The sequence below is a fragment of the Dipodomys merriami genome, unplaced genomic scaffold (genome assembly GCF_024711535.1).
Source record: "Dipodomys merriami isolate MVZ:Mamm:240054 unplaced genomic scaffold, mDipMer1.0.p SCAF_3, whole genome shotgun sequence".
Taxonomy (NCBI): domain Eukaryota; kingdom Metazoa; phylum Chordata; class Mammalia; order Rodentia; family Heteromyidae; genus Dipodomys; species Dipodomys merriami.
In genome coordinates, this window is record NW_027204492.1 from 33,545,162 (window position 1) to 33,617,250 (window position 72,089).

Sequence of the window (72,089 nt, forward strand, 5' to 3'; positions counted from 1 at the left end):
TGAATACAACTTTTCCTGGAGATTCAAAGATGAACTTGTTGCTTTGAAATTCTGAAAACATAATGTAAAGCAGCTTACATTGGCTTCAGGGCCAGAAAGGGAATGCTTATTACACTTTCTTAGTAAATGCTTCTTTGACTAGAAGAAGTAAAGAAAAGAGAATTAATTGATGAAACTTGATCAACAAGATGTGATAATTACTTCTTGTTCAGGGCTTATTTCAGAACTTTTCTTTCATTTTGTATCATGTTGAGACAATTGTGATAGAAAATAGTCCCTTACCTTGCTATTCTGAAAATTTATTTTTTACCATCTGTCTCATTAAACCCTTGGAAAAGATTTTCTTGGAAGTAATAAAAATCATTACCTTCAGCTTTCATAGAAGGTTCTTATGAAAATAGAGAAATGTAAATCCAGGTCGCCCCTTAGTGTTCCTGAAGGTGCCAGAGGTCTGTGTGAATCCTGGCAATCATGCTACACCTATTATATAAAAAGAAACAGCAAGAAAAAGAACATCAAAATGCAGAAAAGTCTTTTTCTAGTGTTTCAAATTCTGAAAAGTGAGCATTTTAATGTTGACTTATGTTAGATGTGTTGCATTCATCCTAGTGGGTATGTATCAGTGTTAACTGCCTAGCTTACACATCCCTCAGGTGGTTTACATGACTTAAGGCTTATCTCACATTGGTGCAATTTGAAGGATTTTTAGTTAAGGGCTCTCAAATAGTGACCTGCCATGGTACAACAACTAGGACATAAGATCAAGTAGCCAAGATAGCTACTCTAATGGTATATAAGTAATATTTGGAAACAATCACAGTCTTATTTTAGCATGAGTTTATGCCACACAAAGCTAGTAAAGTAATTATTCATTTATACTAAACAAAAAACTAATTATTAAATCCACACAATTAACCAAGATTTCGCCAATAAAACCTTCTCTAGAAGCAGGGGAATAGGAAAATTCAGACTTGATTGAATTACCTTCTTTTCCCCACCTCCCATTACACTGCTGCTTGGTTTATAAGAGCTTAGTTAAAAGAAGCAATCAAAAAGAGATCATAGGTAGGGTAAGAAAGGAAGCTTCCCTCAGAATCATAAAAAATAATTTAAGGGTAAGGAAATTTGACATTATTCAAAACTTTAATATTTCTAGTGTGAGAATATTTCAGTGACCCAGTGCTTGCTTAAAATATTCCCTGGGCACTGGTGGGTCACACTTGTAATCCTAGCTACTCAGGAAGACAACATCTGAGTTTGTAGCCAGCCCAGGCAGAAAAAAATCTTTGAGACTCTTATCTCCAATTAACCAGCCCCAAAACCGAAAGTGGTGGAGCACTAGCCTTGAGAAAAAAAAAAAAAGCTCAGGGACAGCTCCCAGGCCCTGAGTTCAAGCCCCATGACTGAAAAAAATAATAAAGAAAATGTAGAGTTCAAAATACCATTACTGAACAATAACTATTCAGAAGTATTCAATTATTTCAAATAACACTGTTTTTGTAAGTTTGTATAGCTTCCACAATTGTTACTTTGAAACAGCTAGGGTTAAAATGCATTCCTGAACAATATATTCTCCTTTTATGAAATTTGAGTATTTGACATACCAGGCATGTAAAAAGAAGACAGGATTTTAGACATACTTTAGCAGCCTAATGAGATAATTTTTCTTTTTTTGGGGTCCGGTCGTGGGGCCTGAACTCTGGGCCTGGGCGCTGTCCCTCAGCTCTTCAGCTCAGGGCTAGCGTTCTACCACTTGAGTCACAGCGCCACTTCTGGCTTTTTTCTTTTTGTTTATGTGGTGCTGACGAATTGAACCCAAGGCCTCAGGCATGCAAGGCAAGCGCTCTAACACTGAGCCAACTTCCCAGCCCCATGAGATAATTTTTTGCTTGTCATCCATATATGCTGTAACACATGTGTCTTTTGAATTATAACTCCCATGAAACATCTGGAAATTTATATTATCTAACTTACCAATAGCCTAAACCCAGGCATAAGTCTTTTTTCTCTCATTATTCTCATTATCTTTTTGTCTTCTTCCTTCAGACCATTGTTGTTAACCAGGAAAACCCCATAGAATTCATATGGTCTTGTCTAGCCTGTCCTCAAAATAATAACCCTGCTGTCTCAGCCTCTTAAATGCTGGGATTATAGGCGAGCACCACCATGCCAAGCCTGGAGCTCATCTTAATAGCACTTAGAAGGTAGTGGACCAGAAAAGAGAATATATTTTAACACTTTTCAAAAACCAGCCCCTCTCACTATTCCAACACACTCCTTTCTTGTCAGAATAATTGGAAGGCACAGTTGTCTTTAGTAATTTACCGTAATTTATCCCTCATTCTTAAATCTGCGAACAAAATTTCTCTACATCCTGAAGATATCTGTGGCATGAAAAACAGATTTCATCACCAGATGTGATTTTCACACCATGAGAGATCTTAGGTCTGTTTTAGTAATCTCTAGATACAAATTGTCTTCCTTCATAACCATTCCATCTATCCTTTGAAAAAAGAGGGGCTTTGCATACCAGCACCCAGAATATTTTCAATGAGAAACTGATCTACTTTCAAGGTTAAAACTAGTGTTCAACAAAGGACAATTTTATGACTTGGGAAAAGTATTATAACGGTGATATTTAAACACAAAGAGAGAAATCCCACTTAATATAATATTTCCATAAGGAGTTAGTCATCAGTTTTTATCTGTGATCATACCAGATTTGAGAGATATAAAGATGAGACTAAGAAATCAATTTAACATACATAACTGTATAAGCCACTTGGGTCCATGAGTTTTTCTTTTTTAAAAAAAGAAATGATTGCCTTTAGGCTTTTAGTGTATATTAATTGCACAAAGATGAGTGACATATTGATTGTTTTATTTCTGAGGCAAATTCTTGCTATGAAAACCAGGTCACCCTCAAACTCAAAATTTTCCTGATTCACACTCTGCAAGAACTGGGATTACAGGAGTGTACCATCAAGCCTATCTCTGAAGTTAAGTCTTAGAATTGTCTGGGACATGTATTTTCGCTGTTAATCATATCTACCTATTCTTTCTATTAACTTGTGTCACTATGGGGTAATAACATTTATGGCATATGGATACAATTGTGTCACAATGTAGTCCATAAATAGCTAGTGTGGATATTCATTAAGTAATGATTGAGCTGACCTGAATTGTACTGGGCAAACCAATAGAGAGATTATCCCCAATTCATCACTACTGGGCACACACACACACACACACACACACACACACACACACACACACACGTGTATTTCTAAGGATTTACATTTTAATAGAGAACTGTCTAGGATATCAATACTTTGCATAATTTCAGATAATGAAGTCACACAGGAAAGAAGTGATTTCTGAAGAAAATGGAAAACAACCCAGCATATACTCGTGGTGAGGAGAAAGGCACAACATTAAGGCCAGACTTAAGAGCTTTGGACATTTACAGGCTGAATGACTCATATAATCCCTAAGGAGTTGAAGAATGGAATAAATCACAAGCATATTTTAAAATACATCTCTTGGTCACTGAGCATAGATGTTTGAGGGTCAAGGAGCTAGGAGTTTGGAAAGTGGAAAACTTTGAAAATTAACTCCTATCTAGCTTCTCTATGTAGTATTATGAAAGCGGGGAGTGATAATAAATTATGACAATGTTGGCAAAAAAGATGAAAAATAGAAGAGGAAAAGAAAAGCAGCATGGTTTCATTCCCTGTTATCAGTCATTGTGGAGAGAATTGAAAGATTTGTTTCTAATAAGCTTTAATGAAGTAAATTAATTCTTTCCGTGATCACACCTCATCCATCCCTTACCACACAGAGACAAGCAAATCCTGCCTAAACACCACTGGCAAATTAAACTTAAGGCTCTGATTTCAGCATGCCACTAGCCTCAAAGGCCATCTATTTCCCCATAGGATCAAGTCCAAACTAATCAACCTGACATTCCAGTTCCATCAACTAGTCCACCTCAGCTATTCATCCTAAACTCTCACTAATCCTCAACCTGATTACTGGCCACGGTTCTATCATATTGGCCTCCTTATAAACACATGCTGCATTCCTGTTTTATGTCTTCACTCATTCTCTCTTCCCTGTGTCTAACATGATTTCTTTCCTTCCACTCCACCGTTCCCAACCCAACAGTTCTTTCTTGGAAGCTGTAGGCTCATGATTCACTTTCTAGACCTCAATGAAGAAGATAGACTATTAAGTGCTGGGAAGGGGTTAAAGGAATCCCAGCCAGCACAATTCCACAATAAGCATTCCCTTTGTTTAAACAGAAACATTATGAATATATATGTGTATACCAAACGACTTCTTTAAGTACTTTAATGTCTTAAAGTATATGACTTGATTCTGTAATTAGATGCTAACTAAAGCTCAAAGGGTTGTATTGTCACTATGAACCTCATTTTAGACACTGCTGAAGAGCCACACATTTTTTGTAAAATATTTGTTGCATTAGCTGAGTGCCTGTGGTTCATACCACTAATCTTAATTACTTTGGAGCTGGAGATGTGGAGGATCATATTTCAAGGCCATTCTAAGAAAAACATTCATGATAGCTCATGAAAACAGAAAAAATAAACTGGACATGTCAGTATGCACCTGCCATCCCAGTGATGGTGGGAAAGATGATAGGAGAGATTCAATCTGACCCTTGCAAAAAGGAAGACCCTGTCTTAAAATTAACCAAAGTAAAAAGGGTTGGTGTTCCTCCACTAGTGGAAATGGGTCATGCATACCTGTACTCTCCCCACTAGAGGGGTAGAAGCTAGAGGATTACAAAAGAAAGGGAAGTTTGGGTTATATAGCTAAACCTTGTCTTAAAACTAAAACAAAAATTTTTTGGTGCAGCAAAATATGTGTATCTTACTAATAAATGGAAAACTATCTGGTTTTAAAGGCAATTTAGGGCTAATTAGACATGGAAATGAAGGCATATTAAAAATGTTTGCCTTGAAAACAGGTATAAAGCCACATAATCAAATCCTTTACTTTCTTCATTCTTCAACATCAAACTCATTTATTTTATTTTATTTTTTAAAAAGAAACATTTTCTATTTTTGTAAACTTACCCTTTTGTCCAATTTTCATTTGAAGGCATGAACAATCAACAGGCCTTAAATGTTCCAACTTAGGTGTAGCAATTTAACCTTTATACATATTTCTAGCTCAGTAACCCAGACTGATAAAAGGAGAAAATCTTTCCCAGCCGGAAGCCTGGCAGAAAAGATTCTGTTCTTCAGAATAGAGTTTCACAGTGAGAACCACTTTCACTCCCACTTGAATGTAAACTCTCTATGAAGCCTCTAGGATGATTTCATGACTCAAAACATATGGAATTTTTTCCTTTATATATGATTGTTTACTTTGACAGGTAAAGAACAGCTGCTGTAATTCCTTGTTTAACTAAATATTTTCTACACAAAACTATTTCTTTTTATCTCTTGTTTCTTTGAAATTCCAATCAAGAGGAATGATTATCTTATATCCTTTAAAACTACATTTTTTCCCTTCTAGATAAGAGTACTATAGGAAGAAAGAAAATCTGTAATAGAATGAGTAGGCATGGTAAATAGAAACCATGATAATACAATATTTTTAAGTGCTGGAAAACTTTTTTTATACTTCTCAGTTTAAGTTGAATGTAATTTGTTTCAAGATTTCTATTATCTAATGCCTCTCTGTATACTATCCCAAAATGTAAATATCCCTAAGAGCAATCATAAATGATTCCCTTTTCAAGCCTTTTGTCATGACCTCCCTAAAGCACCACATCCTTCAGGAAACCTCAGCATGTTTTCTCTAGCAGTATGCCTCTTTCATCTATTTGTCCGTCTCTCAGCTCAATTGCTGCTTCTTCTATAATGCATTATTTTCTCACATATTCAGGAAGCTGTAGACTTCCTTTCCTTTAAGTACCCAAGTGATATGTAAAATTCCACCCTAACATTGACCACACTCTGTTAAAAATATCTTACTATGTACCTGTCCCTTAAGGGTGTGAGTCCCCCAGCGGCATTAAAATTACTTTATGCAGCTTTGTTTTCCATCCTACTTGTTATTCCAAATACAGAGTACTTGACAAATGAATGAGTCACAAACCTAAATAGGAAAGTTAAATATGAAACTAATCCACTGCTACAGATATCAGAGTAAAAAGCAGAGCTATGTTAGGAAAACTTTTTTTAAAATTTGTATTCTATTACACTGAAAGAAAATTCCTAAGCGTATTTGTCCTATTTTATTTTAAGGTACTCCAGGTTATCATTTGTTAAACATAATTTTCAGAGTTGAACAAAACCAGATAGAAAGAAAATAATTAGGAAATCAAGTTCATTTCATTATTTGTTAAACAAATATGTACCAAACACTACATATACAAGACAAAGAACACTAAAATACTGAGCAAAAGAGACAGAGACCCTGTTCATCTGACACTTCCTATCTAGTAAGGGGACAATAAATGAGACAGAGGAGGGGAAATATCAGCTAGTGATACGTATATGACGAGTCAAAAGACAAGCCTCATTGGTACAGAGCTTGCCAACAATGTGTGAGGCCTTGATTTCTATCCTCAGCACCACAGAAAAATGCAAATCAATTGAGTAGAGATGCGGATATTGTAAATAGAAAGTTACCTTTAGAAGATGAGGGGAAATGTAAAGGTGGAGTGAATAATATTGTTATTGAGGAGAGATGAATAAACTTCCAGAATGGAGATTGAAAACAAACTAGCAACAATATTTTTTCAAAGGCAGAGGGAGTGGAACTGACTGAATCATGGGAGTTGGAAAACGATGTAGTCAGAGCAATAACAAGAATGCCGACCACCCAAACTGTCACAAGTCATAGCAATACTTTTAAGTTGTATTCTAAATAAGACAGAATGTTTTTCAAAGTATATAGCATTTAAGGTAAATACATAATCAAATGTATATGTCTCTTCTAAATTGTATTAGCATAAATTAATAGTACAAGGAGAATTTCATTTTGACAATGCCTTAGATGCATTCAGGGTTCTTGGTATATTTTGATGCAGTACTCTAGTCAGCTTTGGCTGCCATAACAAAGTGCCATATACTGAATGTTTCAAAAAATAAGAATTCTTCTCACAGTGCTTCTACATGTTTTAAATGTTATCCACACACCACTCTGTGTCCTATAAACAGGTACAATTGTTATGTACCAATTTAAAAAATCAGTTCCTTCTGCAAGGCAAAACAACAAAATAAAAACAAAAAAATTGACCACATGAGTCAAAACATAGGCTTCATGCTCTTTTTTAATATCAGTTGTCAGAATATGATTGAACTTGAGGCACAGTAGCTGCCTTCAGAGAAAATTTACATGGAAATAGGCTAAAACAGTAGGTAAGACAGAAAAGAGAATTTTATCCTGACAGTAGTTTATGGAACATTAAACATTAACAGTTAAGATTGTCTCAAAAGCTCTCTCGGGAGTTCCATAACACATAAGGGGTAATGATTTAGGGCCTCTAGGGGAAGAATTATTTAAAGATAATCCTTCAGGAATGTATAGGCTACATTGTCTACAGATCATTTTTAGCTTTCAGGAAAGTTTACTATCCTTTGTACAAATCAATGGTCTACACAGAACTGCCAATTAACGCTGGCTCACTTTTATAGCTCTTTTTGTGTGGGGAAATGAGATGTAGTTCACATTAAAAAGAAAACAGGAAGGGTCACTGTTAGAAGAAAATGAAAGTTTGGACTGTGGTATGCAGACAAAAAAGGCAAATAATGAAAATATTGGGGATTCAATTACTGGTAATTGATTATAATGTGATACCACAAAACATGAAGTAACAACTTTGGACTCCAAAATGTATTCATGATTCTTTTTTTTTTTTAACTGTGTTTTTTTGTCTTTTCTTTTTTGGCACTGGGGATCGAACCCAGGACGTTGCACTTGCTAGGCAAGCGCTTTGCCACTGAGCTACATCCCAGCCCTCATGATTCTTTTACAACCATGATGTTAATAAATGCACAAAATTAAATTAAAAACTTATTTTTTAACTAAATATTACTCATCTAAAATGTTGCTTCAGTGTAACACAGTTCAGGTTCTACACGAAACCAGATTCACTTGAAAGAAATATAAGGATGAAAAGTCATATACTGTATTTATAGTTGGAAGTCTTCTTACTAAGAGACAACATATCAGAAGAATTACTCAAATAGCATTGGTTTAAGTAAACAAACATAATTTTCTGAAAATACTAGTAATATTTATGGTGACAACATGAATTTCCCTTCATTGCAAATTTTTGTATAAAGGATTTTTTAAATTCCAGCATGAATTTAATGCAAAAACTGTGCTGTGATATTCATTTATTTTTGTAAACAAAATAAGAACTTACTAATGAATTCCACTTAGTGTGAAACATGGAGGTTTTATATGTGTCTCCTATGAAATCTTAGGTTCTGGCTAGATGACACACCAAATGTGAAATGCAAATAACTAATAATGACATGTAAAATGTTGCTTACAAACCTATTAGAATGGAAAAATCCAAAACCTTGGCAGCACCAAACGTTCGCAAGACTGTGGAACAACAGGAATTTTAATCATTACTACTGAGGATAGGAAAATGGTAAAACCATTGTTTAGCTTCTCAAAATTCTAAGCATAATGAGTTTGATGGAAGTATTTTGTGTACATGTATGGGAATGTCACAATGTAATAAAAAATTAACATGCAGATATTTTAATATGTCTTTAATAATATGTATTTTAATATATATTTTTATTGTAAAGACAATGTACAGAGAGGATACATTTACATGAGTAAGGAAATGAGTACACGTATTATCGAACATTTTTTATTGTGAAAATACCGTACAGAGGGATTACAATTACATGAGCAAGGTATTGAGTACATTTCTTATCAAGCATTTTTGCCTCCTCCTTTGTTTCCCCTTATCATCCCTTCTTCCCCTTCCCCATTGTTACCGCATCCTTTGTTTTTCCCCTACCATCCCTTCCCTCCCCACCTCCCCAATTTCCCCATTCTCCCCGCCAAAACAGTAAAGTTCGATTTCAACAAAACCACAGAAGTAGAACTGTGGCCTAAGTGGTAGAGCACTAGTCTTGAGCACGTGGACACTGAGTTCAAGCCCCAGGACTGGCAGACATATGCACGCGTGCGCACACACACACACACACACACACACACACACACACACACACACACACACAACCCATAACTATATCAAGTGTTGTAGACAGGCTTGCAATTAAAGGTATAGGGAGGCAGAAGTAAGATCAGGAACTTGAGGCTTGCTTGGATTGCCTAGCAAATGAATGAATAAATAAATAAATTAGATTTCCAGCCATGAAAAGACATGCAGGGACTTATATTTTAAGATTATGTTACTATAATTAAAATCCAGAGGTTTTTGTTGGTTCCTTGGGATTTTATACATTTACAATCATGACATATTCCAAATAAGGTCTTCTTTCTTATTTTAATTTATTTTTATTTACTTTTCTTGATCTAACATTTATGGGGACAGTAAAATATGGAATTAAAGTCATGAGCAGTAGAGAATCTTGGTTTATGCATGATGTGTGAAAAAATCTTCTTATTTCTGATCACTAAAAATGATCCAGGGGAGGCTTTCTTCCATTCTATTTTTTTAGTACCTTTATTGAAGATTAGGTAGCTATAGGCCTGTGGGTTTATTTCTGGGTTTTCAATTCTGTTCGATTGGTCCTCAGGTCTCTTCTTGTGCCAGTACCAAGCTGTTTTAATTACTATGGCTTTATAGTAGAGTTTGAAATTTGGTATTGATATTACTCCAGCACTCTTCTTTCTGTTAAGGATCGTTTTTTGCTATCAGGGGGTCTTTCATTGTTCCATATGAATTTTGGGGTTGCTTCTTCTATTTCATTGAAGAATGAGGTTAGAATATTGATAGGTATCACATTGAATTTGGAGATAGCCTTGGGAAGTATTGCCATTTTCATGATGTTGATCCTTCCAATCCAGGAGCATGGGAGGTTTTCCACTTCCTGTTGTTTTTAATGCACTTAAAATGCTTTTGTTGTTTCTTTTGTACGTTCTTCCTCCATGGTATAACCCCTGTTTTCACTGTATTTTATTCTGGTGCTCTGCATCTTGTATATACATTTTTCTAATTTGGGAAGGGGAAGGGAAATAACAAAATGCTGAAATAAGGATACAGGTCAACCCATTGTAACAATGAGATGTACAAGACACTATGTTGAAAACCAACTTTACAACTTCATGTGGGGGAGGGTGGAATTGGGAAGGTTGGGAGAGAAGAGATGGTAGGGGAAAAAGAAAGGATGGTGTACCAATGCTCGATAGGATGTGTACTCATTTACAGTTACTCATGTAACTGTAACTCCTCTGTACATTATCTTTACAATAAAATATACTATTAATAATTTTTCATATATTATTGAATCTGATAAAACAGTATTTTATTGAGGAATTTTTATCTGTTTTCATGCTCATATTGGTGTGCGGTTTTTCTTTCTTATGATACTGCATCTTTGGTTTTGGTTTTCTAGTTGTACTGGTCTCAAAAATTGAGTATTTTTTTCTGTTTTAGTTTTCTGAAAGAAATTTCAACAGAAATAGTATTTAGTCTTTATTTTCTTCTGCTTTGTCAGGAAATATTTTTTATTAGTTTCCCAAAGTGGAAACCTAGATTCCTAATTTAAAACCTTGTTTTTTTTCTAATATATACCTTTAATGCCACTAATTGTTATCTAAGTATTTCTTTAATTGTATCTCAGAAATTTGATACACTGGGTTTTTTTAGGGGGGTGGGGTTTTTTCTTTTTGAAGTTGTTGTTGGTTGTGGGCCTTTAACTCAGTGCCTGGCCACTATCCCCAAGCTGTTACTCTCAAGACTACCACTTGGAGCCACGTCATCACTTCTGGTGGTCTGGTGGTAAATTGAGGTAAGTCTCATGGATTTTCCTGCCTGGGCTGTCTTCAAACTACAGTCCTCAGATCTCAGCCTCCTTGAGCCATGGCATCTCACTTTGTATTTTAATTTTTATTTTCTCAAGATATTAAATTTTGTCTTAGGGAGGAGTTTGCAAGAGAAGATTGGGGATCAAGTCAATGGCCTTATGAATGCTAGGCAAGTGCTCTACCACTGAGGTATACCCTCAGCCACAAGCTCAAAACACTTTTTAAATTTGCTCTCTTACACTTTCTTCTTTGACTCATGTGTTCTGAAGAAGTTTAGTGTTTAATCTCAAGATTTGAACTTTTGAAATATTTCTATATTGATCATGTTTAATTTATTGACATCTGAGTATATACTTGTGTAACTTCATTTTTCCTATTTCCTTAATGTGTAATAATTTCACAAAATACTGGGTTCCATTGTGACATTTTTCATACAACCACAAAACGTGCTTTGATTATATCTTCTCTCCATTACTATCTCTTGCCCTCCTTTAGCTGGTCTGCTTTCTCTTTCCAAATAGTCCTCTTTCTATTTTCATGTGTGTGAGTTCTAATTATAAATTCCTTAGTTGTGTTGTATGGCTCAGAATATACTTCATTTTAGTGAATAGTCTGTGTGACTTGAGAAGAGCAGGCATTTGTTGCTATTGGATGAAGGGTTGTGTAAATGTCAATTTGATACCATTGATTGTATTTGCCCACGTCCTGAACTGATTTTCAGTTAACTAGGTCCACAATTTCTGATAGAGGGATATTTAAGTATTCAAATGTAATAGTGGATTCTCTTTGACATTGTGTTAGGTTTTACTAATACAATCATAGTATGGTATATATCATTTTTATATTATGTTATACATAATATAATGTATATGTTATACATATACATTAGATAGATAGATAGATAGATAGATAGATAGATAGATAGATAGATAGATAGATAGATAGATAGATAGATAGATAGATAGATAGATATCTACACTGGATACTTACCAACATTGGTCAATCTAATTTTCTGAGCCCACTAATTTGAATTCTAATGTCATCTGGAAACTACCTCACAGGCATGCCCCAAATATTTAATCTGGATACCTTATGGAGCAGTGAAATTATAATATTATATTATAATTAATATATGCTGATACGTGTTAACATACTTTGCTAGGATTAAGTGCATTCAGTATTGTTTTGCCCTCATAGAGAACTAAACCCTTATTATTATTCTCCTCTTCATCCTTGATACTTTTTGTTGCTCTGGTTTGGATATCATGTAATATATAATATTACCATAGCTAGTCTAATTTCCTTTTTATTATTTAATATGATTTACCATACTTCTTCCTTTTATATTCAAATTTCTGTATCATTATTTTCATTCAGGTTTCTTAGAGACAACATGCACAGTTACCCCTTGAATCTTTGAGTTCTACATACATGGTATCAACCAAGCAGGAATCAAAAATGTTTTTTTAAGTGCATGTGGTGACATTGATCAAGATACATTGTATTCATAAATTTCTTGGTTTAATGGCAATTCCTTTGTACAACTACTTTAAAGAAAAATATGCATCTGCAACTGAACATATATATCTATTTTTCTCAGCACTCCTCACAAAACAATGAAATACAAGTGTATTAACATAGCATTCACATTATGTTTAGTATTATAAGTACTCTGGAGATGTGGTAAAGTATACAGGAAGAGGTGAATAAGTCATATGAAGTTAAATGTCATTTATGTAAGGGATTTGAGTATCTGGAAGGGACTTGAGTATCTGAGAACTTGTGTATGGTTGGGGGGAGCCTATCCTGGATTCAAATTTCCATACATATTAAGAGACAACTATAGTTGGGTTATATTTTTGTTTCCACTCAGATATTCTCAGGCTTTTAGTTTGTATATGTAGATCATTGACTTTTAAAATAATTATTAATATAGTTAAATTAATATGTTAATAATTAATATTTGTTACTGTTTCTTTTTGCCATCCCTATTTATTCTCTGAGCTTTCCCTTTTGCCTTCTACTCTTACTTCCTCTTTACTTTTAGGAGGGTTGTTGTTGTTTGGCACTTCTATGGTTGAAACTTAGGGCCTTCTGTGGTTTAAAGTATGCATTTTACATTATTTCTTGTTTTTCCTCTCAGCCAATCTATTCTACTCCATAATGGTAAATTTTATGTGTCCCATAGTTTGCACAGATTAAACATTATTTGCTAGCATATCAATGATGTAGTTTACAGATGACATTAGAATTCAGAATAGTGGGCTTAAAAAATTAAATTGCTCTGCTGAATGCAAGTGATCATCATTCAGTCTTTCCTGTCGAGGGCTTGGAAAAAAATAGAAATGAGAGATTTGTTCCATATGCTTCATGCCTAGTATGGGAGATCCAACATCAATCTTCAGCTCTTGAACTATGCTTTATATAATCAGTTTCCCTAGTTCTAAATGCTTTGGAAGTGAACTGAATCCAGGTTTCTATTTGGCAAAAATATGCTACGGGACTTTCCAGCCTCAAAAATCACTTGAGCCATTTCCACACTGTAAATGCTTATATCTCCTATTGCTCCTTATTTCTAGAGAAATATCGCATATCTCATTTATTTAAAAATTTTAAATTACTTGTCCTTGAGTTTACACTAAACATTTAGAACAAATCCAAGCCCACTTTTAGATGACAAAATAATACTTCATAGATATGCAGTACCATATAATGGAATATTACCAACTCCTCCTTCCTGCCCCTCAAAACATTAGTGTAACTCATTTCACTCATTCATAAGATACCTTATGATATTATGTTTAATGAATGTTATCTGTTATAATGATTAAAATAGAAGGATAAAATATTTTCCTATAATATTCATTTATTCCCGCTCTAATTTAATTCTTCATGTTAATTCTAGCTCTGACCTATATCAATTTGCTTCTTTCTAAACAACTTTTAACAGTTTTTGTACCAGGTGTTGTCAACATACATGTAATCCCTGCACTCATGAAGTTAAAGCAGAAATTCCTCAAGTTCAGGACCAGCCTGGACTATGTAGCAAGATTCTGTTTTGAAAACTACATTGTTTTTGCAAGGAAAGTCTAAAGGCAATGAATCCCTTCAATTTTTGTTTTTCTGATAAAGAATTTATTTCTCCTTTTTCCTCTTTGGTAATACTACAGTTTTAACTCAAGGTGTTTACTACTTAAGCCACACCCCAACCATTTTTGCTTTAGTTTGGTTTTGACAAGTTATGATACTTTTTCGTAAAGCTGGCCTTGGTCTGCCTCTCCCTCTAGTATAGATTTGATTATCAGTATGAGCCATCATGCCCAGTAATTCACCTTACATTAAAAAGATAGATTTTGGATACAGAATTCTAGATAAGTGGAGTTTTTAGACACTTCACTTTCTTCTTGTTTACAAAGCTATAATAAGAAATTCAATGGAATTCTAATACTTGCTCCTCTACAGGTAAATGTTCATCTGATTTCTCTTTGTCTTTTATTTTCTGCAGTTGGATATAAGAATAAATGTTATTTATTCTGCTTGAAGTTAACTAATTTTCTACAGTGGAATACATTATCTTCACATTTTTTTCTTTAATTACTCTCAGTAAAAAATTCTTGGGCTTGTGATGAAGATGAGTTCCATAAAAATAAAATTTAACTTTGGCTTTTTCAAGCACTTGGGCGAACCATTAGCCTGAGTTTCTTTGAAATGAAATTCAACATTAGGGTTACAGACAAAATAGTAGAGATTTAGGCTTTACAGATTTATTTCCAACTAACTTATAAACTCTTCTGCGATTCATTTAAGACAATTTTTATGGAATTATCTCCTGCTAGATCTTCCATCATAGGTGAACCACAAGCGTGTGTGTGTGTGTGTGTGTGTGTGTGTGTGTGTGTGTGTGTGTGTGTGTGTGTGTGTGTGTGTGTGTAATCGTACTGTCGAATTTAGGGTCTAGGCACTGTATTTTGTGTTTTTTTTTCACTCAAGGCTAGCTAGCATTCTACCACTTGAGGCACACCTCCACTTCTAAACCATAAGCTTTTGTTTCATGTTCTTTGAATCATACAACTGAGAAAAACAAAGTTCAAGACTTTTAAGTTCAATGCTGGACTTTCAAACTCAGTGCTGCTTCATGCTTGCTAAGCAAGTTCTTTACTGCTTAGGCCACATATACATATATATATATGGCCCTTTTGATACGGTTGTTTCTAAGTAGATTGTTGTATTTCTTTTTCTGGGCCAGTATGAACAAAATCCTCCTGTTCATGCTTCCTGCCTTAAGTCTGGGATTATATATGTGAGAATAAGCCCAGGTTATTTTTTCAATTGAGATGAGAGCCTGGACTGACCTAAAATCTCAGTCTTCCTGATCACAGCCTTTTTTGCAGCTGGGATAACAGGCACATGGCACCATGCCCAGCTATTGCTTGAAATAGGTCTTATTAATTTTTTTATTGGGCTGTCCTTAAACATAATTTTCCTGATAGCTGCCAGGGTAGGATTGTAACAATGAGTCATTCTATCTAGCTGGATAATGATTTCTTGTTTACAGATGTATTCAAAAAGATATACAAGCCAAACACTGGTGGCTAATGTCTGCAATCCTAGCTACTCAGGAGACTGAAATCTGAGGATCATGGCTCAAAACCAGGCCCGGCAAGACATTCTATGATACTCTTAACGCCAATAAACTACTCAAAAAAGCTAGAAGTGATGCTGTGGTTGGAGTGGTATAGCACTAGGCCCGAGCAAAAGAAGCTCAGAAACAGCAGCCAGGCTGTGTTCAAGCCCCCAGACCAGCCAAAATAAAAAGATACTTGTATTTTTATTATGCTTTGTTTTGTCTTACTATTAATGTAAAGAGTTTTCTGAATACCTGTTCTATCAGTGTACTGTAAACAAAAGAAAATGCTATTTCTACATTGTGCTAATACTTCTTTCTCTTGAGAATACTGTGAAATACATATGCTTATATGTTATTTCAATGACTGTTCAGATAGATATAACATTTCAGAATAAATAGAATGTAAAAACAAACTATCCCACATATTCATATAGTTGAACCCAATAATTCTAATATACAGGTATGATCAGAAATACAGTAAAACAGTTGAGAACCAGTGTCTCCTACCTAATTCTGGGTACTCAGGAGATTGAGATCTGAGGATTGGAGGTTCTCAGCCTGCCGATCTGAGCCTGGGCAAAAAAGTCTCCAACATTAAGTAGAAAAAGCCAGATTGGAAGTGTGACTGAAATGGCAGAGTGCCAGCAGGAGCAAGAAAGCCAAACAAGAATGTGAGATCATGACTTCAAATCCTGATATGGATAACAAAAATTACTGACAAGTTAGTTTTGGTTGTAGCCTTATGGTTTGAAATATCTTGTACATAGAATCACCAGAATTCCTGCAGTAGAGAAATGGTAAATTAAAGCATAGTGGAGCTATTTGACATACTTTATACAGCAATTATAACTATATTTTAGAAAAAATATTTTTGCACAATAAAATATTCAACAAAATATGTTAGAGTAAAAATTAGAATACAAAAGTATATACAAAGCATCATCTTCTACATGAAAAGTCCTGTAATTACTTGTGATTTTTTGTGTCCCTGTTATAGGATAAGGATCCTATGCATTATCTTTTCTAAAAATTCATATTTTCAAAGTTCTTCTGATAATAAACTGTACTATTTTAGAAAAGAAAAACACACTTTTCCATGGTTTGAAACAAAAGTTTTGAATAACAAAACAGTTTTAAAAGTTGGTGGTTGGAAAAATGACCTTCCCTGGTACTCCAGTAACATATTTCATTTTGCCAGTGTTTAATGATTAAGAAGTTTCAAGTAAAAGATTGCACTTCAAATGCATGATTGAAAAATTACACCTGATAAAAGGTGATTAAGATATCACCTGAAAATGGCCATTTTCGTGTTTTCAAACATTTTAGCAAACAGAAAATAATTACTGCAAACTTGTTCCCATTGATTATACAAAAATGCTATAACTAAGCAGCATGTTTAAAAATAAAACACCTTTACCTAAAAATAAAAATTCACTTGTCTAGCCACCAGTGCACTTGATCCAACTTTGAACATTTACCATACGCCTCTATTTCTATCCTTCAAACTCTTAATATTCTACCTCTTTACTATTCTTTTCCCTCCATGTCCTCCTCTATAAAAAGGAGCTCAAGCTCTTGATATATAAGACATGCTGAGAAATGGCATCAAATATCACTGAATCTTGATGAATCTTCCCAATGTGCTACAACTTAAATTTGGAAAGTGTTTCAGGATGACCCATTGCAACAATGATACCCATAGTACCCACAGGACAGTATATTGGAAACTAACTTTACAGCTTCAAGTGTGTGGGGAGGGGGCAGTGTGGGAAGGAATAGTGGGAAAACAAAGGAAGGGGTAACACTGATGGACAAGAAATGTACTCATTCCCTTACTCATGTAATTGTAACTTCTCTGTACAGCATCTTACAATAAAATAAAAATTTTTAAAAATTTGGAAAATGTTTGAAACTGGCATATGCCAAGCTTGCAATGGAAAATCTCAAGAATAAAAAGACCAATCTGTGCAGAGACTGTGTATTGATGTTGACCAAGTAGTTGACCAATGACAGTTGGCCATAAGAGCCAAAGAGGATGTACCAAAACTTTTACTGTAGTGTAGAATGCACGAAGAGAAATTTCAAAACTCAGGAATTGATCGAACTAATACAACATGTTCTACCTTGAGCTCAGGGCTTCACACTCTCATTTGTTTGTTAGTTTTTTTCTCCTGGTTGGCACTCTACTACCAGAGCCATAGGAGTCTTGTGGATTTTTCTGCCCAGGCTGGCTTTAAACTAAGATTTTCCAGTTTCATCCAATTTACTGCACATACAATTTTTAAATTTTCTTTATAGCTGAGTAATGTTCCATGGAATATATAAATATATGCAAATACTCTACCATCTCATGTATTTGCTTACACTATTGCCTGTTTTGTATATGCCTTTTCTGAACATATCTTTGGAAATTCTGATGCTTCATCAATGCTGAGCCCAAATACAGCTTTGCCTGAGAAGTCTATTCTGGTTTCATGACCTTCATAAACAATAGATGAAGTACAGAGAAATGTTGAATACTGATAGCACAAATTGAACCAGCTAGAATGGAGCAATAGATTGGCCTGAGCTTTTGTGTATGAGCTTATACATCAAAATTTATGCACATGAATGGAAAAACTGAAGAGTTTATAGAGAATAAAAAAATTAATGACCACCGGGCGCCAGTGGCTCATACTTGTAATCATAGCTACGCAGGAGCTGTAGATCTGAGGATCATGGTTCAAATCCAGCCCAGGTAGGAAAGTCCATGAGACTCTTATCTCCAATAAACCACCAGAAAACCAGAAGTGGTGCTGTGGCTCAAGTGGTAGAGCACTCACCGTGAGCTGAAGAGGTGAGGGACACCGCCCAAGCCAAGAGTTCAAACACCACAACTAATTTTTTTTAAAAAATTGTAATTATCACCAAGCACCAGTGGCTCACACCTGTAATTCTAGCTACTCAGGAGGCTGAGAGCTTAGAATCATGTTCAAAGCCAGCCAGGGCAGGAAAATCCATGAGATTCTTATCTCCAATTAACCACTAAAAAACAGAAGTGGCACTGTGGCTCAAGTGGTAGAGCGCTGAAGAGCTGTGGGACAGCGCCCAGACCAAGAGTTCAAGCCCCACGACCGACAAAAAAAAAGTAATTACCTTTGAACTTATTAATTAAAGTATTTATATTTGAGTAGCCATGCCCAAAAGAGAAGATATGATGGATCGAAGCTAGACAAAATAGGTACAAATTGCTTAACTTCACAACTAGTTAATATGAAAAATAGATAGTAACATTCACTTATAGGCCTTCCCTTAATGATGAGAATAAGACAGGAACTCGTTTAATGTCCACAGTGATATTTATCAGTATGTTACCTATTTTATCAATCAGAATTTGCATTTCTTGCAAACTATTCCGAAGATTTTGATGAAGAGTGAAGTCTAACAACTATTACCAACATGATGGTGGCTCATGTCTCTAATCCTAGCTACTCAGGAAACTGAGATCTGGATGATAACAGTTTGAAAATAACCATCAAAAAGCAAAACTGGAAAGTCCCAGGAGATTCTTATTTCTGAGTAACCACCAGAAAATCAGAAGTGGTGCTATGACTCAAAGTGGTAGAGTGCTAGCCTTGAGTAAAATATCTAAGGGACAGTGCCAAGACCCTGAGTTCCAGCCCCATCACCAACAAAATAATATTTTATGGCAATGTACATTTTTACAAGAGTCATGTCAAAGCTAAAACTAGGAAACACTATAGTTAATTCTTTACCACAGAATTTTGTGATTGCATGTACTTACCACACCATCAAAAATTGATTGGTTCCATATCTTAGCTATGGTAAATAATGCTACAATAAACATAGTCGTGCTGGTAGCTTTAGTGTGGCCTTGCTTGTGATCATTTGGGTAAATGCTCAAAAGTGGGATTGCTGGGTCTTAGGGGAGCTCTATGTGGAGTCTTTTGAGGAACCTCCATACTGCTTTCCAAAGTGGTTGAACAAGTTTACACTCCCACCAACTGACCACAGTTCTGTTTTTCTTAATAAATAATAACATGTATTTACATAGTACTTTATATTTTTGAAAAAGACTCCAATGCAAAAAACATTCATTGAGTATCTGCTGTGTACCATATTATGTTATATGTGTCAGAACGAAAAAGATGGTTAAAACCCAATTCTCAAATGAACCCCAAGATAAGGACTCAAATGGTTTTTCTTTTTTGCTATTGTTTCTAACATATTTATAAGAGGATTTCTTTGTTGCTTTTTATGTCCCTCCCCCATGGTATAACCCCTGTTTTTCACTGTATGTTGGTATAATTTGGGGAGGGGAAGGGAAAAAACATATTGTTTAAATAGAGATACAGGTGACCCATTGCAACAATGAGACGTACAAGACGTTATGTCGAAAAAAGAACTTTGGCTGGGGAGGAGGGGGGAGGGGGCGGGGCTGGGAAAGGGGAAGGGGGTATGGGGCAGGGTGGGGGGAGGGATGGGAAGGGATGGGAAGGGGAAACAAAGGAGGATGGAACAATGCTTGATAAGAAATGTGCTCATTACCTTGCTCATGTAATTGTAACCCCTTTGTACAGTATTTTCACAATAATAATAATAATAATAATAATAATAATAATAATAATAAATTTCTCGTGAGGTCTTTAAGTCCATTCAGCAAATTAACTCAGTTTACTTGACTTGTACTAGAGGAAACTGAGATCTAAAAACGTCACATAGCAATGTTGAAACCAAGATTAATAGGCTCTCAAGGCTTTATGGTATGAATTTGCTGTTTTTAAATTAATGAATCAGATGGTAAATTTGTCTATAGAATCCACATTGTTTTGCAAGTGACACATAGGCTTTGATTGCAAATCATTTTGTGACTAAGGTTGTAACAAAAGCCTTTCCTACTTACCTGGTTATATAAATGGGATTATATATACATTCAAATCATCTACTTTTCTTCAAGCATTGGTAATCAAATATTTCAAAGGCAAAACGCAAAATCAGATAAGCTTTAAAAAAAATATTTAATGTCACCAAAGTAAAGATTTATAGAGAAAGTAGCTGAGCAAAGGTGAGGCTGAGAGATAAGGAAGACAGAATAAAACCCAGCAGTTATTCAGGATTCAGTACAAAAACAAAAACTTAATTTGGTCAGTTGGCTCTGTGTTTCTATAATAGTAATTAGAGTCCTGAACAAGTTGAGAATTTTATTTTAGTTTCAGCAGTTTGCTATATATAGTACTATATACTAAGGTGTTATGTGTGTATAAGAGTTTCCTTTTTCCAGATGGACAAATTGACAGTTATTTAGGTCAAGTAACATCAATTTCCTTATAACCACCAGTAGATGGAAATATCAAGATTTGGACCTAACATGTCTGATTCCAAAGGCCATATTCTTAGCTAATTCATTCCATTGGTCTATCAGCTAAGACCATACATTAAGTTACAGGTTAGTTCAACATATTCCAAGAGCAGAAAGTAAAATAGGTCTAAGACAGCTCCCATATTTTCAACCTTGTAATAAAGTTAAGTACACAAGGCACAATATTAAAAGATTTAAGTATGATTATAGTAAGTCAGTGAGCAGAAATGAACATTAACAGATACATGAGTCTGAGATGAGCTGAAATGAAAAGTGATTGGAGGGGGAGACAAGCTGACAAGCCATCTAACAAGTCTGAGCTGTTTAAAGACAGGATAAGCTGCACTCGAAAACAGTAATTTCCCATCACAATAGGGGCTTACTCTATAAGCTCAATGAGCAAATTCTTGTTAGGTCAAATTGAGTTGTTTTATTTATTCTTTTCTTTTTGTCAGATATGGGGCTTGAACTCAGGAACTGGGCGCTGTCCCTGAGTTCAAAGCTAGCACTACCACTTTGAGCTCAGTGCCACTTTCAGTTTTTGAGTAACTAATTGGAGATAAAAGTCTCATGTGGACTTTTCTGCCTGGGCTGGCTTTGAACTTCTATCCTCAGATCTCACCCTCCTGAGTAGATAGGATTATAGATAGGTGTGAGCCACTGGCACCTGGCTGTTGGGTAGTTTTAAATGACATCTAAAGTCTCTCCAATATTAAGATTCAATGATTTAGTTTAAGTACCATTATGTGTCTATATCTGAAGTGAGCTCTTAGAATTGGGAAAGAGACAGCCCAGTGCCAGTGTCTCATACTTGTAATCCCAGCTACTCTGGAGGCTGAGATCCATAGCATCATGCTTTGAAGTCAGGCAGAATAGTCTGAGAGGCTCTAACTCTGAAACAGGGCTGGAGGTGTTTCTCAAGTGATGGAGGACCAGTTAAGCAAATGAGTTGGGTGAGTGTGCGGGTCTGAATTCAAATCCTGATACTGGCAAAATAAAATGAATAAGAAAAAGGAGAAGGAAGAGGGGAGGAGGAGGAGGAGGTATAGGTGGAGGAGAAGAAAAGTTTCTTGATGTGTAACTAGTAAACAAATGGTTGAAGAAAAAATAAAATTTAGTAAGGTTTTACTTAATCTATTGCAGAGGAACAAATCATCCCTCACACTTAAATATAATAAATATTTCACTATGTCTGTGAAAGTTGCTGAAGTTTTCCTTGTTAGATTCAGAAAAAGTAAAAGAGTTGAACCCATTTTGAACCTGTCTGAGATAAGTATTCTCTTAAGGACCTTCTGAAACACTTTAAGAAATTCCTTTTCCTTCTATATTTACTCCATACTTTACATACCTCAAATGTATGCACAGATTTCTGTGACCAATTTTATCCTTTGTATGCTTCAAGAGTGCAGCAATCCGAACAAGATGCAGAATACCTGCCCAGAAACAGAACCTCCAACAATGAGCTGACACCAACTCCTGCCTCAGGTCTCCAATAGAAAGGAACTGGAGCCCAAGTAATTTGAATACATTGTTCCTTTTGCCTTTAAAAGCTTTTCTTTGTCTACAACCCTTTGAATATAGGTATCATTTACTATAGCATTCCTATTCCCATTTTATTATTCTACTCTTCCCAAGTAAATGTCATTATTCTTTAGAGAACTTTTCTGTATTATTTATGTTGATTTGTCTCTACTTTGTGGGTCAGGAATAGAGACAGGGCTAACTTAAGTCATTCCCATATTCCTTCCTTGAGGTTACTCCATGGTAGTCACTTAGCAGCTAAACTTGTATTTATGATCTAGTGGATTTTTACAAGCATGTCTATTACCTTGGGACAAAGAAAGCTCAGGCAAGTAAGTGGATTCTACTTGAGCCACAGCTCCACTTCCAGTTTCCACAGCTCCACTTCCAGTTTTTTTTCTGGCTAATTGGAGATAATAGTCCCATGGACTTTCCTGCCCAAGCTGTCTTCAAACCTTAACCCTTAATTCTCAGCCTCCTGAGTAGCTAAGATAATAGGTATGAGCCATCAACATCTGGCCATAAGTGAATTCATGTATGTTGTCTCCGAATTCCAAAACAAGAACTTGAATGATTTAAAGGGGAGGCTGCAAAGTTTCTTACAACTTAATTTTGGAAGTCAAGTAGCTTTAATTCTGACATAATTTATTGGCTACATGGGGATGAAAGTGTGGAAATAGTGTGGAGACATGGCTTGTTGGAGGTCACTGCTGAGAGTGGTTTGGGTGGGTGGGAAACATAAATGTTCAACTAGAGTGAATATCTCACAGAAAAGCAATATAAGAATTCCAAAATAATAAATCATAATGTCCTTCTTACAGGTAGACCCATTACAACAATGAGATGTACAAGACGTTATGTCAAAAAACGAACTTCACAACTTTGGTGGGGTAGGGGTGGGGGTGGGGGAAGGTGGTGGTAGGGGGGTGTGGGGGTGAGCGTTGGAGAGAGGAAGGGATGGTATGGGGAAACAAAGGAGGAGGCAACAATGCTTGATAAGAAATGTACTCACTATCTTGCCCATGTAATTGTAACCCCTCTGTATGGTATTTTCACAATAAAAAAAATTGCCAAAGGAGGAAAAATAGTAAGCCAAATTCTTTTAAAACTTTTTAAAATAAGTTTTTTATTGTGGAAATACTGTACAGAGAGGTTGCAGTTACATGAGCAAGGTAATGAGTACAAAACTTTTTATGTCCTTGCTATAATCATATGCTTAAAACACTAGCAGTCAGCCTATTTAATATTCTAGCAATTATTCTAATTCTAGTTTTGCCACCAACAAATTGCATTACCTTTAGACAATATCATTCTTTTTCTCGACAGGTGCGTAGTATGTAGAATGAACAAGACAACATTGGAAAAACAATGCTTCTTTATTTATTTATTAAAAGCTATAACATATAGAATGAGACATTGAGACATTACAAAATGTCTCCTCAGATACTCTCATTTTCAAATAAATTTCTCAGCTGTGTACATCTTACATCATATTCAAGTGGAAACCAGATCACCAAGACAATGAAACCATTCACAATTAATAAGCCATCTATATCTTTCAAAAAGTTCCATTTTACCAGTAATTAATGGAAGTATTTGCATGACTCTGAATTTAATAAGGAAATATTTTTAGAAGTTGTTTTTTACCTCTACGTGTGAGTAGGAATGTGTGTAAGTTGTCATTAATTTAGACTCGGGAGATTTTTGTTCAACTTCATCTCTTTCATTTTTCAAATAATATTTACACACACAAACACACACACACACACACACACACACACACACACACACACACACACACACACGTAGTCAACCTTGCTATGCCTGCATTTTGTCACCAGATGGCAGTTGCATGCCACAGCCCCCAGTTTCAGCTATAAGGCCTTTCTGAGCGATGCTTAAGGTAAAATTTATTTTCCACTTTCATATATCACAAAGCACATTGAAAAGCTAAATAAAAACTAAATCTGAAAATACTTTAGAGAAACTGTAAAACACATGAACTCCAAGATGAATTTTATTCAGCATTTTTAAATGTTAGCACATAATCTATATTACCTCAACAATGTAGCAGTGATTCCTTAGAATGCAAATTGTCAAATCTATAATTACTTGGACTGAACTCTTTTTCCCAATTTTTGTTTTCAATTTATGCTCTTGTTCTGTGTACACATGCACACATGCACATCACAAGCACACATACATACACATGCATACACATACATGCTTTTGACTTACTAAGCATTCTATAGCCTACTTATCCAAGGAAACTCAAGGTTATGAAAAGGAATCTATTTCTTATGGTCTCTTCAACTACCTTCAACTTTCTAAATCTTCCATTTTACTCCTTGTTTTTCCATTCACTCTTAAAACAGATTTATTTCCCACAATTCCTAGAAGAATTTTCTTCAGGCTAGTCAATTGATATTTTTTTTTTTTTTTTTTGTCGGCTGTGGGGCTTGAACTCTGGGCCTGGGCACTGTCCCTCAGCTCTTCAGCTCAAGGCGAGCGATCTACCACTTGAGCTACAGCGCGCCACTTCCGGTTTTCTGGTGGTTTATTGGAGATAGGAGTCTCACGGTCTCTCCTGCCCGGGCTGGCTTTGAACTGCGATCCTCAGATCTCAGCCTCCTGAGTAGCTAGGATTACAGGCGTGAGCCACCAGCGCCCGGCTCAATTGATTTTTTAATTAATTTTATTTTTCTTGTTGAGAAGAATGTACACAGTTCCATTGCTAGAACTGACTGAACTTTAGCAAAAGCAGTAATATAAAAATATGTCAAACTTTACCTATCCCTTCAAGTTACCTGGTTCAATTTCTACATAGGTACATTGAATATTATTACTGTATTTGACCATCACTCCTCTCTCCATTTGTCTGACACCTCTTCCCCTTAACAAATCAATTAAAAATTGGCAAAGGATATGAGTATATATTTCTCCAGAAAAGATATACAAATGGCTTATGAGAATATGCTTAACTTGAAAGTGGAGATAGATCACAGGGTAGAGTGCCAGCAGTGAGTATAAAAGATGCTCAATATTAGCCAGTAGGGAAATACAAATCAGAAGCATTATGAGATTCTTCCTCATGCCCATTAGGATATCCATAATCCAAAAAAATGAAATTAAATGTTAGTGATAAGAAAAACTAGAGCTTTTATACCTTACTAAAGGCAACATAAAATATTGCACCTGCTATTTTAAAAAGTTTGGTGATTCCTCAAAAAGTTTAATATAGATTTATTATGTGATCCACAGTGTTACTCATATGGTCACACCAATAACTTGTAAGCAGAGACTAGAACAGATACCTGTAAACGATGTTCATAGCAGCATTATTTATAATAACCTAAAGGTAGTACAACCCCAGTTTCTTTCTGTAAATGTGTAGCAAAATCTGATATTATATGTACAAACAGAAAATAAGGTTGTATTGATATTTGTGATATACATACATATATATATATGTATACAAACAATATCTTGCTATAAGAAGTATTCAAATTCCCATACATGCTACATCATGTGTTGATTTATATTTAATTGTACAATTTATATTTAATTGTACAATTCCACACGTACATATAATATACTTTTTCCACATATACATATAAAATACTTTGAACTTATTACATTTTTATTACTCTTTCTTATCCCTTCTCCTTCATTTTTTCTCCCCCTCCTAACTGTTTAAGTAGTCCCTCTATTATTTCATGACCTGGGCCATTTTGTTTTACCCTAGTTTCTACAAATAAAAAAAACCTCTGATGTTTGTCTTTGTAGAACTGGCTTACTTCATTTACATTATGATCTTCATTTTCAGTAAAATAATTTTACTCGTTTTAACAGCTGAGTAATACTCCATTGTGTATACATACCATATTTTCTTTATCCATTCATCTGTTGATGGGCACTTAACCATAATTTGGTTTCTAAACTACTGCAGCAATAAACAACTATATACAGATATGTCTATAGCAAGTTAAATTTGATATCATCAGGTATATACCAAGGTATGGAATAGCACAGTCACATGACACTTCTATTGCTAGTCTTTTGAGAAACCTCCATACTGATTTCCATAGTGACTAGACTAATGTACATTTCCACCATCCTACCAGTGTAGATGAGACTTAAAGACACTATGCTCAATAAAATAAGTCTGGTTCAAGGGGACAAATGTGGCCTGGGAATGTGGCTTTGTGGTAGCATGTTTGCCTAGCATGCATAACACCCTGGGTTCAATTCCTCAGTACCACATACACAGAAAAAGCAGTAAGTGGTGCTGTGGCTCAAGTGGTAAAGTGCAATCCTTGAGCAAAAGCAGCTCAGGGACAGTGCCAGGCCTTGAAATCAAGTCCGAGAACTGGCAAAACGAGGCAAATAACACATTATTCCACTCACTTAAGATGTCTAGAGTAGTTATATCCACAGAAAGAGAAAGTAGAATAGTGGCTATCAAGTGTTTGGCTATCAAGTGTAGCATTTCAGTTTGGGTAGATAAAATCTGAAAATGGGTTATTGTGATGGAGATACAGCAATGTAAATGTATTAATGCTTTAAAAAGGATTATGATGCTGGTTTGTTATATATACCTACCACAATTTTTTTTTAAAAAAACCTTTTTTGGGGGGGGTCCAGTCGTGGGGATTGAACTCTGGGCCTGGGCACTGTCCCTCAGCTCTTCAGCTCAAGGCTAGCACTCTACCACTTGAGCCACAGTGCCACTTCCAGCTTTTTTTTCTTCTTATGTGGTGCTGAGGAATCGAACCCAGGGCCTCAAGCACGCAAGGCAAGCACTCTACCACTGAGCTACCTTCCCTGCCCAAGAATGCTCATGTGCCTTTGCTATTAAGGAAAGAATAGAGAGTGCCTCAATTGAAATGTCAGAATGCCATTGAGCAAGAGATTTGCAATAAAGGAAAAATAGAACTTTATGTGACTGCATCACAAACCCATTAAGTCACACTTTAAGTTATTTCAGATTATTGCTGTTTCAGTGCATCTATCTCATCAATATAAAAAAAGAGGCAGATATAATAGATTTCATAGAATATAATATTATAAATTAAAAACATAAGAGGGCATTGTTTTGGAGAGAACTTCTACATTGTGCTCCAATAAATTAGATTAAAAAATGAAATGGAGGGCTGGGATGTAGCAAATGCAACATCCTGGGTTTGATCCAAAAAAAATAAAATAAAAGACAAAAAATAGGTGGTTTTTTTTTTTAAATAAAACCCAGGGACTGGGAAGATGACTCAGTGGTAGAGTGCTTGCCGTGCATGCATGAGGCCCTGGGTTCGATTCCTCAGCACCACATAAGCAAAAAGAAAAAAGCCAGAAGTGGTGCTGTGGCTCAAGTGGTAGAGTGCTAGCCTTGAGCTGAAGAGCTGAGGAACAGCGCCTAGGCCCAGAGTTCAGGCCCCATGACCGGACCCCCCCAAAAAAACAAAAACAAAACCCAAATAAATCAAAAGGGAGTCATTTATGTTCAGGTCTCATGTCAACAAAGTAAAACTTGTTAATCTCACTTTTTGTGACATCAGAAGAGATAAATGTGCCATTTTCAATCAGTGAGATAGTGATGTTCCTTGTGTTTTCATCCTTACAAAAAAATAACATGAAGTGATATGCTGTTACACTACCAATTATTTTTTTATTGTTCTGTCTCCTTGTCCCAGTTTTACAAGGACAGGATCTTTGAAATAACCAATTGTTTTTTGTTGTTGTAGTTGTTATTATTCATTGCTTCTGCTTTTTCAGCGCTTCCCATTCCACAAAGCCAACTACTTTTACTCAGCCCATGGGAACAGTTACTCTGTTTTATGGAACAAAATGTCACTCAATTCTACAATCACAAAATGCAGCCAGTGACAATCTCTAAAAGAAAATAGTTATAATTTTATTTTGTGACAAAACAAATTTGAAGTTTTTCAGTACATCCGTAGTCTGCATATCACTAATTAAAAATGATTGTTTAAAAGTCAGACTTGACATAAATTCAACATTTAGGGCAGCTCATTAGAAGATTGTTTTCTTTATTTTGTGGTCTCTTCTTATTTATCTGAAACTGTTTTGTTGCTTCTCTGGCATGACAAAGTATCTTATAGCTCTCAAAAAATTATCTAATCATTGCAGAGGAACAAGAATGCCTCCATCTGCTTGTCCTAGACATATACTAGTTATCACAGATAAGGGAAACCAAAGGACCTATTTTGGGGGGGACCTGGCTTACCTCACTTAATATAATTTTTTCCAAGTTTTTCCATTTCCTAGAAAAATGGGGAGGTGTCATTCTTTCTGATAGGGGCATAGAATAACTTTGTATATATGTACCATTTTCTTGTTCCATTCATCTACTGAGGGGCATCTGGGTTGGTTCCATATCTTAGCTATGGTGAATAATGCCACAACAAACACAGTTGTGCTGGTAGCTCTAGTATGGCTGAGTTTGTGAACGTTTGGGTAAATGCCCAAAAGTGGGTTAGCTTGGTCATGATTTTTTTTGTTTCTCTTGTATGATCTTCCCCTATGGTATAACCCCTGTCTTCACTGTATTTGATTCCGGTGCCCTGAATCTTGTATACATTTTTTCTAATTTGGGGAGGGGAGGGGAAAGAACAAAAAGCTGAAATAAGGATACAAGTTGACCCTTTGTAATAATGAGATGTACAATACACTAGGTTGAAAACGAACTTTACAACTTTGGGGGGTGGAGGAAGGAGTTGGAGAAGTAGGGAAGAAGGGATGGTAGGGGAAAAACAAAGAGAGGGTAACAATGATCAATAGGAAATGTGCTCATTACCTTACTCATGTAACTGTAACCCCTCTGTACAGTATCTTTGCAGTAAAAAAAAATATAATAAAAAAGAATACCTTCTTCCTCAGCTGTGGGAAGATCATAGAACCTATCTCTTTATTGTTCATATTATGATAATATGGCTTAACATTGACTGAACACCTCCTTTGTGAAAACACCAGGATAAGTTTTTCCATTGTTCCTTTTTTTTTTTTTTTTAACTCTTGAAACCCCTGTGAGATAGGCGTTAGAGTCCCTATTTTACAGCTGGAAAACCAAGACAATGGGGTTGTGGGTCCTTGGTTCAGGACACCCTGTTGTTAAGTAGTGCACTGATTTTCAAACACGTCTTTCAGTCCCAAAGCCTATGTTCAGCCTTTCTGATACTGTGCCACTTTTCCATTAATAGCTTTTTGAATCGGATAAATTACACGAGGTTTCTTCCTGGAAGGAGCAAGGGGGCATTTCTTCAGAAGGAATGCACGAATTGAGCTTTCCCTTACAATAGCCTTCTTACTTAATTTTTTTTTTTTTGCTGATTCAGATCAGTTTGACTATGAAAGCTCAAAGGTCCCTTTGCATTTATAAGGTTAGTTCTCCAGTTAATGTTACTATGTCTCAGAAGACAGCTTTTTTCCTTATAACCTTGGTAGGCAAAAAAGATAACCCCTTCATCAACTCAGAAAAGCACAAAATAAACTGGACCTCCATTTTTTTTGGCCTCCAATATGTCCTGATGTAAATCCCTAGAGACCAGCCAAAGCAATTTAGAAGACAAAGCAAACATCTTCTGTGAGTGTAGGGATGAAAAGTTTCCAGGAAGTCAGAGATCTCACATACTGCTTTCAGCCTTGCTGTCAATGAACAAGCGAAGGAGTCAAGAACAGATAAGAAACAAGAAGATAAGGGAATTTCCACTATAGTCTAAAACAAACTAACAATGAACAGATAAGGTATTTTCAGAAACACAACCTTTGGATGTCCAAAGGGCTAGCTTTTGACTTAATTGTGAGGAAGTCACCAGTTTTCTCTCTTACTCCCTCTGCACTCACCTTTTATTTTATTCCTCCACTCAATGCTCAATACTTGTTGAATAAATGTATGTCAAACCATCCCAATGTGACACAGGCTCCTCTTTCACAATATCTTATTTCAGTTTTCATAGCATCCTTATCACTCAGATCAAATCTTGTTCCACCCTCTTATTCTTTGCTTTACAACTCTTACTAAACTTACTTGATCAATTTCATCTAGCAAAAAATGTTAATGACACTAGAGATCTAAAGTATTACCCATACCAGATTGCATAGCTGCATTTCAATGGGACTTTCAAAACATTAGACTTGATTTTTCCTCTAACCTCTTTTTTGTCTTTTCCCCACTTAGGAATCTATACTGTGTCCACAATCTCATCACAGCAATATTTTGCAATTTGACTATATAAAAGAAATGAATAATGGGCACAAGGAATGTGACACATATTTATAAACATGTTTCTTAAAAATCTAGATTCTTCAGTTTGAAGGGCTTTATAATTTAACAGGTGAGACCAAATCAACACATTTGAAAAGCCAAGCAGTGGAATCTTTCTGCATTAATTTTCTGGAACCTTAACTGACTCCAGTGACCTAACATGATTTAGCACAGACAGAAAAGCTCAGGGAAAGGTCTAAAAGCAGTATCTTCAAGGTACACTATAACAGGATCAATAACTAAATGGTAGATAGTGAATGAGGCAGGGACGGAGTCACTAATATACTGTCAAATCAAGCACATAACCATAGAATGGGTCCCCATGAATCCCCACGTATAAGAATTTATTCCAGTGGTGAGTACATAAGCTGATAATATTATGGATGAAGCCTTGATTGGTAAATACTCCCTCAAAAATGTCTGCCATTATTTCCCTTTGAATACATTGGAAGTACAATTAATGACTTTTTAATTAATAGCTTTTTAATTAAGTCTGTTTCAAATATCCAGATGGTATATTCAACAATTACACACAATTTCCTTGGGTTGCAGCTCTAAAATCAAAATTTAGGAGTTGAATTTTCAAAAAGGTACTCTAAAACACTCCTGAGGGCAGTGGCTCTTAGCCAGAGCCAAAAGGAATGGGAAGTTATTAGGAAAAGACACACACAAAAATAATGACCTGTGAAGTTTCTCTTTGTGTTTCCAAACTACTCAAGTCCAGAAGGGAAAGCTATATGCGTCCAAAATCTTCTAAATTTTTTCAAATGACTTGAAGTGTTCTACAGTCCAGTTGTTTGTTTTTTAAATTTTGTTTTCTTGTAAAGAAAAGAGAGAGGTTGCAGTTACATCAGTAAGGTAATGACTACATTTCTTGTCCGGCATTGTTACCCCCTCCTTTGTTTTTCTCCCACTATTCCTTCCCTCCCCTACCTCCACCATTCACTGCCCCCAAAGTTGTAAGGCTTATTTACAACATAGTTTCTTGTGAGTATCATTGTTGCAATAGGTCATCCTGTGTCCTTGTTTCGGAATTTTGTTATTCCCCTTCCCCTTCCCAAATTAGGTAAATGTATATACAAGATGCAAGGTACCAAAATCAAATACAGTGACATTTACTTCTGTAGTGTCTTGCTTTTTTGTATATTATATAATTCGACATATGCAACCTTTCATTACAAAGAGAAATTTGACAACACATTCTCCCATTCATTGGTGTGTTTTGGGAGAGATCCCAATCTTTTACAAAAAATTCTGGTATGAACTGAAATTTTCCTCTCAACTTTGTTTTGGAAATTTATAATCCTATCTCTGAACCTAGCTGACTTGCTTACTACAAGTTTTGTTGTCTCTCAGCTTGCATTTCATGAAGATAAGATACTGATCTGCAAGGAGGGGATAAGGTTGGAGTATGTTTTGCAAGAAAAAAAGGAAAAACAAAGCCTAGAGATTGGACAACAAACCCTTCCATTCCTCCTGATGTGACTAGATGAACAAATGCTTATGTGGCTTCTACTTTCAAATGACTTTGAGAGGTTCAGGAGTTGTCCAAAAGCAAAGATACGTTGTAGAGCACTTTCTCATCACAACCTTCCTATAATACCCTATTTACTTATAATTCACCTCATCTAATTAATTCCCAAATCCTATCCCATTTCCTTGCTATATTTTCTATCAGAGTCTTTATTAATAGAAAAAATGTGTTATACATCTGTACTAATTTACTTTCTTATGCTGCAGTTCACCCATATTAAAAGATGATTGTCTCAAAATGGCAAAATTGTGCATTTTATTTAACTCACTGATAATGAAATTGGTAAGCATTACAACAAATTCAAAGAAGCTAAAGAAGACATATCTGTAATGGAGAACCATGAAATAAATGTGCAAAGGGGAGGCAAAACTGAGTTTTTCACCTCGGGGAAAACATTTTTTTACCTGTGTTTAGAGGAGCACTATTGTGAAATACAAAAATTATTTTACATTATGGAGATAGCAGTGATCTTCAATTTAGAGAGTTGTAAAATAGTCACCCTCTACAGGATTACACAACCCTAAAGGAATGCTAGGAGTGATGTATCATTTTTGCATTGGAGTACAGAATCCTCTATATATTATGGCAGTTCCTAACAGTATTCCGAAAACACAGTGTTTGCTGCAGAGGACAAACAACACGGCTCTCAGTATCATCAACATGTACTAAATTCTGCAAACTACATATTAGACATCAATGCTTATTTCCCTCTGTCTTGTATTGCCCACTCTCCATCTCTAATCAATCAATGCAGCAATTTTACTGTCTTCTCTTCTAAATTTTTGTGATACTGCCATATTTCAGGCTCCTTTAATATTTCCTTTAGATTGTTGCAACATGTTACTTATTCCCACATTCAATTGGTTGTCCCCCCCAACAGATTGTAAATCTCTTTTCCCTTGTAGTGTTTGTCAAATCATTTTCATGCTTAAACGTGTTGCTCTCAGAATAAACTCTGTTATTTAAGCATCTAAGCTTCTTTCATCCTTGGAAGTTCTAACAAAGCAGAGAACAAAAAAATCAAAGAAAAATATTCTAAATCACCAACTTAGAATATTTGAGGCCACAGAATGGATGCGCAGTACTTGTTCAATTAATTAGTTAGCTGACAATATTATTTTAACCTTGTGCAACATAACTTGCCTTTCCTCAGAATGCTCTTTTCTAATTGTAAGCACAATTTAACCTATATGCACATTTGTTTTATCCTATCCATTTGGAATTTGAACATTACTACAAAAACAAAAAGAAATAATTCTCAGATTCTATAAAGTTTTATGTTGAATCTATGAATTCAACACCTCTAATCTGACAAAGTCTTAACCTAATTATATGTTTACCTTCACCACATAAGGAACTTCTAAATGAAACCGGCAAAGCTCAGATTTTACAATGCAAAGAACAAGCCATCCAAGCACTGGTGGCTTGTGCCTGTAATCCTAGCTATTCAGAAGGGTGAGATCTGAGAAGCAGAAATGGAACTGTGGCTCAAAGTGGTAGAGCACTAACCTTAAGCAGAAGAGCTCAGCGACACCTCCTAGGACCTGAGTTCAAGCCCCATTACTGACCAAATAAAAGGGAAAGAAAGGAAAGAACAAGCCAATATACCAATTGGATACATGTAAATATTGTTTCTAATTTGACTGAAGATGACTGGAGTTAATGAAATTTCTGGTTTTACTATGACTGATTTTATCTAGCATTTCTTTTCCTTGAAGTGAGGTTGACAGACAAATGTATTTTCTGAATCAAAGGCTTATATGTAGCTTGGCTCTGGTATATGATCTCTAAGAACTCATGGATTTTTTTGGAGGGCCCCGGGAGTAGAATTACTGTGTCCAAGAATTTACCAAAAACAAATGCCAATTCAAAAATATATTTCCAAGATGTTTATTACCATGAATTATATTGGAATTCAAACATCTTCATTTAGCAAACAAAATCTTTAAGAAATAACAAGACACCATAATAAGAACCTTCTTCTAAATTTCTACAAGGGTCAGGTATCGTGGTGTAAACATCCATTATGTGGACAGAACTCAGTAGACTGAGGCAAGAGGATAGAGAGATAAGAGCCAGCCTGAGCTAATTATAGTGAGATCATTTGGGGAAAAAAATGGGCTGAGGCTGTAGCTCAATGGCAGAGCTCTTTTGTAGCATGCTTAAGTCTCTGAGTTAAATCCCTCATCACCATAAATAAATAAATAAATAAATAAGTTAAGCAAACAAATAATTTTGGCTAAGTAAAGCCCACATTAGACTTATGAAGTGAATCTAATTGTTCTGCTTTGTTGTAAGGTCTTGTTACATAATCCAGGCTAGCCTTCAAGTAGCTATTGGGAGCCCAAGTATACACTCACTATGATCATAAAAGTTACGATCCTCTGTCTTTCCACTTAATTTGCTGGCTCAAATTCACTCTGGTATCTTTCTGGTATATCCTTCTTTGCCATACCACCCCCATGCTGCCCTACCATATTACCAGAATATCTTACGTAGCCATAATAGATCTGCTTCCTTGGACACTATCATGTCTTTGGTCTTTAATACATCTTTGTTACATCAAAATTTGTATTTTGTTGGCCTCTGAATGGACTTTCAAATACATTCTAAACTCCTCATTGATAGGGGATAACTTACACATTAAATTATATAATTCTTCATTCGAAGGTCATTGTCCTTTTCTACTCTTTAAATCAAAGGTTAATACCAAAGGTAAAGCTCCAGGTATTACTTACTGGATGTTGTCTGAGTGGTTACAGATTTTTCAGGTATTCCTTAAGACATAATAAATAGGGATAAGCCAAATGTTATTTATTTTTCTTTCATGCAATATTTTCTAACATATTTATAAGATGATTTCTATGTTGCTTTGTATATCCCTCCCCCACGGTACAACCAACCCATGTTTTCACTGTATTTGATGTTGGTATAATTTGTGGAGGGTAAGGGAAAAAACAAATCCTTTAAATAGGGATACAGTTGGACCCATTGCAACAATGAGATGTACAAGTTGTTATGTTGAAAAACGAACTTTACAACTTTGGTGGGGAGTGGGGTGGAGGATTAGGTGGGGGGAGGGAGGGAGTATGGGAAGGGATGGGAAGGGGAAACAAAGAGGAGGCAACAATGCTTGATAAGAAATGTACTCATTATCTTGCCCATGTAATTGTAACTCCTCTGTACAGTATTCTCACAATTAAAAAAATAAGGATAAGCAATTTCTATAATCTACGATAAGTAACTGTGAACAACATTGTTTATAAAATGATTGTGTTATTTACTTTATTCTTTTTAAATTCAAGAATGGAAAATTATTCTCCTGATCAAAAGTAGAGGTTTTTATTGTGCTTTTTTTTTGGTCAGTTATGAGGCCTGAACTCTGGGCCTGGGCGCTGTCCCTCAGTTCTTCTGCTCAAGGCTAGTGCTCTACCACTTGATCCACAGCACCACTTCTGGCTTTTTTCTGCTTATGTGGTGTTGAGGAATTGAACCCAGGGCCTCATGCATGCAAAGCAAGCACTCTACCACTGAGCCACCTTCCCAGCCCAAGTAGAGGATTTTTTTTTTTAGATTCAGGGGTGAATCAAGGTTTTATTCTAGTATAATTTATATAATGTGACTTACAGAGTTGAAAAAGATAAATAATCAGTTGTTAGACCAATAATATTGATTTAATGACATACGGGAATGAGCCACACTAATTGAACTAAATTATTATTTACAAGAGCAAATGATAGTGAAAAAATAATGTATCCTACATCCAGAGTAATCAATATAGCCTATTTTATTATGATTGCCAAGTTTTCAGAAGATGGAGGCAGGAGGATTATGAGTTTAATGCCATGCTGGGCTACTTAGAAAAATTCAGACTAGCTTAGATCAAATAGTGAGACCTATCTGAAAAAAAAATATTAAAAGCTTAAAATTGATTCCATTCTGAAAGCATATGAAATTTTAAGTGTTACTTCAGTTAATGTACATCAATCACAATATGGGATGATTTTATGGGGAGCACTAATATGTTAAATAAAAAGGAAACAATCTATTTATTTAAGACCACTACAAAATTACTATTTTAGTTACTATGATATCTCCTTCCTTTTTTTTTCTTTTTTTTTCTTTTTTTTTATTGTGAAAATACTGTAAAGAGGAGTTACAATTACATGGGCAAGATAGTGAGTACATTTCTTATCCAGCATTGTAGCCTCCTCCTTTGTTTACCCTTCCCATCCCTCCCCGGCCTCCGGGCCCCCCCCCTCCCCGTCCCCCCACCCAATCTTCCCCGCCCCCCACCAAAGTTGTAAAGTTCGTTTTCGACATGACAACGTGTACTTCTCTTGTTGCAACGGGTCCACCTGTATCCTTATTTAAACGACTTGTTTTTCCCCTTCCCCTCCACAAATTATACCGACATCAAATACAGTGAAAGCAGGGGTTATACTGTGGGGGAGGGACATACAAAGCAACAAAGAAATCATCTTATAAATGTGTTAGAAACAAGTGCATGAAAGAAAAAAAAACATTTAAATACATATCTTAGGGTTCATTTTGCTAACATCATCTTATCTGACCTTTTCTGCATGACTCATACATATACTAGATATTGCAAATAAGGGAAACCATGGGACCTATGTTTCTTTGGGCCTGGCTTACTTCACTTAATATAATTTTTTCCAAGTCTTTCAATTTCCTAACAAATGGGACAATGTCATTCTTTCTGATGGAGGCATAGAATTCCATTGTGTATATATACCACATTTTCTTGATCCATTCATCTACTGAGGGGAGGGGCATCTGGGTTGGTTCCATATTTTAGCTATGGTAAATAATGCTGCAATAAACATATGTTTATTATTGTAAAATTAGTGTAGAAAAGGGTTACATTACATGGGCAAGGTAATGAGTACATTTCTTATCAAGCATTATTGCCTCATCCTTTGTTTCCTCTTTCCATCCCTTCCGATCCCCCCTCCCCATGCCCTTCCCCCACCCCTGCCAAAGTTGTAAAGTTCATTTTTCGACATAATGACTTGTACATCTCATTGTTGCAATGAGTCCACCTATATCCCTATTTAAACAATTTGTTTTTTCCCTTCCCCTACACAAATTATACCAACATCAAATACAGAGAAAAGAGGAGTTATACCGTAGGAGAGAGACATCCAAAGCAACAAAGAAATATCTTATAAATATGTTAGACCCAATAGCAAGAAGGAAAAACCATTTGACTCCTTATCTTGGGATTGATTTCGCTTAACATCAACTTATCTGACCATTTCTGCTTGTCTCAGACATATGCTACTTATTGTAAATAAGGGAAACCATGGGACCTATGTTTCTTTTGGGCCTGGCTTACTTTACTTAATATATATTTTTCCAAGTCTTTCCATTTCCTAACAAATGGGGCAATGCCATTCTTTCTGATGGAGGCATAGAATTCCATTATGTAGATATATCACATTTTCTTGATCCATTCATCTACTGAGGGGCATCTGGGTTGGTTCCATATCTTAGCTATAGTAAATAATGCTGCAGTAAACATAGTTGTGTCCATTTCTTCCAGGTTCTCAAACTTATTAGCATAAAGTTTTGAGAAGTATTCCCTTATAATGTTCTGAATCTCGGTTGTTTCTGTGGTGATATTTCCATTCTCATCTCTGAGTTTATTTAGGTGTGTTCTATTTTTTTAAAAATAAGATTTGCTAAGGATCTGTCAATCTTGTTAATTTTTTTGAAGAACCAAGTCTTTGTTTTGTTGATTCTTTCTCTGGTTTTTTTGGGGATTCTAATTCATTTAATTCTGTCTTAATTTTAATTATTTCTTTCCATCTGCTGGATTGGGGTTTAGCTTGCTGCTCTTTTTCAAGGAGTTCAGTTATCTCATTAAATTGTTGCTTGCAGATCTCTCCAATTTGTTGATGTAGGAACTCAGAGCTATAAACTTGCCTCTGAGTACTGCCTTTGCTGTCTCCCAGAGGAGCTGATAATTTGTGTGATCATTTTTGTTGAATATCATGAACATTTGAGTTTCCTTTCTAATCTCTTCCAAGACCCACTGGTGGTTCAACAGTGTGTTGTTCAGCCTCCATGTGTTATAGGATTTCCTTTGGTGGCTTTTGTTGTTGAATTCTAATTTTATTCCCTTTTGCTCTGAGAGAATGCAGGGTATAATTTCGATGTTCTGAATTTGGACAGATTTCCTTTGTGACCTAGAATGTGGTCTATTTTGGAGTTTGTCCCATGTGCTCCTAAGAAGAAGGGGTAATCTGATACTGCTGGGTGAAATATTCAGTACATGTCCGTTAAGTCTAGTTGATCTGTGCACATTTTAATAGCCAAGGTTTCTCTGTTGAATTTTTGCCAGGTTGATCTATCTAGTGGGGGTAGTGGTGTGTTAAAGTCCCCCACAATTAATTCTTTGGGTCTATGTGAGATTTGAGGGAAAGTAATGTTTCTTGGATAAACTTCGGTGCACCGTTGTTTGGTGAGTAGATGTTTAGAATCGTAATATCCTCTTGAAGGAGAAATCCCTTAATTAGTATGTAGTGACCTTCTTTATCAGTTCTCATTGATTTTAATTTGAAGTCTATTTTATCTGATATTAAGATAGCAACTCCCACCTGTTTACGGGGGCCATTTGCCTTCACTTTCAGAATATGTTTATTTTTGTTGGCAAAGTTTGTCTCAAAGCCAGCAGTTAGAAGGATCTTGCTTGTTGATCCAACTGGACAATCTATGTCACTTAATAGGACAGTGAAGACCATTAATATTAAGGGTTAGGACTGAAAGGTGTTTTTCTGCCCCTACGTTTTTATCCATATTTGGGGGAAAAAACTGTGCCTTCGCTGTTCTTGTTGTGATTACATATTTCTCTGTTTATGGACTGCTTCATTGTCTATATTCTGTTCTTGTTGGTTTTCTATATGTATTCTACATCTTTGAGAATTTTTTGGAGAGCTGGTTTGGTAGACATATATGGCTTCAGATTTTTCTTGCTGGGAAGGTTTTTATTTGTCCTTCTGCTTTGAATGAGAGCTTAGCTGGGTAGATTATTCTTTGTTGGTAGTTATTTGACTTCAGAATGTGGCATCCTTGCTTTTATGGTGCCTGCTGAGAAGTCTGAGGTAATTCTCATTGTGTTACCTTTATATGTGATTGCTCTCTTCTCCCTGACAGCTTTAAGAATTCTTTCTTTCGTAGTATTGATCCAGTACAGATTATAATGTGGCAGTGGGATGATCTGTTCTGGTCTGGGTTCTAAAAGGTTCTTGTATGTGGATGGGCCTGTCCTTTTGTATATTTAGGAATTTATCTGCTATGATTCTGCTGAATGTATTTCCTAATCCATTGTCTTCCCTCTCCAGTTCCTCTTGTATACCTATTGTTCTGAGATTAGGCTTTCTGAATGTATCCTGTGTTTCCTGCAGTGATCTGTCATGATTCTTAGTTTTGTTATGCATAATTGTGTGCTCTTTCTCTAAGGATTCTAAACTGTCTTCAGCTTCTTATATTCTTTTTTCAGCCTCCTCCATTCTGCTTTGAGGGATTTTTACTTCAGTGTCTGTCACGTTTGCTTCTTGCTGGTCTTTTTTAATGGTGGCCATTAGGTTTTCTTTTAAGTCTTGCATAGATTTCTTTACCTCCTGGAGTTGTTTCTTAGACTTTTCTTTCCACTCTTTAATCTGGATTCCTATCTTTTCATTAGCTTCTTTCTCCTTCTGCTGGATTTCCTTTATCTTTTTATTTGTGGAGGCCATGAAGTCATCTATGAGTTTCGGATGGCCTCATTGCATTCTCTGATAGCCCTATGCAGGGTGTCCAATTTTTCATTCAGCAGGTTTACCAGCCATGCTTTCAATCTATCTTGAGCGTTATCCTCTAGGTCATGCTCTGTAGCTTGTTTATGTGGAGATGGTGTTGGTGTTTATTGATTGGCCATGTTCCTTGTGTTTCTGAGGTTAATTCTACCCATTTGGAGACAAGAACCACACTGGTACAGCAGTAGGACACTCTTTTCTTTGGACCAGAGCCAACCTGGAGTCGTGTAGATGTATAGATGTTAGAGTTTCAAAGTTATGTGTAGGTGTTTTCCTATTTAGCTCTCTTTTTCTTTGCTTGGAGCAGGATATCGTGGCTTCATGGTCGAGATTATGTATAGTTGTAACTTTTGAGACAACCTGGGTATGGCTGATAAGTAGTCTGCTCCTTAGAATTAACAAGATGGGCCCCTTGTACTCAGAGTAGTCAAAGGATCTAATTTTGTGGTCAAATATAGAACCAACTGTAAGTTGGGTAAGATATAAAATGTTAGGGATCAATGTGCTGGAGCAGATGGAGAAGTGAATGGTTCAGATTGGAGAGATTTGAATTCAAGTTCAGAAGAGAACTTGGGTATAATGATAGTATAGGGGTAAGAACAGCTTAGGGGAGGGGTATATGTAGTAGGAGGAGAATAAAGACCTTGTTACCGAGTATAAGAGGTGGAAAAAAATTGAAGAAAGGTTATGTAAGTAGTAGCTTAGAGATCGAGATGAAGGTAAGTAAAAGAAGTTTTATATAAGTGTATTTGGGAGACTTGCTGAGATTAGAGAAAGATTATTCAGGTATTTTTGGAGAGTCACTTAATCTAAGTTAACTCTTGAAATTATTGTTTACACACATAGATGGCCTTACTTTGAGTATAAATCCAGGCAGGGTAGCTCTGATGGAGTAGTAGTACAATGTGGAGAGAAGGAAAAGGGGAGAGTGGAAAAGAAAGAAGAAAAAAAGCCTTTCAAATTAGGAAATTGGGAAGTGGGAGTAAAAAACAAATAATGAAAAATAGAAGCTTGATGTGAAATAGCAAATCCTAAATCACAATGCACACAAATAACACATAGAAATAAAAAACAAACAACAGGGCTGGGAAGGTAGCTCAATGGTAGAGCGCTTGCCTTGCATGCATGAGGCCCTGGGTTCAACTCCTCAGCACCACATAAGCAGAAAAAAAAAGCCGGAAGTGGTGCTGTGGCTCAAGTGGTAGAGCACTTGCCTTGAGCTGAAGCTGAGGGACAGCGCCCAGGCCCAGAGTTCAGACCCCATGACCGGACCCCCCCCCAAAAAAAAACAAACAAACAACAAATGATCAGACATAAAAACTAATAAAACAATGTGGGCAAGGTATGTCTCTTGAAGGCAGTTGATACAAGGATCTTGCTTTTTGATCCAACTAGACAATCAATGTCGCTTAGTTCAAGAGGTAAGTCCAATAATATTGAGAGTTAGGACTGAGAGGTATTTGGTAGTTCCTACCTTGTTTCTTTCCTTTTTTTCTATTTTTTCACTTATTTTATTTTATTTTTTTATTGTGAAAATACTGTACAGAGGGGTGACAATGACATGGGCAAGATAATTAGTACATTTCTTATCAAGCATTGTAGCCTCCTCCTTTGTTTCCCCTTCCCATCCCATCCTCACCCTATCCCCTCACCCAACCCTCATCCCCCCCCACCAAAGTTGTAAAGTTGTAAAGTTCATTTTCGACATAATGACTTGTACGTCTCATTGTTGCAATGGGTCCACCTGTATCCCTATTTAAACAATTTGTTTTTTCCCTTTCCCTTCACAAATTATAACAACATCAAATACAGTGAAAGCAGGGGTTATACCGTGGGGGAGGGACATACAAAGCAACAAAGAAATAATCTTATAAATGTGTTAGAAACAAATTATACCAACATCAAATACAGTGAAAGCAGGGGTTATACCGTGGGGGAGGGACATACAAAGTAACAGAGAAATAATCTTATAAATGTGTTAGAAACAATGGCATGAAAGAAAAAAAAAATTTGAGTACATATCTTAGGGTTCATTTCCCTAACATCAACTTATCTGACCTTTCATTTTCCTGACATCACATTATCTAACCTTTTCTGCTTGTCTCAGACATATACTAGTTATTGCAAATAAGGGAAAGCATGGGACCTATGTTTCTTTGGGCCTGGCTTACTTCACTTAATATAATTTTTTCCACGTCTTTCCATTTCCTAAAAAATGGGACAATGTCATTCTTTCTGATGGAGGCATAGAATTCCATTGTGTATATATACCACATTTTCTTGATCCATTCATCTACTGAGGGGCATCTGGGTTGGTTCCATATCTTAGCTATGGTAAATAATGCTGCAATAAACATAGTTGTGCTGGTATGGAGGTTCCTCAAAAGACTCCACATAGAGCTCCCCTATGACTCAGCAATCCTACTTTTGGGCATTTACCCAAATGTTCACAAGCAAGTCTTTTTTTTAATGTTTTTTTTATTGTGAAAATACTGTACAGAGGGGTTACAGTTACATGAGCAAGGTAATGAGTACATTTCTTATCAAGCATTGTTGCCTCCTCCTTTGTTTTCTCCTACTATCCCTTCCCTCCCACCTCCCCAACTACACTTCCCACCCCCCCTAAACTGTAAAGTTCAACAGTGTCTTTTACATCTCATTGTTACAATGGGTTAACCTGTATCCCTACTTAAACGTTTTGTTTTTTCCCTTTCCCTCCCCAAATTATACTGACATCAAATAAAGTGAAAACAGGGGTTATACCGTGGGGGAGGAACATACAAAGCAACAAAAAAAACACATGGTACCTTATAAATACGTTAGAAACAATAGCAAGAAAGATTCTATGTAATGGTTTACCCCACATCGGCCTTGAACTCATTTTCCTCCTGCCTTAACTTCATAAATGCTCTCATTACAGGGATGAGTCACTAGGCTTGATTTAGTAAGTACTATTTTAAAAATGGTTATTGCTATTCACACAGTGACACTAAAGGAGGATACTCTGAAGAGAGGTTCACAAAAGCTTAATAGCTATGTGCATAAAATCATATAAAATTATGTTTATCAACAAGAGAATTTTTGTTATATTTTGTTTTCTTCTTCTGTGTCACTATTTTTATTTCCGTACCTTTAGTCTTGTATCTAAGTTTATCTGTTTTGGGTAGGTTAAGGGAGAGCAGAGAAATGGGGGGACACAGGGTGAACAAATACAGTAGTGACATTCTCAAGACACTATGTTGAAAATCAACTATACAACTTGTGGGGGAGGGGGTCAGGAGGGAAAACTGGGAGAAAATGAGGGAAGAGGTGACACTGCTTAAAAAGATATGTACTCATTACCTGACTTACTAACTGTAACCCCTCTGTACATCATCTTTTGAATAACAATTTTTTAAAGTTTCAATCAAAAAATGGATCTTGTTGTGTTTTGCACACTGACCACAAACTTGTGGTCATCAAAGACTACTCCAATCTCCAGAGTAGTTGGAATGATATGTGTGTACCACTACAGTTAATATTTAGCACCTTCATCTGTTTCCAGGACTGTGCTAGGCAATGTACAAAACATTAATGTAGAATATAACTTTTCCTTTAGATGAATCTGAAACCCATTTGAAGAGACAAGATAAGTTACACATAAGAAATTAACTTCATTATGAAACAAAGGATAACAGGAGATGGAAGAAAGGCAAAAGGGAATTCTTTTTTGTTCTATTTTTCTTTTTTACTGTAAAGATACTATACAGAAGGGTTACAGTTATATGAGTAAGGTAATGAGTATATTTACTATAGAGCATTGTTCCCCCCTCCTTTGTTTTTCCCCTACCATTCCTTCCTTCCTAACCTCCCCAACTCCTCCCTCCCCCACCCCGAAGTTGTAAAGTTCATTTTCAACAAAGTATCTTGTACATTTCATTTTTATAATGGGTCAACCTGTATCCTTGTTTCAGCATTCTGTTATTTCCCTTCCCTTCCCCAAATTAGAAAAATGAATATACAAGATGTAGGGCACCAGAATCAAATACAGTGAAAACAGGGCTTATACCATGGGGGAAGAACATACAAAAGAAATAACAAAATCACATAGTACATTATAAATGTATTAAAAAGAACAGCAACAATGATAAAACATCTTGTGTCCCTATCTTGGGGTTCATATCGCATAGCATCATCTTATATGGTGATATGCACATACCTTTTGACCTTTTCTGCTTGTCCTACACATATACTAGTTATTGCAAATAAGGGAAACCATGGGACCTATGTTTCTTTGGACTTCACTTACTTCAAATAATATATTTTTTTCCAAGTCTTTCCATTTCCTTACAAATGGGTCAATGTCATTCTTTCTGATGGAGGCATAGAATTCACATATATACATATATATATATATATATATATATGTATATATGTGTGTGTGAATATATATATGTATATGTATATCTCACATTTTCTTGATCCATTCATCTACTGAGGGGCATGAGGGTTGGTTCCATACCTTAGCTATGGTGAATAATGCTGCAATAAACATAGTTGTGCTGGTAGCTTTAGTATCACCTTGTTTGTGGTATTTTGGGTAAATGCCCAAAAGTGGGATTGCTGGGTCATAGGGGAGCTCTATGTGGAGTCTTTTGAGGAACCTCCATACTGCTTTCCAGAGTGGTTGAACAATTTTACACTTCTACCAACAATGCAGTAAGGTTCCCTTCTGTCCACATCCCCTCCAGCATCTGTTGTTATTAGAGTTCTTGATTCTAGCCATTCTAAGTGGGGTGAGGTAGTTGTTTTGATTTGCATTTCTTTTATGGCTAGAGAGATTGAACATTTCTTCATTTGTCTAGTGGCCATTCTTATTTCCTCTTCAGAGAAGTTTCTCTTTAAGCCTTTAGCCCACTTATTAATCTGTGGTTGTTTCTTTGAGGATTTGTTACAAAAGTGAATTCTTTAAAGAACAGATGGTGGCCTCCAATAGATCTTGAAGGAAGACAGATACCAATGATTAGAAAGGAATAATGGGTCATTCCAGGGCAAGTCAATAGTAGAAACCAAAGAGCTGAGAGTAAAATTGGTCTGGAATGTACTTGAATGGAGAGATGAAAAATTCTTGTATACTTCTGGTGGGTTATAATGACAAGAAATGAGAAAGAAGGCTATATGTGCAAGGTTTTATCTCACACATGACATTATTTCCTCTTTTAACAACAAGGACTGTGTGAATTGCATGTATTTTCATGTTTCTTGACACTTCAAAGAAATACATGTTATAAATCCTGGTTTAAAGTTACTGTACACAATCAATCTGCAATGTTAGGATTGCTGATATGTAGACAAATTGGCTTAAAGGGAAAAATCAGGTATTATAATATAATGAGAAAGCAAATGAACAGTTTTCATGTTTGGGAATTTTCCTAACTAAAGGTTTATTAATATTTTCTGATAAGAAGGCAGAAGACTTGCCTAACCACTTGCTTTTACTTATATGATTTATCCTGCTGCCTAATTAATCTTTTCAGCTTGGTATTCACTGTTCCCTAACCCCTACTCATTCCAAGTTTGCAGAACAAGGAAGGTATATATTGTACTCATGGATCTCTATGTATTAGGACTGCGTTTTTCCCTCCCTTTTGCCCCTTCTGCTATGTGTGTGTGTGTGTGTGTGTGTGTGTGTGTGTGTGTTGAGACAGGGTGTCCTTTTGTAGCTCTGGAGTGTTGGAATTATAGCATTTCTTAAAGTGTCTATATATTAGTCATTGTGAAATATGTTAGTTGGTATACAATAAAACCATGTCAGTATCTAATAAATTTAGGAAACCTTGACTAATCTATCATCCACTGAGAGATTTTTCAATGTGTACCCATTTATCAAAATGTTATACAATGTATACTGCAATCTGTTTTAAATTGTTTCCATTGTTTAATGCAACATTTTTCAACTTTAACCAGAGAAACCTTTATTTTTTTGTTTGTGAACTAGTAATTTACTTAAACATCTTTCTATACAACAATAGTGTTCCAGCTTGTAAGAACCTATGTTAGGAACACTAAAGAGTTGGAGAAATTTAAAAATGCTCATTTTAAATAAGCAGTTTTCTGTGCCTTTCTGCTATTCCAAAGTGTATGTTCTCCAGAAAAGTGTCATGACTTCATGAGCCATCACTCCCTACCTCCACACATTGTACTTTGCAAATAGTTCAAATTGTCTACTTACTCATGAGTTTATCTAAAAGCCTTCAGGAATTAAGTGGTTAAGTCATTGGTATAAAACAAGTTTATCATTTACATATATGTAATATATATATATATATACATATATATATATATGTAAAATTCATGGTGTTATTCTGAAGTTTTTTGCTCCAGGGAGTCTCCTAGTTTTGAGTATTTGACTAGTTCCAAAAACATGAATGCAAAATAACTTCTGCATGGATGACAATACTTTCTACTAACATTAAAATCAGAACATTGATTTGAGTATTTTATCATTTGTATCATCTATATTTTTATTTTACCTCAGCTTCCAGTCTTAAGGTATTTTGATCTCTGTCTTTCTTGCAAGTGCTTCCAATGGGATCGGTCAGATTACATTTGTGGATTAACCAGGCCGTTTAATCACTTATTTTGTCAGTCGTGGGGCTTTAACTCTGGGCTTGGGCACTGTCCCTGCACTCTTCAATGCAAGGCGAGCACTCTACCGCTTGAGCCACAGAGCCATTTTCGGTTTTCTGGTAGTTTATTGGAGATAAGAGTCTCGCGGACTTTCCTTCCCGGGCTGGCTTTGAACCATGATCCTCAGATCTAAGCCACTGAGTAGCTAGGATTACAGGAGTGAGCCACTGACTCGGGGCTCCATTTAATCACTTTTACAATATTACCTCCATTGCAAAATGCTTTTGATACTTGGTGAGGACAAGTGTGGTATGGTAATAGAGTGTGACCTTGAGAAGCAGATAAATTTGGGTCCAAACTCTCAATTATTTCATGTAATAAATGACATTGCATGTAAAAAGGTGCCGTTATTTTTAGTTCTTAGAGAAAGAGATTTATAATCAGTAGGTTCAAGATTGAGAATCTGTTCAAATGCACTGTGTGCAAATATCCTCATGTCTGCATTCCACAACACTGCTGTGAAGGTAGTAAATGAAAGAACCTCTTCACAAGTAGAACTATATGTGAATATGTACCCATATATGTGTGTGGGGGGGGGAGTGTGTGTGTGTGTGTGTGTATATACATATATATATATATATATATATATATATAATGTGTATGGTCCTTTTTTGGTGAACAGATGTTACTTATATAGCTGAGGATGGCCTAATCTTCTTATCCTTTCACATTTACCTCATAAGTACTGAGACTACAAGCCTGCACCATTATATCTGGTTCATTTTCTTGTTAAAATTGATATGTAATATAGATATAATAAATTAATAGAATTTGCCCTTTTTGAAACACTATCTTACCCATGTTAGTTTTAATTTCAAACTGCTGAGTTCATGCTCCTCTGTAAAACTCCCCTTTCTTTTTCTTTTTTTTCTGTCAGTCGTGTGGCTTGAACTCTGGGCCTGAAGTCTGTCCCTCAACTCTTCAGTTCAAGGCTAGCACTCTACCATTTGAGCCACTGCACCACTTCCAGTTTTCTGAGTGGTACCTGTAAGCCTTGCTACTCAGGAGGCTGAGATCTGAGCATCACAGTTTCAAGCCAGCCTGGGCAGGAAAGCCTATGAGACTCGTCTCCAATTAAATACCAGAATACCAGAAGTGGAGCTGTGGCTAAATTGATAGAGCGATAGCCTTGAGCAAAAAGCAAGGGACAGTACCCAGGCCCGGATTTTAAGCCCCAGGACCAACAAAATAGAAAGGAAGAAAGAAAGAGATTTCACTGTCCTCTATCTTCCATAATTTTGGAATTAATTCATGCTCAAGTCTAGTGCTCTACCACTTGAGCCACAGCGCCACTTTCAGCTTTTTCTGAATAATTTATTGGAGACTATCTTGCTTGGGCTGGAATGGAACCACGATCCTCATATCTCAGTCTCATGAATGGCTATGATTCCAGGTGTGAGTCACTGGTGCCTGGCTGATAAATACTTTTATTTATAGTTTTTTTTCAAATTTTCTTTTTGTATCTTTCAACACATTTGATAATATCTCATTTTTATTAATTTTAAATAATTTAAATTTATTTTAACTAAAATATTGGACATATTTACAGAGTATCATGTGATGATTCAATGGAATATATATATTTTTGATATTAAAATTAAGATAAGCATCTTTATCTCCTCAAATATTTGGCATTTCTTCATGATGAAAGCAGTCAAAATCTTTTCTTCTACCTTTACTAAATATACAGTGTATAACTTATCTATAGTCACCCTACTACACTAGAACTTCTACTCCTAATTATAACTTAACACCTCATAATCAATCTTTGTTGCTCTCTCTCTCCACTACTCTCCTAGCTTCTGGTACACCATTCTAGTCTCAACTTCTCAGATCCCATTCTGAGATTTCAATGCCATGAGGTTAAACTTTTAGACAGTGATAATACCATTTTTGATAATTTAAATAACTAGGAATAGGTCTGATAATATTAGTATCAGTTTCATTAAGTTATAATTCACATTTCACACCATTCATTTAAAGAACACTGTTTACTTACCTTTTCATCACTATAACAAAACAGTTCATATAAGTCAACTTGAGGGTATAACTGAACAGGTCTCAGAGGCCGAGTTAGCTCCAAACCACTTATGCTTACAGTCATAGGAAGCCATTCTTTCTCTGGCCAGACCAGACTAGTTGGCACTTCCACATATCCACACATTGCATGCAGAATGGTTTTATTTTTTGCTTTTGTTTTCTTGTCAGTCATGAGGCTTGAACTCAGGGCCTAGGCACTGTCCCTCAACTTTTTCCTCAAGGCTAGCACTCTAGCACTTTGAATCACAGCACCACTCCTGGTTTGAGTAGTTAATTGGAGATAGGAGTCTTACAGGGACTTTTCTGCCCAGGCTGGCTTTGAGCTGTGATCATCAGATCTCAGCCTTCTGAGTAGCTAGGATTATAGGTATGACTAACTGGCACCAGGCAATGCAGAATGTTTTGTGTATTGATCCAGTACTAGAAAATGTACTAAAACTGTACAAATGAGTCTTGTTTAAACTATTTCTAAATGGTCAACCTCACTTTTATATTTGGGGCTTATGGTAAGAATTTTTATTTTTTTGAGGTATTAGGGATTGAACTCACGATCTTTTTTTCAAGGTTTTTATTGTGAAAATACTGTACAGAGGGGTTACAATCACACGAGCAAGGTAATGAGTACATTTCTTATCAAGCATTGTTGGCTCCTCCTTGAACTCATGATCTTATAAATGCTAGGCAAGTGCTCCAACATTTGAACTTTGCCCCTCTCTTTTTCAGATATGGTCTTGTTAACCCTGCCCAAGTTGATATTGAACTCCAGTTCTCTTGCTTTTACCATTTAGGATTACAGGTGGACAACATTAAGCCTGGCTGAGGAATTGGCTTTGTCTCATGAATAGCTTTTGCCAAAGCTGATGAGCAGAGAGCAGAAGTAATGCTTTTTGTAACTCTTTCTGCTTTGGAAGCATGTATTGATATGTTCACATGGATTTCTGGTTGAGTATATTAGGAAAAGGCTTCACTGCTACCTTACATTGGGTGTTACCATGAAATAAACACTGTTGTGTTAAGCCACTGTGGGGGGAGGGGGTGGAAATCAATTTGAGGGAAGAAAAGTTTATTTTGTTTTATAATTTCAGAGTTTTCAGTCCATTCTAACGTAGTACTGTTGCTTTAGGCCTATGAAAAAGTAGCACATCACAGTGAGAGTATATGTTAGAACAGATAATGCTTAAATTATGATGCATGGGAAGCAAAGTAGGAAAGGGAGGACAGAGACAGGGTTCCAAAATTCCCTTCAAGGACACATCTCTGACTTAACTTCCTTCCACTAGGCCATACCTCCTAAATATTCTATCACCTCCCATTAGGACTGTGTGTTGAGAACCAAGCTTTCATCACACAGGCATCTAAAGGTCATTAAAGTATCAAATCAAGTTACATGTAATGGTGCACACTTATAATTGCAGGTATATGAGGTTGAAGCAGGAGAATCATGAGTTCAAGGTCATAAACTTGCCAAGAGGCCATCTTTGACAACTCAGGAAGACCCTGTCTCAAAGCAAAGCTAGGAAAAGGAGTTGGGGATGGCTAAGCGCTTGCTTGGCATACACAAAGTCCAAGGTTCAATACCCAATAGCAAAAAATATTCCAAAGCATGGCACACATAATTCAAGTATTTAAACATTTGGTGTTGTTTGAAACAAGTAGATGACTGTTTTGTTTTTTTTAACATTTTTGTTAACATACGTTAGTTGTGCAAAGGAGAATCATTGTGACATTACCATACATGCAAATAATGTACCCCAACAAATTCAGCCCCATTCTCCTTCTCCACCTTTCTCACCCTTCTTAAAACAACTACTATGTTATTTAAAATCAATTTTAATCTATTTTCTTTCTGTTCTTTAGATAATTTTTATTGCTCTATCTTCAAATTCAGTCTCTTTTCTTCAGTAAATTTTTGTGCAATTTGTATTTTTCTGTTGTAAATATTCATTCAATTCTTTTTTATCGGTTGACTTCCTTAGCTAGAACCTCTCATTTTTCCATTCAAGAGTCTTCTACCCTTACATAACTAAATACAATAAGATTAACTATTTTAAAGGTTTTAATAATTTCCATGTCTTGATTATCTCATTAAGTGTCATTTTATTGATTTTTAACTTAAACTTCTTTTTGAGGCAGGGTCTCATATACCAAATATGTTAAACATTTTATTCTTGACATTCTGAGTATAATATTTTGGCTTTGGAGGTCATTAAAGTCCCCCTATTTGTGTTTCTTATTTGTTTTACAGACAGTCAATTCAGTTGAGATCAGATTACAGGTTCTTGCTAGACATCTGTAAACAGTGTTTCTATGTTTTATTTCAAAAATCATTGCTATGCTATTTGAGCCTATTCCCACATGTGTACTACTCAAGGCTTAGTCTGAGTATTGATCTTGGGCAGTAGTTTATACCACATTTCAGTTTTCAAACCAGTTTCTATGCTGGTTTGTGTCTCTAACCTTCAAGCATAGGTTGAAGATAAGTTCAGAATTTATGTGCATTCATATTCAGAATGAGGAACTCACTTCCTTAGTCTTTACTATTTGGACCGCCTCTATACACTCTGGGTAGCCAATGTCTTTCTTTGGCTTCCTTTGGCTATATAGGGGAGTTTATCTCCCATAGTAGGCCTAGGTATTTTGTGTATTCAATTGGAAGCAAAAGAAAATGCAAGAAAAAGAAAGAAAAAAATACAATACCTAACACTGTAGGGACACTTTTTCTGATTAATCTGTTAAGAAATAGTACTGGCTGTTTTAGAGATTCAGGGTTTAGAGTGAGTTTCATGTCCTTCTAGCAATCTAACTTTTGCAACTAGTGGTGATTTCAAGCAGAACCTAGAGAAAAAATCAAGACAAGAAACAAGGATTTCTTTTATATTCTGCAGCTCCTTTTATCAGATCTCTGGCTAGAAAGTAGGATTAGTCAGAACTTGTGGCTGTCCATGCTCCCTTCACAATTCTGGGAAAGTTGTTGCCCTTGGGTCAAAGCCCAAACAAATAAACAAAACTGAAAAAATAAACAATGAATTCATTACTTTAGTGGTCATTCCTCAAGTTTTCCCTTCTCCCTTCAGTCTGGTTACTCTGCACAGTTTTTAGTATTGTTTTGTGTCTTGTATATAGTTTTTAGTGGTGCTTTGTAGAGAAAATTGGCTGTAGTGAGTTTAGTCAGTCTTGCTCAGCACGATAAATCTCAAATAATCTCTTTGGTTTGACAAAAACCAATTATTGAAATTTATATATGTGACTAAAATCTTGTGTCATTTTTCCAAAGACATATAAATAAAAGTTAGTAATTATGTAGATAAAAATGTCAAGACAAACCATATCAATACTAAAGGGGAATTTTAGGAAAAACCATTACTTACGACATAGTTAACTTGGTTTTCATTAAAATCTATAATTTTCAATGCAACTTTCATAGCAACAATATAGTGTCCTTACCTCTATATATGTTATAAATTTGAAGAAAAAAACTTATTGGAACACATCCACACCAGAAATTTAATGCATCATAACATTTAGCATTTGATAAAGGAAAATGAAAAATTATATAAACATTTAAAACTTGGAAATATTTTCTTTTTGAAAATACTATTGTTATAACTCAGGACATTGTGTTTGCTAAGCAGGTACTATACTACTTGAGCCACACATCTAATCTGAAAATATGCAAGTATTTATTCATTTGAATTATTAGTATACCCAATAATGTAACTTAGAGATGAATACACACCCTTTTCCCAAAACCATAAGTATCTCCAGAAACTGATTATATTATGATAGTGATGAACTAATTACTGATGAATGAACATTTTCTATTGGATAATTTAGGCTACATGGATCTTATGATCTCTATCACAGATATGCAACTCTGACATTGCAATATGAGAACAACCATGAATAACAAAGCTATAACAAATAGCTTTATTCCAACAGAACTTAATTTATAAAGAATAGGTTGAGATATCAATTTCATTCTCAAGCTGTGGAATGTAATAGAAATTTATCAACATTTTTTAATCATCAAATGTTATGTAAGTCAGGCACTGGTGACTCACAGTTGCCAGTCCAGGTAGATGAATTGGTGAGACTCTAATATCTAATTTTGCTTTTGAGTAGATTTGAGATCATAAATTTCTCCTACAGAATAATGACATCAGCAAATCAACTACTTGTGTGCAATGGTACATGTAAAATCAATGTTGACTATAACAAATGCATTTGCTCACCCATCCTCCTTCCATTCACTACAATTGTTTAATTTAAAATTGTTTGGCTAAGTAATTAAACTATATAACAATAGCATTTGTAGGCTGTGTATTCTGCAGCACCACACAAAGGAAAAGAGAAAGAGAGAAAGAGAGAAAGAAAGAAAGAAAGAAAGAAAGAAAGAAAGAAAGAAAGAAAGAAAGAAAGAAAGAAAGAAAGAAAGAAAAGAGGGAGGGAGGGAGGGAGAGAGGGAGGGAGGGAGGGAGGGAGGGAGGGAGGAAGAAAGGAAGGAAGGAAGGAAAGAAAGAAAGGAAGGAAGGAAGGAAGGAAGGAAGGAAGGAAGGAAGGAAGGAAGGAAGGAGGTAGAGAGGGTGGGAGACAGGGAGGAAGGAAGGAAGGAAGAAGGAGAAAATTAAAACGTCTTGTGAATTTTTTGATATAATTTATGAATAATAAAATTTCAAAATATGAATGAAGAGTGTATCTAGTCACATAACCATCTCCATTACAATTAATATTCAAAATAATTCCCATCACTTTGTCCCTTTCCCAAATCCTACAAACCCCTCAAGTGTTAATCTGCTGTCTGTCACTGTAGCTTTGCTTTTCATAAACATTGCGTAAATAGAACAGTAAAATATGCAACCTTCTGTTTAACTTTTCCTCTTAACATAATTCTTTTGAGAAACATGACTTTTGTTGAGTGTGAGTTCACTCATTTTTATTCTTGAGTGTTTTTCCATTTTCTGGATTACCACAATTTGCTTATCTATAGGAACACTGCAGGACCTTGTGCTGATTCCAAGTTTAAACTATTATGAGTAAATCTTCATAAACAATTCAGTGCAGATCTACTTGTGAAAAAATGCCTTTAATTCTACATATAAAAATTTATATCTACAAGAAGTTTGTACAGAAGTACTTAAACATAGGAGGAAGGGAAAAGTAGAGAAGCCTGTCAATGTACAGGGTGAAAAAAGAATGGGGATGTGGTTATCAACAGAATGACTTGCCATGGTGAGGATCAGAGAAGATGAGAAGTGGAAATGTCTCTATACAAAATTGTTGTTGGGGGGGCTGGGAAGGTGGCTCAGTGGTAGAACACTTGCCTTGCATGCATGAGGCCCTGGGTTCGATTCCTCAGCACCACATAAGCAAAAAGAAAAAAGCCAGAAGTGTTGCAGTGGCTCAAGTGGTAGAGCACTAGCCTTGAGCTGAAGAGCTGAGGGACAGTGCCCAGGCCCAGAGTTCAGGCCCCACGACAGGACCCCCCCAAAAAAAAATTTTTTGTTGGTCCTTTTGTAATAGCCCCACAAAAAATAAAATACCTAGGAGTTAACTAAAGAAGTGAAGGACCTCTATGGTGAAAACTTTAAAAACCTGAAAAAGGAAATTAAAGCAGAATTAAGGAAGTAGAAAAACCTCCTATGAAAATGGCAATACCGCCAAAGGCAATCTACAAGTACAATATGATACCTACCAATATCCCAACCTCATTCTTCAAGGAAATAGAGGAACCAATCCAAAAATTCATATGGAACAATAAAAAAAATCCGAGGAGTAAAAATAATCCTTAGCAGAAAGAACAGTGCTGAGGAATATCAATGCCAAATTCCAAACTCCACTACAAAACCATAATAATCAAAACAGCTTTGTACTGGCACAAGAACAGTCCTGAGAACCAATGGAATAGAACTGAAGACCCAGAAATGAACCCACAGACCTATAGCCACCTAATCTTCGATAAGGGAGCTAAAAAAATAGAATAGAATAGAAGAAAGACAGCTACTTCAGTAAATGGTGCTGGAAAAAATGGCTAAACACCTATATAAAAGTAAAGCTAGATCCTTCTATATCACCCTGCACCAGAATCAACTCCAAATTGATCAAAGACCTCAAAGTCAAAGCCAACACTCTGAAAACATTACAGGAAGGATTAGGAGAAACTCTGGGGCTCCTTGGCACAGGCACAGATTTTCTTAATAAAGACTAAGAAACACAACAAATCAAAGAAAGATTGGACAAATGGGATTGCATGAAACGGCAGTTTCTACGTGGCAAAGGACATAGCTAACAAGATCAATAGAAAGCCCCGGATTGGGAGATCATCACCAGCCATACAACAGACAAGGGTCTATATCTAAAATATACTTAGAACTCAAAAAATTAAATCTCCCAACAACAAATCCTCAAAGAAACAAATGCCAGATTAATAGTGGGCTAAAGACTTAAAGACAGACTTCTATGAAGAGGAAATTAGAATGGCCAATAGACACATGAAGAAATGCTCAACCTCTCTAGCCACAAAAGAAATGTAAATCAAAACAACATTGAGATTCCACTTCACCCCAGTTAGAATGACTATAATCAAGAAATCTAATAACAGCAGATGCTAGAGGGGATGTGGCCAAAAGGGAACCCTATTGCATTGTTGGTGGGAGTGTAACCTTGTTCAACCACTTTGGAAAGCAGTATGGAGGTTCCTGAACAGACTCCACATAGAGCTCCCCTATGACCCAGCAATCCCACTTTTGGACATTTACCCAAATGACCACAAACAAAGTGATACTAAAGCTACCAGCACAATTATGCTTATCACATCATTATTCATCATAGCTAAGATATATGCCCCTCAGTAGATGAATGGATGAAGAAAATGTGAGATATGCATCTATAGATATATTCACACACACACATATATACATATATATGTATATATATGAATTATATGCCTCTATATCAGAAAGAATGACATTGACCCATTTATTAGGAAATGGAAAGACTTGGAAAAAATTATATTAATTGAAGTAAGCCAGGCCCAAAGAAACATAGGTCCCATGGTTTCCTTTATTTGCAATAACTGGTATATGTCTAGCACAGCAGAAAAGTAAAAAATTTTGTACATATGACCATATAAGATGATGCTAAGTGAAATGAACCCCAAGATAAGGACACAAAAGTTTTTTGTTGCTGTTGTTTTCAATGTACCTATCTTGTTCTATATGACATTTTTTGTTTCTTGTGTATGTTCTTCCCTCATGGTATAACCCCAGTTTTCACTGTATTTGATCCTGGTGTCCTACATCTTGTATATACATTTTTTTTTAATTTGGGGAGGGGAAGGGAAATAACAAAATGCTGAAATAAGGATACAGGTTGAACCATTGTAGCAATGATATTTAAAAGACACTATGTTGAAAACAAACTGTACAACTTGGGGGCTGGAGGGTGGAGCTGGGGAGATGAGGAAGGAACAAATGGTAGGGGAAAAACAAAAGAGGGGGTAACAATACTCAAAAGAAAATGTACTCATTACCTTACTTATGTAACTGTAACCCCTCTATACAGTATCTTTACAATAAAAAATATAAAAAAGCTGTTGTTGGAACATTGGAACTTTGGAGAAAATATTCAACACAATTTTAAGATAAATCAGATTTCAATCAGTACAAGCAGCAGTAGTGAATGAAAACAGTAAGTTCAGTCTACTCTTTGTAAAGTCCTGAGAGTAAAACATGTGCGAGAGAACTGAAATGACAGTTTCAAAAGCAACTCAATTTCAAAGAAGAGTGTAGGAGATCTGCAGGAGACTCATCATACTTGTAGAAAGGGAAAAGGTCATTGAGACAGCTTGTTGTCAGAGAGCCAGGGAGTTTGGAAGGTTCAGAAACAAGTTGCATCTACCTTGAAAACAAAAATGCCTTTTCCAGAACAAAGATAAGATGATAAATAAATATATATTGGTGGAATGAGGACTTGACATAAAATTTACTTAAAGGATAAAGCAGAAGGGTCAGGAAGCCTGTAGCAAATGACTCCAATCTTACTCAAAGAATTAAGTAAGCACATTGAGATCTGAGATACTACAGACAATATAAAATTTGGCCATCTATCATAAGCAAATTTCACAAAAAGTCAAGAAGATATGGAAGAACTGGTAAGCAAATGGCAAAATCCTGTTGAAGTTCAATAGTACAAATTCATTGTGAACTTGGTCTTAGTGGTTTTGTCACGTAAAACTGTTTAAAAGCCTAGAAGTAAAAGCTGAATGGAATGACAGGAAGTTTCTTCCCTGGGTAGAGAATGGACTTGATAGATTTAACAAAAGATCAAAGAAATACAGGATTATTTGATTTAATGAGGAGATATCATTGGTCCCAGCATGGTTGGGAAGCAAGTAAAGAGAACTAAATGAAAATTTCACCAGGAGAGCTAAAGAGACAGGAAATTATTTGGGGGAAGGGAGTGTTAGGAAAAGAGGTATATAGTAGATGAAGGGAAAATGTTATAGTCATAGAGTAAAGGTGGCTCCATCTTAGAAGTGACTGCCTAAAAATACAGTCAAACTAACTGAATAAGGAACTTGGTGAGCAGTCTCACTAGAATTGAAGTACCATTTAAAGATAAAACACTGCAAGACACAATGCAAAAGGAAATGTGATGATAAGCTTAGAATCTATTAAGAAAGGTTTACTGTATTTCTGCAGTACAGACTGCCTCCAGTAAAACTGAGGATCTATATCATCAGTACCACATCAATTCAGGGAGCAGAGACAAACAGTTGCCAGCTCTTTGATTGTGTATTTTTTCTCTTTGTAATCCATTTATCAGTTTTAGTGCATGCAGCTGCCACGCTTACCCGCTCAATTGCTACCACAGTCATAAAACAGTTGCCACAGAGTACATTTCAACCTTCTGTCACTTTTCCCAAGCGTACACTTGCAACTTAAATAGAAAAGACACAATTTCCTGCAAGTTAGCTAGAGTAATACCATTATTATAAACAATAACAACACACTCTTGCTGATGACAGCAAAAACAAAAGCACAAGCACACAGTAATAAAAACATTCAGTTGCAAATTTGAGGGTATGGAATGGGAGCTTATAAACAACGACAAAGTCTTATCCCTATTAAATGTAAAGGATATGAGCATATCGATTACATATTGTGATCATCACTGGAGAGTGAATGGAAGAGAAGGAAGATTCTTTCTACTTTAATGCTGTATTTATTTATTCATTTATTTTGGAGTGTTGAGACAGAATTCTGTTTTGTTATCTATGCCTGCCTGGAACTCTTCAAGTAGAACAAACTGGCCTCGATTTCACAATTCTTCTACCCTTACACCCCAAATGCTGGGATTACAGGTTTGTACCATCATGCTAGCCACTATATTGCTTTATGTTATGGTAATGTTTAGGTTTGTAAGGCCAATTATGCATAATATCTGACAATTTATTTTAAAGTTCAAAAAGAGAAAAATGGAAGGAAATATAGGGAGAGAATATACTATCTATGTAATCTCAGGCATCATATTAAACCAATCATGTCAATTATTAAATGAGAATATTAAGAATTACTATGCATGTTTGTTAAATAGGTAATCAGTTTTTGAATATATTTTCTTAAGGTCTGAGAAAGCCCCAGAATTCTTACATTATCTGTTCCATGTCCATTCTTCTGTCATGAAGTGTGAGCTACAAATGTGCAATTCTTTTTAATTTCTTCAAACTTTCTTTTTTGTCATAAATACTTATTTTATCCCATCAAAAATGTCATCCTACACTTAAATTTACTGCTTTTTGCAGTGTTTACTTGTTGAATAAATATTTTTTCAGATTTTGGCTGTTCATGTCTAATTTTAAAAATTAATTGGCATAAACGCAGAAGTATACAAATAAACAATACACATGTTTCTAAAATTTAAATGCTGATGATTTAAAAAAAAACATCAAGATTTTTCTACAAGGTTGATCTCCTGTGGACTGTCCTTAGAGAAGGAAGGGGCAGTAATGCTGAGGAGAGTCCACTCAGTTTGTATCAATCAGCTCATAAAATAAGGTTGTTGTAAGGATTCAAATGAAATGATTTGGGTAATGTGGCTGGCACACTGAAGTTGTATCTGTCACACTGATTACTATTATGCTGCCAGATTCAGTCTGTTAAATCCATTCTCCACCCCAGTTACCTTATGATTCTGTAATAAAAGATCATTACAAGTCATTTGTTTTCAATCTGGCAGAAGCATTTGATGACTACTTTGGGAAATAAGTTTACAACATACTAGAATATGACCATGTTATTCTTTTTTCAAGATATTAGAAGATAAATCTCTGACCTAAAAATCCTTAGGTACAGAAACAACACAATGTAAGAATTACATTTTAGCTATAGATAGATATGTCTCAGAAGAAATCTGTTAAATGAATTTTTTTAAATAAGCAATGTTTTAGCAATAATTTAATTTTTCTCATTTATGCATCCAGATAATGCTTTCCTAAATTTAAAATGTACCTTGATTTTCTGATTTGTGAATTCTGGTGATTCCCATAGATTTTATTAGTTAATAATCTTAAAAAATTCACAGGCTTGTGTTTCGCACTTGTAAAACAAGGATAGGACTTAGTTGAGTTGCTTAACTTTTGGAACTGTGACAAAGCTTATATGTAAATGCATTAATATTAAAATATAAAGGAATATTGTCGAAATTACCTGTTTTCAATGTAAGCATTTTGTACAATTCTTAAGTAATTTTCATATTTGTACAAAGTAGTCCTCAATGAAGCTGGAACGTGAGCCTCCAAGCTCTAATGACTGAGCCTAATTGTCCCTCTTTTTTCCCAAACATAACCTGGAAACCCTAAAGCAGGCCTACCAAACACAAGAAACCAGCAGTCTAATGCATGTAGAATAATTGTTATCTGATTTAGTTCTAAATTATTGAAAATTTTGTGCACATTCTGGCTTACCTCTATATTTGTTAGCTTTTCAAATGCAGGCACTGAGTCTTATGATAATTCTAAATCTGTAAGACCTCCATGTGACATGTTTCATCAAATATTTGATGCCATTAAGTATAAGGTGCAAATTATTGGAAATATAATTAAGAGACAAAAAGTTCTATCCTGACCATTGTCTGAACATTTCTAACCACAAGTTATAATTTTAAACCCATTGGTTGCAATGATGATGAATATCCATAGTATCAATCTTTGCCAAAGATGGAAAGCAGACCTAGATACTACTTACTTTTCAGAATGGAAAGAATGACAAGCTTACTGAAGATCTGTATTTTATCCACTATAGACTGCTATAACAAAGCATCTTAAGCTAAATTGTTAAAAATTCAGGTTTTGTGCTCACAGTCTGGAAGGCAGGGAAGTTCAAGGTCAAGGTTCCAAAAGGTTTTGTGTCTAGTGTGGGCTCATTCACTTCCACATAGATAGTACCTTCTTACCATATCCTCACAAGATAAAAGTACCAAATCAGCTCTCTTGAGTCATTTTTATAGGGGAACTATTCATGAAGGCAAAGCTGCCAGGCCTATTTACCTCCGAAGGACTTTACTTCATAATACCATCACATTAGGTTTTGATTACAATGTGTAAACTGAGTTGGTCACAAATATTCAGACAATAGCAAAGTGCTTTATCCATCTATTTGTTCACCATTTATTAATAACACTGAAATGATATATTCATTTATATACCATTTATGTATGATACTGAAAAAAACAAAAAAAATTCCCAGTCTACAATAGTACCTATATTCTAAGACAAAAGTGAAAATGTGAAAAAATGAATATGCATTTTATCAGGTACAAGTAAGTGTTATTACCTAAAAGACAAACAGAAAAGAGTGATGGAAGTTGCTATCTTATACAGGAAGTTCACAGAAGTCTTCCCTAGGAGATAATAGTTCAGTAGAAAATTGAATGAAGTAAGAAAACAAAGGTAACTTCCCAAACATAGGTCCTTCCTCAGGGGCATTGAATGGATAGTGAGGAGCCCAGAGTGTTAGAACAGAGAACTATGAGTTTCTTAAGTGTACTTGAAGCCATTGGAGAATTTTCCACAGGCCACTGGCATCAATCTTATTTACACATTTAGAAATATATTGGGTGGATTGGATGGTATGCACGTGTATACAAATATATTAACTGAAATATAGTAGATTCAAGGGAGAACTCAAATAGTATAATCCCTTAGAAAACCAAAATCAAAGTTCAGCAACATAAAACACCAGGAAGCAGGTACTCTAAAGGGATGGGTTAGGATCAAGGGGAGAGGGGTGGACAAATGAAGAAGAGGAGGAGAATGCAATCAAGCATCCATTGCATATCACACAAAATTAAGGAGAGTGAGGAAAGGGATTGGTAGGGGAGAGATGGGTGAGAATGTTGAAAGGGGTGACATTGATCAATATATATTTTATTCATAAACTGCTTTGTTAAATGGCAACTCCTTTGTGCAACTAAAGATAAAAATAAAAATGAAAGAAAAAAATCTCATCTTCTGTGGCATGTAGACTAGGATTTAGAAAGACAATATGAAAGCATTTAGGACCCATCAACCACAGTTCATCAGAAAGTTGATAGCATGCTGGACTATAGTGGGCAAAGCAGAGATGGCAAGAAATTGTCAGACTGGAGATCTATTTTAAAATATGTCTGAGTGAATTAACTGAAAGATTTGATGTAGATTTTGGGGAACAAAAGGATTTGGGGTTTTATTGACTCAAGGGGAAATGACAAAGGCTGAAAAGTGGGGAAGCAAAAAAAAATATTGCTTTGAAGCTGAGCATAGTGGTATCTATTTGTGATCCAGTCCTAAAGAGAAAGGATAATGAGGAAAAGGTCAGCCTGGAATACGTAGAATATCTCTCTGACTCTCTCTATGTGTTCCTTTCGCTTTTTTTCTCTTTTTCTGTTTCCTCAGTTTGAGACATGTTAAGTAGGAAATGCTAATTTGATAGCCTAGTGAATAGGAAAACCAAGAAAAGTTGAATTTCATGTAACGCAATTTACAGGAAAGGTTGGGCTAGAGATACAAATTCGGGGTCATGGAACCACCTGAGATGATATTGAAAGCCATCAAGTTTTGAGGACTGAGCTGTGGGACATTCTCCATCATTTGAAGATTTGGAAGAAGAAGAGGCTTCAACAACGAAAATGGGACTAGTCAATAAGGTAAATGGAAAATCAAAAACATAATAGTATACAAAAGTCAAATGACTTTGCAGGATTTACTATATTGTCAATTACACATTCAAAGTTACCAAATTGCTTATACTAGTCAATTCTTCTCTACCAATTTGTGCAAAAATATTTATATATATATATATATATTTCTACAAAGATATCACCACAAAAGTATTCATTAGATTCATGTTATTGTTGGTTTAATTATAAACTACTCAAAATTTAAACAACACAGATTTAAAAAAAAAAAGATCAGTGACAAAATCCTTAATAGCCCAATTAACGTTTTGACTAGAAAATCTATTTTTCCAAAGAAGGCATACAATTGATTAATAATTATACATAATCAACATCAAATGAAAAATATAAATTGACCACAATAAAATATTAAAATTACAGTTTCTATTTTAAAAAAGAGAATAATTGTTGAAAAGAAGTTAAAGTTGGAACTTTTTATCCTGTTTGTGGGAATATAAAGTGGTATAACCATTAGGGAAAACAATGTGGAGTTTCTTTAAAAATATTAAAATTAGGAATACTATATAGTCCAGCAATCCCACTTGTTGATGTTTATCCCAAAGAGTTAAGATAAAAATCTTGAAGAACTATGAGCAATCACATTTAATTGTCATTCTATTCACAACAGCTAAGATGTAACAAACAACATATCTATCAATAGATACTGAATAAAATAATGGAATATTATTCAGCCTTTAAAAAGTAAGAAAATCCTGTAATAGGAAATATTCTGTATGAATTTCTAGAAGGTAGAAGGAGAGCAGGTAATCACAAAAGGACAAACATTTCATGACTCCACTGATATGAGGATGCACACAAGCAACGAACAGAGTAATGATTGTCTGGAGCTATGGGGAGGAAGAAACTGGGTGTTGAGAGTAGATGTGAGTAAAATTTCAAGAAGAGTAAATTCTAGAGACCTGCTATCCAACATTGTGCCTATAGATAGCATGATGTATACTGCATGCATTCAAAGATATGTTAAGAGGACAGAGTTTATTTAAATACTTTTACAATAATAAAAAAATAATATTTTGGATTCTTGCAGCATGTATGACAAAACATGTCTAATGTATAAATTTTATCAGAGATATATAGTGTGCATATGTGTGTGTGCTCTCAAGGATTCACTATGTATATTTCATGCATATATATTTTTAAATATATATATATATATATGCATTCATACATGTAAGGTATGATACTATTTCTGGTTTCTGACAGCCACTGAGTCTCTTGGACCAAGTCCCTCACAGACAAATGTAGATACTATTTGTATTTTCAGTATGTGATCCACTGAATATTCCTGGGGCCTGCCTCCCATGGAGTGCTATTCACTGCTCTTCAGGCCAAGTTGTGTGTCTGCAGTAGGTAGGTGGTACTGTGATGGTGATGCTAATCGTTCATTCCTAAGGGGCTGAAGTGGTCTAAGGATGCTGATGTTTCATATCTAGCTCTGTTACCATTTGATTTCTGTAAATGACAGAGAAACAACAATCCACTTTGGTGGGGGTTGAGGAGATGCTGTGGTGGTAACTGCAGCCTTGAGGCCTGTGTGGGTTGATGAAATTCCCTTCCCTTCCAGAAATAAACAATGGCATTTGGTTCATATTAGAAAACTTTCAGAACTTGGGCCTTGTCCCACAGGTGTGACTTGAGTGACTTTAGGAATCCCTATAGTTGAAATCCATCTGGCTCCAAAACTGCCCTCAAGTTCATACTTGACCAGTTTTTCAGGATCTGGCCATATCTGATGACAAGAAACAGGCACCTGTGTCAATTTTCTATCACTGGGACAAAAATGCTTGAAAAAATCATCTCATAAACTGTAAGATTTTTTTTGGCATATGGTGACAATGTTTCAGTCTATAGCTTTCTCTGTTGTTCTGGGGCCTGTGGTGAAGTAGAACATCATCATCATTGCGTTCACATCATGGGTGGGGGGAGCTGTTCATCTCATGGTAGCCAGGAAGCTGACATTTTAAAAAGGAGCCATCATCCCAGTATCTCATACAAGGGCATGCATCCTTCCACTAGGCTCCACCTTTAAAATGGCTTCATCATCTCCCAATAGGACTAAAGGCTGGGGGACAAAGTTTAAAATGTATGATCTTTGAGATTCATGCCACTATGATAGATTCATGCCAGGGGAATATCTTTTCTATCAGATCTAGAAAAGAGAGAACAATGAGTTTTAGCCTATCACCAAATAAAACAACCAAAGTTTCACCAAGGTAAATCACCCTCAGAGCCATGTTAAGAGCAGGGCCAGCATTGAACAGCTCACTGTGTAAGAGTCTAGTTAGAGAAGTGACTGATGGATTCAACTCAGTGGTTTTCAGTTTTTCTGATCTCCATGTGTCATACTTCATCTTTGTTTCAATTTCCAGATGTACTCACTCTCCAGGGATCCTCAGTTTTGAGCAGCAGCTTTCTATGGTAAGTGGGTCATCTTTCAAAACTCTGCAGGTCTTATGGGAAAATCCTAGTATCTGGAATATTATAAGCAAAAACACTAAGTCTTCTAAGACTAATCAATGGTCTGGCTACCAATATGGAATTATTTATGTCATATTCAAGAAGTAAGACCACAATCCACAAGGACAAGGCTCAAAGTTTGTGGAGATCACAAACTGATATCTCCATTACAACCCAGCACTGGCATCAAACAGTATAGGTGAGTTAGGGTATAGAAGTCAGCATTTTCTAGGAAGAAGTCAGATAAACCCCATCATCTGTGATTGAAGCTGTGGGCATACCTGGGGTACAGGGAACCCTCATTTGTTTCCTCCAGACTATTTCAATATCAATACCCTTTCTTTCAAAACTATAGATGAGGTAAGAAGAAGGCAATGAAACACTGATGACAGAAACCTATGTGTTCTACTCATTTCTCCAATCATTGCCTCCACCCACATAACACCTGCACAAGTGGGTCTTAACACTATTTGAAAGGTCCAGGCTAATGGAAACAACACACTTGCATGTGTCCTAAAGGACTCTTGGGAGCTATGCTCACTCAACCTGTAAGTCAGGACCCATACTTACCCAGTAAGAAATCTCAGCCTCTGCTTCCTGGGAATCAAGGCACCAATTGACCTACCTTTGCAAGTATGGGCATCCCAGGCTTGGCAAGTGGAGGGAAGACTGTCAGCAGTTGCTTGCTGCCTGCACAGGACACCTTCCATTTCCATTACTTTTACAGAAACGAGACTGAGCTCTTCTTTTGACCCAGTCATCATGAGCTATACAGCCTCCCTGTCCCAAGTAGATTCTTGGCTAAAGTGGTTGTATTTCATTCTTGACTCCATGGACTGTTTTGGTTTTAGCAACTCCTGATGTCAAAGTTTATCTAGTAGTGAGTTACAGTCTTGGAGGCAATTTGGATGGGACAATCGCATTGGGCAAGGGCAGCTATAGTGTATCATCACAGAGTGCTCTGGAGTCTGAGCCAGGTAATCCTTCTCCAGAATGACATATCCATATGGCATATCCCCCTTCATTCATCAGTTTATGTGACTCTATCCCCAAAGTGAACAAGGTCCTTTCAAAAGTGTTTGTTGTAAGAAGACATATCCTTATGTAGTGAGGGGAAAATGCACCATCCTCACTTCCTGGAAAGAGCTCTAAAAAATACATTATTACTCCTGTGGCTGTAGTGATTCCACATGTCTTAGCATCTCTCATGAGCTTTCCCATCTTCATTAGTGGCACATCTAGGATGTCTTACTGTCAGCTCTACCATTTAATCTTTTTGAACTGTGTGGCTTCTCATTGGGTCTCATCTTCAGAAGTATTTCTAAATCTTACTATACATGTTATGTTCTCCCAACAAAAAAATTGGGACGTTGGGACTCTTGTCTGAAAACATCAGCAGAAAGTGAAGATGAGGTGCTTGCTTTCTGGATAGTCCACCATCTTCTATCTGCCTGTCAGTGGTTTGCATACATGTGTACATGTGTGTTTTTCTCTTGTATCCAGTGCATGTCCTGTGCTCCATAGTCCAGTTGCATCTTTCTGGCTCTCATTTCTGTTAGGGTGACTTGGCAGCTTATTTGGGGCTTGGTGCTGGCACTGGTGCTGTTTGGCAGCCATAGGTACATTACTTTCTGCTCATCTCCACACAATGGAGTAAAGCACATTTGCCTTCAATGAAGAATATTGTCCAGGACTACATAGAGACTCTTGGAAGGTGCTGTCCTGCACAATCTCATTTTCACTAGCTCAAGGTAGATAGTATAACGTTTTAATGTTGTCAATTTAGCCATATCCACAGGTGTACAGTATTCTCTTAGTGGCACAGATAAGTCTCTGTTCGGATTATTAGCACTCAAATACTGATCCCATCCTTATCTTTGTTCCATTTGTTTTTGGTCATGGGGTTTTAACTCTGGGCCTGGGCACTGTCCCTGAGCTCTTCAGCTCAAGGAGAGCCCTCTACTACTTGAGCCAAAACAGCTCAAGGAGAGCCCTCTACTACTTGAGCCAAAACACCACTTCCGGTTTTCTGATGGTTAATTGGAGGTAAGAATCCCACAGACTTCCCTGCCCAGGCTGGCTTTGAACTGTGATCTTCAGATCTCAGCCTTTTGAGTAGCTAGTATTACAGACATGAGCCACTGACATCCAGCTTGGTTCTTTTCTCTTACAGGCTCTCAGTTTCCTGGCTGCTATGACATGAACAGTTTTCTTCCACTCTCCTTCCTCCATTATGTCATTCCCTGGCCATAGGCTTGAGGCTGATAACTTTATAAAGAAAAGATTTGTTTTGATTCATGTTTCTAGAGGTGTGAGATACAGGGGCCAAATCTGGTGATGACTTCTTGTTTGAAGAGTCCTGAGGGAGCCTAGGGTATCACATGAGAGAGACTGAAGTGTATGTCTGAATTTCAGAATGATTTCAATGTATTTTCTTGAATGGATGCCCAAATGGAAAATGAAATGAAATATATGTGTTTTGCATTTTAAGTCAGTATCTCCAGTAAAATCCCTTTTCTTTTAAAGGAACAAATACAGTATATGTAGAATTAAATGTGTAGAAAAATATCTTAAAGAATTTGCACTGAATGAATGGTGATGTTGGGGGGGGGTCAATTATATGTCTTGTGTAAAGTCATTTCCATTTTAAGGAATAAGTTCATCTGCTCTATTGAGCATTCATGAATTGTACAGAAAATGAGAACCCAATACCCTTCTATCACACTTCTATGCACTCATATATTGCAAACTCTTTAACTGGTCATAGCAATAGTGAAAAGTTGCATATTACTAGTGTATAATCAACCTGAGATGTCTATATTCAACAAATGGTCACCTGTAAAGAGGGCAATTTTATATGATTCAGTCGTTATTTGAAGTCTGATCTGATATTGTGATTTAAAATGAGGAAGACTTTAACTAATAGGTTTGTTGATAAATATGGTTTCTTCATCTACTTACAATCCCTAGAGGTTCGGTATCACATCTCTGAAAGGCAACTGTGATGCATTAAAAGGAACATTAGACAGGCGGATTTTTAAAAAAATGTTATTGATATATAATTTAAACAAAGTGCTTATATTTAAAATGTAAGATGTGAAAACATATCACAATGAATATAGCAACCACTTCAATCATTTCAAAGAGATTTCTCATGCATCTTTGTAATCACTCCTCCCTGTAGCTACCATTCCCAAGCAACTACTGACATACATTCACACATAATAGGTTGTTTTATATTTCTTAGAATTTTGTATAAATGGAATGGTAAGTCCATATTCTTTAATGTCTGGCTTCTTTCACACACCACAATTGTTTTGAATAAATCTACGTTGTTTTCATTGTCATAATTTTATTCATTTTTACTGATCATTTATAAAATATATACTCCTAGATATTTATTTTATACATTTTTGATCATTGCTTTTGAAAACACTTAACTATTCTTGATTTCACAGTTGGAGAGAAATTCCTTTCAGGATGAATAACTCCTTGAGTCTCACCAAAATCTGATTTACAAAGGATTGTGATGTTTTAATTATTATTTTTGTGTAGCTATACAAATGCGGTGCGATTTAATGAAGCAGTTTATGAATATAATATATCTTGATTAGTGTCACCCCTTTCAATACTCCATTGCAATTTTTTAATTGTAAGTGAACTGAATTAAGTATTTTGAGGCTTATTGAAGTGAATGTATTTGGAAGTTGGTAAGGAAGCAAAGTCAGATGCTGTAGTCTGTGTGCCCCGTTCAAATTTCATAAAATCCAATAGTATTAAGATAATGAGGGCTTTAGAAATTAGGCCAGGGAAGAGTTTTGTCCTTTTGAATGGGGTTGTGAAAGGGCCATAATAACTAAGGTATTTTGGTATAGCATCACAAATGGACTAAGACAATAGCTATAACTTGCTTTTTCAAAGCAAAATATTCTGGATAATAATAGCACAACAACATGAATGCAGTTCACACTACAAATTTTTATGCTTAAAATGTCAATGATGTATTTAACAGTGTATGAATATGTTTTATCATAGTAAAAATAATCTTTAAAGTGTACTAAACAACTGAGGAATAAAATCAACATACCTTTTTAAAGCTTCATTTTGCTAGATGCAATGGTAAACTGCCACTTGGGGGGCTAAGACAAGAACCAGCCTGGGTAAGTCAGTGAGATTGTTTCAACATATGAATTAATAAAGCACTGGAGATGCAGCTCAATAGTAGAATGCCCGCTTAGAATGAGCAAGGTTTTGTGCTCAGTCTGCATAGAAGGAAAAAAAGAAAGGTGCATTTTTATGGATGTATTTCAGTATTCTAGATACTCTACTAATGCTCTTCATTTGTCCTTCTTCCAATACTATCATCTTTGAACAGTTTGTTTATATCTATAAATACTATGTGACTTCTTTTTACTGTCATTGAGTTCAATCTATAGATCATTTTGGATAAAACTGATATTTAACAAGATAGAGTCTTTATATCTAAAAACACAGTTTAGCTCTCCATTTATTCAGATATTCCATGACTTGTATTCATCTGTGTTAGCAATGTTCAGCATGATTACTTCATTCAATTTGCACCTAAATAATGCACATTGTATAAGCTGTGGTAAATAGCATTGATGATTTAAACATTGATTTTCATAGAAATTGCTCCAAAAATACATTAATTAAAAATTTATCTTTAGGTAGTTTTATAAAGGAGTTTCAGCTCAACAAGTCGGTGTCATCCCATCCATCATTGTCCCCTTCAATCCCAACCCCACCCATCTTCTCAAGTTACCTGGCTCCTTTTACACATATGGATTTTAAATATCATGACTGCAAAAAAAATAAATAAACTGATTTTCAATTGTCCAGGGACATGGTTTCAGATGAGAAAGCCACAGATGCTGGGATCATTGCTCTGTGCACAGTGTCTGTTTTTCCTTGGCTGCTTTCAATGGTTTTAAATTTCTCTTTGGTTTTCAGCAGTCTGATTATGATTTATCTAAGCGTGTTTTTCTCTTACTTCTGTTTCAGGTTCATTGAGCTTCTTGAATATGTTAATTAATGTTTTACCAAATGTGGGAACTTTGCATCTATCATTCCTTAAAATATTTCCTCTTCTTCTGGAACTTTGACTTGAATGTTAGACTCTGATGTCTCACACATCTCTGAAGAATTATTGATTTAAGGAATAGAAAATATTTGCTGACCTTTCTCAAAAAATAACTGGCTGTTTCCTCTACTATCTCTAGTATATTGTTGAACCCATAGGGCAAGTTATTTAGTTCAAATTATTGTGGGAGGTGGTTATTTTTAGTTGTATCTGGAATTTGAATTCAGACCTTCATGCCTGCTAGGCAGGGGCTCTGACAACAGCCGTAAAAACTGTCTCAATTTTACCATCCTCAAAATTCTTGTGAAGGAGAAAACCTCAACTCAGTACATAGTTACATAATTTCACTCTATTACCCTCCTACCTTGTTTCTGTTTCAGCATTTTAAAAAAACACTGGGCTATTTTCATTTATGTACATAATGATGTACTTCTATTGTATTAACCCCCATCAATCATAACTTTCTGTCTCCTCATACTCACTTATTCCTCCTAACTCTTTTTGTAATCATGATATGACATATAATTAATTTTTGGTCTAGATTCCATATAAGCAAAAACATGAGATATTTATCGCTCTATGCTTGATTGATCTCTGTTATCATACTTTCCAGTTCCATCCATTTTCCTTCAAAAGACTTAATTTCCTTTTTTGTGGTTGAATAATACTTCATAGTGTATAGGTAAATATTCTTTCTTTAGTCATCAGTTGGGCACTTAGGCTGGCTCAAATTTTTTGCTACTGCAATGCTGCTATGGACATGAATATCTGTGTCTCTCGTATATGTTGATTCACTTTATTTTGGATATACTTGTAGGTATAGTAGAACATATTCCATGGTAAGTCTTTTTCAGTTTCCTCAAGAACCTCAATACTGATTTCCATAGTGGTCATACTAATTTACATTCTCATCTCTGCCTTCCTCATCATTTCTGCTGATTTTCTTGATAGCCATTTTAACTTGGGTGTTGTCTTGAGAGTACCCATTTTAACTTGGATTGAGATGGAAATTGAGTATCATTTTGATTTGTATTACCTGAATACTAAGGAGTGTTATACTCATTTACTAATTCATCCTTCTATAGATTAGCATTCTAACTGGGCTCAACTTGGTTTTCCACTTAGGGCCTTGCAGGACCAGAGATGAGATGTTGACTTTGCTGCATGCTTAGCTGGAGGCTCTGGGTCATATTCAGCTTCTAGCCTCAATTGAGTTGCTGACAGAATTAGTCACTTTTGGTTATATGACAGAGTTCTCATTTCTTTGCTGGCTGCAGGGTTTATCTCAGCTACCACAGATGCTTGCACAAGAGTTACTCCATCTTCAAAACTATCCTTCTTCTGCTTTGACTATCTTTGACTTTTCTTCTCATCTTCACTCTTACTGTAAGTACTGTTGACTTATACTACTCCTTTTTCCCCTCATTTTTTCAGTGTTAAAAGGTTGTAAATCCTTTGAGTGTAAAACATCCTAGAAAACAGTCTCTATTTGCTGTCTTTTTCTTCGGGGCTCCATTCACTGACCTCTGTAGGTACATCATGTCTTAGAAGCTCTTTCATGTGCTAGTCATAGATAAATGCTGTCTGCTTTAGACATGACTTTAGTTGGAGACCTGCATACTCAGAGTGCTGCATAAAATGCCAAGCTCTTAAAAACCATTTATATTATCATTAGCTCACCAAAATAAATTTTCCTCTAAGTCCGGTTCTCATTGTGGAAGGTTTTGTTCTTATTCTTCATTTATACATTTAAGCTTCAATTTTTATTTTCATGGACAACAATGTAGTCATAATATGGTCATTTTAGTTTTAACTAAAGGTATGGGTGGTATAGACAAGACAAGTTTGGCTTTTTGTTTGAGGCAGATTCTCACTGTTTCCCTCTAATAGCCATCCTTCATCCTCATTCTCTCCTCTCATAGAGATTTTTATATAATTTTCACTCACTATTGTAACAAACTAGTATTTGGAGGAAATAATTCTTAACCTCTTATGTTTTAGGGGGACTTTTGCCAGTACTAGAGTTTGAACTCAAGGCTTGCTTTTAAGCCTGTCATGTTACAACTTGAACCTTACTGATTATTTTACTGATTGTTTTGGAAAGGCCCGCTCAAGAAGTTTGCAGCATGGGCTGACTTTGAACCATAATGCTATGGAGATCTCAGTCTTCTTATTAGCTAAAATTACAAATGTGAACGCTGGCACCTGGCTTTATTTCTAAATTAATTTACTTTATTGTTGTTATAAAGGTGATATACACAGGGATTAAAATTACATGAATCAGGTAATGAGTGCATTTCCTTTCATTCAGTGTCTTCTATTCCTTCTCTCTCTCCCAGTCCTTCCCTCCCATTTCCACCCACAACTTGTATAGTTCAGTTTCATCTGTTTCCAGTGAGCTCCATGGCTGCACATTTTAAGGTTCTTTAATGTCATTAATCAAGGAACT